General features: G+C 41.9%; 3 protein-coding genes across 3 annotated transcripts; 2 read left to right on the forward strand and 1 right to left on the reverse strand.

Moving 5' to 3' along the window:
- Positions 1-3538: 3538 nt before the first annotated feature.
- LOC128304734 (uncharacterized) lies at positions 3539-17667 on the reverse strand. The gene is made up of 8 exons (XM_053041951.1): positions 17587-17667; positions 15510-15540; positions 15001-15080; positions 13417-13561; positions 10972-11339; positions 10554-10706; positions 8823-9005; positions 3539-4021 (listed from the first exon to the last, which is right to left on the reverse strand). Exons 1-8 carry the CDS (start codon positions 17665-17667, stop codon positions 3539-3541), a joined length of 1524 nt encoding a protein of 507 aa, XP_052897911.1.
- A 9316-nt stretch (positions 17668-26983) lies between these two features.
- On the forward strand, positions 26984-33587 carry LOC128302833 (uncharacterized). Its single transcript, XM_053039681.1, has 10 exons — positions 26984-27420; positions 29127-29242; positions 29321-29506; positions 29578-29794; positions 29931-30328; positions 30418-30592; positions 30898-31045; positions 31876-32117; positions 32214-32320; positions 32382-33587. Exons 1-10 carry the CDS (start codon positions 27387-27389, stop codon positions 33468-33470), a joined length of 2712 nt encoding a protein of 903 aa, XP_052895641.1. The 5' UTR covers positions 26984-27386; the 3' UTR covers positions 33471-33587.
- Positions 33588-35091: 1504 nt separating this feature from the next.
- LOC128302834 (serine protease inhibitor 2) lies at positions 35092-36666 on the forward strand. The gene is made up of 4 exons (XM_053039682.1): positions 35092-35226; positions 35303-36115; positions 36178-36328; positions 36406-36666. Exons 1-4 carry the CDS (start codon positions 35092-35094, stop codon positions 36540-36542), a joined length of 1236 nt encoding a protein of 411 aa, XP_052895642.1. The 3' UTR covers positions 36543-36666.
- The last annotated feature ends 32910 nt before the right edge of the window (positions 36667-69576 follow it).

The following is a 69576-nucleotide window of genomic DNA, read 5'->3' on the forward strand; positions in this document are numbered from 1 at the left end:
TGTTTTTTCTTCCCTTTGGTTGAAGATATTTTCAAAACGTCAGCCGGTTTTACCGTTAAAAAAATCACACTAATCAATCATGATGTTTAGTGTAAATCATGCGAATAATTGTTGGTTTTGGGTGCATGCTACGCATCGAATGATATGAACATTTTATTTTGATTGTATATAATTTTTTAGATAACGTTTTCTTCTAAGCGAATTTTGATGTACGTACCAAGCAAATAAATACCAATTATCAAGTAAAGTCACTTACATTTTGAAACAAGAGACTACCCGTCCATTATGTTGATCCTTTTCATTTAGAGCGTGCAGGCATAATAGCACAACATGGTGTAATGTTGCGTAAAACAATAATGTTTACATAAAAAAAAATATGTTGGGTGTACAAGTAAGTTTCTAGCGATTTTTTTTTCCATAATTTCAGGGACTATTTCGAAAACTTGGGTACATAATATTTTTTCACAGAAACATTCACAAAAAATGAGATGTTTTAAAACGTTCTCATATAGGCATCAAGCTAATTAAATCATCTTCAAACACTGAATGCCTCAATGTTCGTCTCAAATAAATTCACCACGTTCAATATTGTTCCTTAATGGTTTGATCTCTCTGAGGCTGTTCATAATATATTGTTTGAAAAAATATTAACTGCAACGCCCTGAATTCAAAACAAAGAAGCCAATACTACCTGTTGGTTAACGAAGGAATATTAACATAAGAACTAAAATATAGATTTGGAATGAGTACACATGCAAACTGTCTTGAATGTACGACAATAGAAAACGTAGAACATAAGTTTAAAGACTGTAAAGCTGTATGTCACATTTGGAACTTATTTTGCGAGATAATGCGAGATAAACAAATGCCGTTACCGCCATTTGAGCAGCTAATCAAACCTGTATTAGACAATATGAAGAAAAGATACAGAACTGCTATTATGTCTGCATTTATAAATTATGTCATAATTATTGAAAACAAAGAAATATGTAACTACTGAAACATAAGCACAAATCACTTGAAATAAATCATTTTCGTTTAGTAATATAGTTAGGAAATAATCTTTGTAAAAATAGAAATAAATCTTAATTTGTTAAAAAAGGTTATTTTAGGGTACATTCAAGATTCCTGAAGATGAAAGGCTTTAGACGATGTATTGTTCGTATCAGAGATGACGATTAAACGTACAAAACACTTTATTAACTGAACCAGTGTCAAGATATCGCCAGTTAAATTGCCTAAATGTTTTGTTGTATATTAATGCAAATCAAAAAATGTATTACTAATAAATATGACACATACGATATGACATTCAAACCCGTAATGCACCAGTCTAAGCAATTTTTTTGAAAACGCTGGAAACTTCCTTTTAGACCCAATATAAATAAACTTAAAGATAATAATTAATAATAAATAAATATTCGCTTTTTCAACACTAGAAGAACTAGGTCTGCCAGTATGACTTAGTTTCATCACAATTTTTGGTTAGTTTAAAACATTCTACCTTAGTTTATGTATCGTTTTTGTTATTGCTATGTTGCAGTATAAACTCAAAGAATAAAAAACAATAAATAATAAAAGTTGTATTTTTAAAGGGACCACGAATAATACAAAAATGCTGAATACGTTCAGTACTTCCAAAGTTTGAGATAAAAGGAATGACGGTAATGAAAAGGAATTAAATAATAAAAGTAAAGCAAACACGCTCATATACCGACACATTCTACTACCCGGTCCAAATAAAAGACCGCATGCCCTCGATACCATTTATATAAGCACCCACACACATTTAAACACACCCACGGCCCACGATCAATCACTGGTGAGCTGCGTTTTCTTTGGTCCTGAAATTGTATCAATGCACCGTTGACTGTCCCGGCCAAATATGCTGCATCCGCGCAGTATACCGTTGCAGCACGACCCAATTTCCTTTGCAGATTTTCTTACTTCCTTCCCCATTCGCCCCCCAGCCCCTTAGCAGCCCCTTTACCCTTTACTTACCCTTCCAGCAGTGGGGAAAGTAACCACCCCCTAAGGAAAGCAATTGAACTAACAAAACCCATACACACATACCCACAAACACACACACACACACATGCGAGGAGAATGATTCTCATCCTCATACATTCATTTTCATTCGTACGCGGAGTGCATGTCGGACAGACAACTTCAAGCACGGCTCTGCCGGAAGTGTTTCGGGCTAGGCGATGACGCTCAATGGTGGCCGGTGAAGGCATTTATGTTTTTTTTTGTTTTTCATTTTGCTCAACCTGCTCCCATACCTTCCGTTTACGACACGGGTAAAGACCTATCAAGTGTTTGAAACCATTCACGTTCATACGAAACAGTGGTTGAGGGTGAATAGCAGTAGAATGATGATAATAGTGATGATGCTTATGTAGCTTTTTTATGCTTGAGGTTCTGTGAGGATATGGTGGTTTGCGGGTCAGGTTGTTTCGTTAGTTTTTTCCCCTCTTCTTCCTAGCGGAATGTATCGCCATTTTGTTTTTGCTATTTTCGCATTTTTATATAGCTTGCCTCCTGTGCGACTCCTGCGTTTCGGCGCAATAGATACTAGGGTGTGGAATGTACTCTCGTCACTACTTGCTTTTTATCACTTGCTTCACCGCTTCACGACTTAACTACAACGGTGCGAATTTAGTTCATTATCATTTGACGATAAAAATCGTTTCCCTTTTCCCCAACCTTGCACTCGCAATTGGTTCCACGGAGTAATGTTCGTTACGGTAAGGGGTATTAGCCAACGTTTCGTCTACTACCGTTCGAAGAAATATAATGTTCACTAAATTACAAAGCTTTCGTCCACACACGGTCGCACTAAAAAGCATCACGATCTACAGCGTCATCATGCTAAAGGAGTGGGAGTAGGGATAACTATTCCCAAGCGAAACTTGAACCATCCTTTCGGGGGCACCGTGTAAATACTTTGCCTTTACTTTTCCCGGTACGATCACGTCCATGGGTTTGAAGTGGTTGCTGTTCCACGTCCGTTTTTCTTTTTCCTCCGCTCAATCGATCATGTTCTGCTGCATCACTCAGAGTCTATCATTAAAAACTATGTACAAGCAGCAACTCGCCATTCATTCGCCCAACAACAGCAACTGTGCTACGCTTTCTTCGCCTTTTGCATTGCCACAAAAGAGCAGGTGAGGGGTTGTATTTGCATATATTTTTTTTTTCAAGTTGGATGAAAAGAACTTTTTTCCGAAAAGTAAACAGTACAACGCACAGAACATACCTAATAAAGGTGCATCTTTAGAAGCGATATTTGTACGCATCGATGTACACAATATATGAAAGTGCTTCGCCGAACCGGGCTTCGTTCGCTTGCAGTGTATTGCCCTGCGTCCACCGTCCGGTGTGTTTTTTCAGGGAAATACCCTACATATCATGCCGACTAAGCCGACCGACCCAGCCGGATACGGATGTACGGCAATTGCATTTCCGCATCGAATTTCACCCCGCGCATCGATTGCAGCTTTTGCACCGCGCCATCAGTTTCCCTGGGAACAGTTTATTATGTTCGATGAACCCGCTTCAGCAACTCCTCGCTACCGTCCGCTGGCGAACTGGCATCGTTCCAGCTGCCGAACGCATCCTGCTGCCGGTGCTGCTGGTGCTGCTGCTGTCGGCGGTGCGGCCCACGATGCACCAATCGCCGATGCACCGACGAACGATGGTGACCCGCATGTTTGTGGCCCTTCCCGGGCACACCCGGGCTGCCATCGTAGTAGTCGACGGGATCGTTGTTGTCGACGGTTGGATCACTTCCACCCGGGTGATCCGCGCCAGTCACGTCCTGAACGGCAAGCGGACGTGCCTGCTCCGGCAGCGTTCGATATGCGGTTCTGTTGCTCTGCTGCCCTACCGTGACACCCGCTGGGCCGGCTGGTAACGGGTCGGATGAGCTCAATCGTCGTTGTTGCTGTTGCTCTGCCGTTCTGCTGGGATGACCACCCGGTGATGATCCCGCTGACTTCCGGGGGCGACAATTTTTGCTCTGTTGTGGGCAGAGAGAATGAGAAAAATGAACGGGATGAAAGAAAACAAAAAAAAAACTCCAACTGCAAGTTCAAGTGTTGTTGACCGTTTTAATGACAGTTGGGGCTTTCCAGCGGAAGAGAAGTGAAAAGGTGGGGAGCATTGTGTGCATTTGAAAGCAAACGACAAATTAATTGCATTTCCCTTGAACAAACACGTCCAAATAAGGCATGAATGTTGGAGATGTTGTAGTAATTGTTTTGGTAAATCCTTATAACGAGCTAAAGTGTCAGTTCTTCCGATTTGCACCAAGTGGTAAAAGCTGCCGTTAAACGGAGTGTTTAAATGATCTACGGCTATTGCGTTGTGGTTCGTCACTTTACCATAAAATTATCCTATTTATAATTATAGAAGGTGTAGTCGTTGCCGCTAAAGTTTGTATCTAAAGTACTGTTTGTTTACCTCGAAATCACCAGATAGAGTCTCAATTGCTAAGTGATTCTCTATACTTAAAGGGGCTTGGTAGGGGGAAGGGAAAAAATGTCAATGGGGAAAAAATAGAATTAAATTGAATATTTGTAGTTAATTATATAAACCTTTTTCTTTGAACTGTAATGCCATGATATGATTTTCCTTTGTCGACACAAAATCGAATCAATTCGAAATAATCGAATAAGTGATAGAAAATTTAGGACTTGAGGTAACAATTTATGTCATGAAATTCTCGACTGTACTAAAAACCTATTAATGTAATCATAATAAAGTATTTTAATTGCATTTTTTTACGCTATCCCTGTCTTTTTGCATTTGTTTTAACAGGTCGGCTGATAATCATTTGGCCTAACACATATATTGCGCTAGAAGATTAATATCCATATCATATTTCGTTTGTACCAACCTTCAAACGAATTCTGTACAAATTTGACAGCACTCGGGCCATAACCTAATGAGCTAGAGCATTTTGTGTGACGCAACTTTTGTGCTTTGAGTAATCATGGAAAAGAAGGAATTTCGCGTGATAATAAAATATTGGTTATATTACAAGGGGAAAATATAGTTGAAACCAAAAATTGGCTTGATGAAGAGTTTTTAGACACTGTTCCACCAAAATCAACGATTAAATATTGGTATGCTAAATTTAAATGCGGTAAAATGAGCCCTGAGGACGGTGAACACCGTGGGTGCCCAAAAGAGGTGTTTACAGACAAAAACATTGAAAACTCCACAAAATAATTAAAAGCACCTAAAGTGAAGTTGATCAAGATAGCTGATAGTTTGAGCAAAATAAATCGTAGTTTTTGCTTCAATACGTGTCCATGGATGAGTCTTGGCTTCTCCACTTCACTCCAAAGTCTAATAGAAAGTCATCCGAGTGGCCAAGACGCGATGAACTTGCTCCAAAACGGGGGAAAACGCAACAATCAGTTGGCAAGGTTATGGCGTCAGTTTTTTGGGATTCGCATGGAATAACCTTCATCGACTATCTTGAGAAAGGAAAGCCTATTAATTGCGACTAGTATATCAAGATATTGGAGTGTTTGAAGGACGAAATCGCCAAAAAAGGCCCACATTTGAAGAAAAAAAAGTTTTGTTTCATCAAGAAAACGCACCGTGCCACAAACCAGTGAAAACAATGGCAAAAAATTATGTATCGGGCAACAAATTGCTTCGCCACCCACCGTATTTTGTAGATCTGACTCCGGTTCACTAATTCCTTTTCTCAGTTCTCAAAAGGATGTACTCTGAGACGAAATTTTCCTCGGATGAAGAGGTGATCGCCGAAACAAATGCCTTTTTTGAGGCAAACGACAAATGCTACTACAAAAATAGTAACCAAAAGTTGAAAACCGGCTATAATTGGTGGAACACTCTTGAAGGAACGTATGTTAAATAAACAAAACTAATTTTACAAAAAAAATAGTGTACGACTGTCTTAGGCCAAACAGTCATCAGCCCACCATTTATTTTCGTTTTTTGGCCAGTAATATATCTCAATTACCATGAGATAAACATTTTTCCACTCATCAGAATTTTTCTAACAACATTTTTGGATTACCTTCAATCTCTTTTTAAATATTATTTCTTTTGAGGTTAATTTTTAATTAATGAAAACCAATCACCAGTTCATTTGGATGAAAAAATCATAACCTATAAAATACAAAATGCCTTTAATGTGCCTTTAATTTCAAATTGAATTGCCCTGTTCATCATGTTAACCACATCAAGTTCCAGCGAGCAGTGAGTGCATTACAAATTCAACGTACAATTATACATCTCCTTTCGTGGAACATTTCACTCAGCTCAGTGAGCTATGCTTATACATTATTCAACCTGTTTAGCAATGAGCAACTGAGGCACAAAATGGGCTCATGGCGGTAGGACCGTTTTCAACACAACTATGCACATTGACAGGTGGCTAAACCATAGTTCTACCTGTACAAACCAGCACCAAATCCCTGCCCCAAAAAACGTCTGTTAACAAGCCCTTCAGCACAATACGTCAGTCTCATAATACCGGCCCAGCGCTGGCAGGTTCACGTTACTTCACGTTACCAACGAATCGTACTCACCGGACCCCGTAGTATCATTAGTCAAAACAGATATTATTTACACGAAAATTCCATAAACTGTACGCCACCGTGACGGCCACCTCGGGTCCCGAGTCCCCACCTCCCCATCAATTCGGCGAGTGTGCTGTAAACTTACATCGAAATGTACGATTACATCACCTAGCACAAATCTCTAGCTATGCTCGGCGAGAGATTCTCGCTTGTCACTCACGATGATTGATAACAAAGCGACCCGCCTGTAATCGTTGTGACATTTTCTTCAGCGTTACTACCGCCTAGCTTGCGGGTGGAGCCGTAGTCCCAGCTGGTTCGCATGAGGGTTTCATGCCCTCGTCCTCGATGTGAGTCCTTGTGACATATAGCGCTCATTCAACACATTTTTGGGGTCCTTTTTTAGTCATGATACGTTCACCTTAAAAACACTTTACTCGCTCAAGCCTCCGGGGGGTTGAGTTAGAGAAAATGACAAGAAAAACCCACTCCAACGCCAAACCTTGTACGGGGCAGGAAGCGAAGCAACCGTACACTGTATGGCGTGTGTAGTTACCCATTTCGTAAGCTTCTACAAGACGTTTATCACAGCTTTACGCCTTCAGGTAGGCAACCGTTTTTCGGAAACCAATTTTCTCACTCCTCTCGCCGGAACAGCACGTTTGTTTGCTGCTGGGGGTGGGTTCCGATTTCAGGAACACCATAACCGTTATCGTTCGATTTTATTTATCTTTCTTGCATCGAATCGAACATCCCTTAATGACATCCTTATTACCAACTCGTCGTGTGCTCAGTCTCAGTTGCGGAACGTGAGAGAACGCGTGTGCCTGCGGTCACAATACGATACACGAGCGCGCAGGGTGATTGGAAAGTGTTATGGAAATTGTTTTGATTGCGCAAAATGGAGCAGCGGCGTGGTGTTCCCGCAACCCGAAGAAAGCAACCGATGCTGGTGGATGTTGTTGCGGCTTGCGGTTAGTATGTGCCGATGCGAAGGTAAATATGTTCACTGGTTGAATTCTCTTCGTGCGGCATTCAAACCAGCCGGTGGAACCGGTAGAAGTAAGGCTCTACTACCCGCAACAATTGCACGCAAAACCGCTTTTCCAGCGTGCTTTAGAATTGCGAAAACAGTTCAATATTGAATTGCGAAACCTTACGCTTCGTTTGTCAGCGATGATTATGATGATGTTGTCTGGTGTGAGGGTCCCGGGCCCGGTCTGAAGGCTTTCCCGCACACGTACTGCAAGGTAGTCGGTAAAATCAACAAACATCACGGCACGGTTATCCGACTCGACACAGTAAAGCCTCGGGCTTTAATGATCCATTTCATCTGTGTGTTCAATTTCTCCGTTTACTGCGACACTGCTAAGTGGTGTACTCGTGTCGTCTTACTTGCTGCTTATCCGTTCTCGACATAAGGGTTATCCATTTGAACTTTTGCCACCCCCCCTTAACACGGTCCCATGTCGCAGCCACCATGTAACCATGTTGGCTCGAAGGCTTCAAGGCTTATCTAAAAGAGAATACCACCATGAAGCAATCAAGATGTTTCTCTCGCAGTCCGACGAACAAACCACATCCGTATGGATAAAAACGGAACAAAACCAAAGAAGAAAAAAACACACACACACATACAAGGACACCAACAAGTAGAAGAAAGCCACCTAAACTCCAGGTCCGCAAAGAGTCGTCGGCTGAGGTAATATATTCTCCGTACTTTGCATGACCCAAATGGTCATCAGCAGTGGACGATGGCCGGGCACACACCAGCACTTTGTCCCGGAAATGAACCAATTTATTTTAATACATTGTGGTATTGCCGTGTCTTTTGCCGTCAGCGCGCTCCAAAACCGAGCGGAAGCCATTCCGTGTGGCGAAACTATCTAGCCACGTGATGGTGTAATTTGTCGTCCCTTCGTTGTAACCGAACCCGGCAGGAGTAGCAGCAAAGCCCCCACCGGTGCAGGCCCCTTCATGCCACCCAGCGATAGATCAAAGCGAATTCTGTGTGTCCGGTCGACCAGAATACCTTTGCAGGTTCATTTCCGGTTGATTCTTCTGTCCACCGGACCGACCAAACACGGCCCATAACTACCCGTGTGGTGTTACAGTGTGCGGCGTTTTGCACCGGTAAAATAAAACTTTCATGGGCTTTGACTCTCGAGAGTCGAAAGATTGTGGAGGGGGGGGGGGGGGGCGAGGACGCACACAGAGAGATTGAATATACCGGCCCGTCTGGCCGGTCTGTGGACTCACCTTTGGACCGCATTCGCACTTCAGCACCCACTGGACGTCGACGAACTTGTTCTCGATGTGGATCTGGCGTGACTGCAGCATCTCCTGGTCGAGCGGATCGATCGACGCACTGTCCCACAGGTCGTACCCATGCTCGATGAAATCGAATGGATCGCCAGAGTTCAAAGGGCACAGTAATTCAACCTGTCGAATAGGAAAAACATCAAATGGGCATGAGGACAATGTACTGGGCTAGCGATTATGCTTCTGCTAATCACTCCGTTGCTATTGTTTCGATTTGCGTGTAATCAAAAAGGTAAGTATCACCATTTTAATTTCCAATTACAAAATGGCTTAAATTGAACACTCCGGTTAGTGGAAAACATACACCGTAAAGAGTCACTCGACAAAGGATTTAGTGGAGATTAGGGAACGGATTTGCATTAGATTCTTTTGTTTAACTACTCTTAAATGCAACGCGTAGAAATAGTATCTATTAATGATAACTCGTGTATATTACGGCGGGTTTTTAAAATTAATTTAAAAAAAGTCCATTTACTAGGCAACATATCGATCAACACGCAATCATAGAGTCGTAGAATTAACTCTTTTTTTAAATTTCATAAAGGATGACCTAGGTGTATTGCTAAATATCCACTATCGACATGAACAAGTATCCTGAAAGTATGCAATCGTTAACACAATTTTTTGTTCTTAACTAATTAGGAAGGGAGCAAGTGTCTATTAATAATGACTCATGTATATTAAAACGAACGTTAAAAATGAATAAAAAATTCCAATAAATAGGAAACATATAAATCAACTCGCAAACATGACTCTACTAACTCTTTTATATATGTCATAAAGGATGACCTAATTGCTAAATATCCACTATTGACATGAACAATTATCCTGAAAGTATGCAATCGGTAACACAAATTTATTTTCTTAGCTAACTAAGAAGGGAGCTAGTATCTATTAATGATAACTCATGTATATTAAAATGGATGTTTAAAATTAATTGAAAAAGTCCGAGAACTAGGAAACATATCGATCAACACTCAAACACGACTCTATTTACTCTTTTTTATATTTCATAAAGGATGACCTAGGAGTATTGCTAAATATCCACTATCGACATGAACAAGTATCCTGAAAGTATGCAATCGGTTACACAAATTTATTTCCTAAGCTATTTAAGAAGGGAGCTAATATCTATTAATGATAACTCATGTATAGTATAACGAACGTTAAAACTGAACAAAATCAATTAAATAGGCAACAAACAGATAACCACGAAAACATGACTCTATTAACTCGTTTTTATATTTCATAAAGGATGTCCTAGGCGTATTGCTAAATATCCACTATCGACATGAACAATTTAGCCTGAAAGTATGCAATCGTTAACACAAATTTATTTTCTTAGCTAATTAAAAAGAGAATCGACGAAACATTGATAACAAGAAAGATTTAAAGTAATAGTACATATCATTGAAGACATCTAAGCAAGCACTGGGAATATACCACATAGCACTAAAACCGTGCTAACCGTGCCTATTAAAGAACAATTTCCTACCAATTAAACACACACTCCTGGGACGCTTTTCTATACAAGCATTAATCGCAATGATGATGCGCACAGATTGTAACACACATTATTCGTAAATAATAATATACGGAACATAATATCGATTACAGACCACAGCGAACCATCCATCTATTTCACCGTTTCACCGGTACACCGCTTACCTTAATAGTAGTGGTTATTGAAGGCACACAACACATGCTGGAATCCTGGCACAGGCTGCAGGATTTTGGTCGATAAAGCTTCCGCGAAACGCACGGTCCAAGCCGCAACCGGGAGGAAGCCGTTCGCTGAATGCTTCGGCACTCGTGACCCTTCTGCCGTTCGGTCATTTTGGGCATGACGGTGTGAAAGCGTGCAAGAGAGAGAAACCCCACGGGACGGGAGTGGATCGCAAGTCATTAGATAATTATTCATCCTTACTGCCGTACCGCCGTGACCGAATCGTGCAACATTTGCACGGAAACACCGGAAGCGGAATTCAAGCTTAATGAGCCGATGGAAGATTATCTCCGACCAGCACTGGACACGCCAGATTTGGAAGATGTTACCATCGCTGGCTATCCTCTTTTGGATACTTACCCGTCTTCGATGTTCGTTTTCATTGAGCAAAGAAACGCTGTTGGGACGGTAGCCACCGGTACCCTCGTACGGTCGTTGTTTGTGGCTAGTGACACTGCGACGATCCGTTTCCCTCGTAGTTGGACCATCGTCCTGCCGGACACCTGCTTCCGCGTCAGCGATGGTCTGCTTGGGCTCGGCAGCATAGTCCCCAGCGAAGTAGTAATTATTGCTCTGGCGGTTGCACCGATGATTCTCGCACAGCCGTATCGTGCTGAGCTTCTGGCAGCCGGGCGTTGTGGTGATGTTTCTGGTCGACGTCCCGATACCGCAGCTCTGGGAACACGGTGACCACAGTGTGGTGGACGAGTTGTAACAGGTCGCATTCACTGCAGGGCATAAACCCGGACCACAGGATGGCGAGCATGCAATGACAATCGCAATAGAGATGTATGTATACCTATTTTTTTTCTATTTTCCATTTTGACACACATTCTTTTTACAGCTTTTCAACCGAATGTGGTGCGCTCAGCCCGGACCGATGCTCCGGAACGTTTCAGCCGTTATGTAAACTCAGATAACGAAAAACCACACCGCGAACCGAATCACTACCGTGCACTCGTTCGAAACCGCATAAAATACACCGAAAATATGTAACCAAATTAAGCAAAAGAAAAAAGCTTCCTAACAAAACAGATACATCTCACTCGTACCAAACGGACCCTGCTCCAGAGATATATCCAGGAGCAGCAGCAAAAAAATGCGCCACAATCAGGCGACACAATACGGAAAACAACCCAAATTAATGATGCTGCGCATACAAGGCACGCTACCCACTGTCAAGTGGCGATGCTTTGTGCGCCCGGATAAGGGACCCATTTTGTGGCAGCGACATCCTTTTGCAACATTTCAAAAGATTCAATGAAAAAGGAAGCATAAGAACCGCACCGAAATCCGGGAACACCAACATGCATGTCAGAACGTTCGGTAAATCACCCGAAACCCGGTCTGAGGCGATGACCGGTTAGCCAGTGTGGTGAGATAGTGCAAGCTGATATGCGGCCATCGTGCCCAGCTGGAATGGGAAAATTGGCTGGGTAGATGTGGTCAAAGGAAGTGTGAGCATCTGCATGAGGTTAATCTATAGCTGACAAGAAAAATCAATAAAGCAACCTAAAAACTATTTAACTCACAAAGGACAGTTGAGTTTCATAAATTTTGAATACTGCTATTCAAAATTATACAATTTTTTGGACAAATTATTATCAAACCAAAAATTATAATAAACAATAACAATAAAATACACATTAAAACAATAACAATAAAACAATAAAACAATATAATTGTTCCTTTATTTAAAATAAATATTAGATAAATAGTCAAATCTTATATTGTAATCAAATTAATTATTTCCGATACCTAACTGTTGCCTTCATTGCATTTTTCGCAAAAAAAACTCAGCTCAATGAGTTCTTAACATACTTTTATTTTGCATGTAATTACGAACGCGTTACGTTAATTATTTTTCCATCAATTTGGAACAAACCCCATGAAATATTACTGTACGTAAAACGGGCGCGTATATACAAGATGTACAAAGATGAAATGGGAAAATAAAAAAAACATTTAATATACAATTAAATTTAACACTTTACATACTGAAGAACAAAACGATTATTTTGATTATTCAGAGTTTTTACATTCGATTTAATTTCATTTTTAAAAAAATTTAGAACGTATTTTGTGGTAAATGGTCTAATCCAAAGAGCGGCCACAAATTCTCGAACGGCACAGCAAGTTCTAGAGGTCTAACGTTGCCAATTCTGGCCTTCTTTGACTTTATTCAACCGTAACTAGTCAGGATTTTGGATAGTCAGTCCTTGCTACCGGGAATTAGTCCGTAAAATATTTTTGGCCATATCCTGACGTGTAAAGACCGACAGTAAGAATTAACGAAATATCCAAATCAGAACCAAACTGCGTGGGTTCTTGTACCGTAAAGAGGAATTTATAAAATAGATAAAAAGTGTGTTAATGTATCCTTATGCATACTTATAAATTATAAATAATATTATTATGTTTTACAAATTACAGTTAATATGTTTTATATTTTCTGATCCTTTCTTTTATTCAAAATAAATTCTGAAAAAAAATATTATTCTTGAAAAGGTTTAAAGAATCTATGACACCTTACACCTGCTTATTGTAACGCAAATTTTGTTCATTTTTCATAAACACATTTAATTTCATTTAAGAACGAATATGAAACCAAATCAATATTTGATTTAAAAAAAAAGTTTAATAGCCTTTAACTGCAACAATTTAAATGTTCAACAATAAAAATGCAATTAAATTTCTCAAACAATGAGTTTTAAAACACTTCGGTTTCTTTTGATTTCGGTAGGGGTGGTTTAATCGATAATATGTTTTCATATATGCAATCATAAAGTCAATTAAACTCCTTACCATCGGTTGCGGGCTGCTCGCAAAGCCATACGCGACAACAGTGATCGGGCAGCTCCACTAGCTTTGGTGCAATGCAAATAGAGGTGTCAACGGGTGGTGGCAGGTTCTCGTGTGGACACAACGTCGAACAAGCATGGCGACCATTCTGGAAAAAACAACAACTCATTCAGATTTATAGAAAAACAAACAACAAAGTACTTTCACTACTCAAAACAGGTGTTCTTTATTATCTGTCTTCCATTTCTATGTTCCACATTAGATACAAGATTCTAATAATACGCTCGCCACTGGAACAATAGCACTTTTTACCCAGTACTACCCGCGTCATAAAATTTGTAACCTTATCCCAACAAAAAATCTACTCCTAGAACAGTTTAGAATCCCTACCGAAAGGGATTTCCCAGCATCTTTCAACAATATCAAAGATCAATCAGTTAGATTCAGTGGCAACAGTGGGATTTAAAAAAAAACACATAAAACCCTCCAAAGACGTGGACATAAAGCGGAATAAATTATCGGAAATTGCGAAAGCCCGGAAAAAACCATAGAATCTAAAGAATCAGATCAAATATTGACTATCAAGTAATTGGTTTTCCCTGCTGAGCGATAAATGGAGAACGAAGCTCACACACCCAATAGAAACGATATCCTTTTCACATTTCCTTCCCGAAAGACGGCCTAAAATTTCCTCAACATTCGCCCGTCGTGTCGTGCCCGCGCAATCGTATTTACATTGTACCGGTCACCGTCCCAAACCATCGACGGTGAGCAGAAAACTTTGTTTGATTAGACAACAAACAGTTCACGGTTGTAAAACGAATTTTCTTCCACCGAAACCCAAGCTTTTTGCCCGGTCACTCGCCGTAACGCTCCTGTGGGATGGCCTTGATTGAATTTGGAGCAAAATTACCGAAACGATAGCGGATCAGATTGACCATCCCACGTGCGCAGCGAAAGCGAATCGAAAGGGCGACAAAATTTGATGATCTGATACCTGAGAGATTTCTTCACGGGCTACGGGCTACGAAGCACGGTACGGGAAGAAGCTGTAGCGACCAAAGTAAATAAACCTTCTTTTTTCTGCTTCCTTTACCACCGACGCAAGATCGTAGTAAAGAAATGATACCGACGGGCAGGGGAGCTTTTGTAAAACATAAAAAAGGTACCTTTTCACACGCGAAATACTGTTAAATGTAATTATCACATCGGATCACAGCAAACAGTTAATTACCGGGCAGCGAAAAATTGACCCAAAAAGAGCATCGAACGCGCTGCTCACATCTGGTGGCATCGCCGGTACCATTCCTGGTAAAATGGAAACCATTGTTTACCCTCCATTTTGTTTAAATTGATCACAAAACATCACGAAACCGGGAAAAAGTACGATTTTTTCTCTCCCTTGAGCATAAAATACGTTCCACCGAAAGTCAATAACCTACTCGCTTGCGTGTTGTGCGGAAAATTCGATTCCCTATTCCCCAGGGCTTCGCGGTACGCAACGCTCTTGGAAGCTTAATCAACTACCTCATCGGCATACTTTATTGTCTGCATTGATGTTTCCCGTACCTCTAACGGATCACTTACCTGACAAACGCACTGTGTTCGACAATCGAGCTTGAACGTTTCCCCGTGATAGTACGTCCCGTTCCCTACCGTGCAACTATCTGCAAAAAAACGAGGAAAAATCAATAGCACATTCGTACGCTACCGCTACGGAAATGAAAAACATCGTTCGGGTACACTGGTTGGAGCAACGATGAAACGGTACGAAGAAAACATAAGCAATTCTTCGGAAATAAATTGTTACCGCTGCTGAACGATGTACGGATGCGGCACTGAATCCTATCAATACTGACGATTCATCTTCAGTAATTGAGTTCACTTCTGATCATAAAAATAATAAAACTACTTATTCCAAGCATAATATATTTGCAGAAGTACTCGGCAGTAGTGAATAAATTTAAAGGTTTCAGTATAGGGGATTGAGTTTTCATAATAATTTATAGTAAATCTATTTTCCCCCATAGAAAATAAATTAATAAAACATTTTGTTTCCCCAATCGATACATTTAACTTACGCTTAATATACTTACCATAATTAACTCCTATTTGTGGATCATAAATCTAACGAAGCATGAAAAGAGAGAATCATGAGTGATGTACAAGAATAAATTAGGAAAGAATGCATGATCTTCTCAATCCAGAATTTTGAATAATTGTTAGTAACATCTGCCGTCTGTTAGTCATGTAAGGCATACATCGAGTCAGTTCAGAGCAATGTTTTAAAACAATATATTGCATTTTCAATGCCTTGATTTCACCATCATGCTAAGTAATCCAATCAGAGCTAACGAGCCGTACGTAGCAGGACGGTACAAAATCTTTCCACCGATGGCACCGTATAATCTTCCTTAAAGCAGTAAATATTCAATAATCTATACCGTACCGTAAGCTTTCAAACCGCTCTTACATACCTACCACAACCGGTAAGGAAAGCTCGTTGCCATTGCACGTGTACGCAATCCGGGGGCAAGTTGGAATGCTTCTGCACAGAACATCGTTCGAAACAAAATTGGAATATACGAAGAGACTTTTCCCCAAAAAAAAAAAGTCCTCTTCCCTAACCCCGCCACGATCACCACAGGACACACAGCAAGCAGGAAATGAACGTCATCGTCAGTGCCCTTTGAAAACCTCAGCCCGAGTGCTGGGCCTGAATATAGGAGGCAAAAACTTTGAAAGCGAACCCCTGACTAGCCTTTGGCCGACGCAATCTCCGGAAGCCTTTGGTGAGGTTCCGGGCATCGTAAAATTTTAAATTTACTTCCTGCCCATCTCAATAACTTTCACTTCTCTTCATGAAACCTTCCCAGCACTTCGCAGAGTGGATGAGAATGATGCCAGAGAAAAAAAAAAGTAATACCAAATCTCTGGACAACGCAATGTCCCTGCACACGGGCGGAAACCATGGCCGGCAGCAAAGTGACATATTTACGCCAATTTCCAACCCTTGAAGCAAAACTACTGGATCTTGCTGTTCATCGGGACGGCCGAGCGGGATAAAGTTCTGCTTCGTGTTTTACCACAAATTGGAAGTTGATTTTTTTGTGCAGGACAGAAAAAAAACATCACGCATACTTCCAAGAAGCCATTCTTTCTTGTCTGCAGGATTAAAGTTCAAGATGGTTATGGTTCAAGTCCACCTATCCACCTGCCATGAAGCCTCTGCCGCTGCAAGCCAGGTCACCCATTGATTTGTGACCGCACATTCAAGCTAATGGTGCACAATTTACGGTGGTCAATGGGGCGATACTTTATTGAATAGCACCCCATACATTCCAGTTACACTGGTTCGATTCCCCCGATTCAAGATGCTGCTAGGCTCGATAAGAACAAAATACGATCCCGTAACTTTGTGCGGCCATAGGCGGAAAATCTTCAGGTGTCTTCTAATGGGAGTAGAATTAATGTGACTTCATACCACGTGAACTTCCCTCTCACGATGGGCAACGCAGCAGGTCGTACTAGTGGATGCTCCCGTATAGATGATAATGGGAATAAAATATTGCTAGTGTAAACTTTTCGATGTTACAAAAGCCAGGGACAATGATTTTGTTTCGTGGTCTAATGCTCCACTTACCATAAGAAACTGACAGTTATTGCTGAAACTTTTAATTAATCCATGCTATTGAACGATTTCGGCAATATTCAATTGAACTCAGGTGAGTGTGTTCCTGATCTACGACAGATATCTACAAATAATGATTTCAATTTTCGATCAGTAAGTCTCAAATTTGATTTTGATTTCGACGATCACATTATGAGATTACTCAGTTTATTTATTTACACTGACTGATACCTGACAACTGAGTTTCTTGTATTTTTAGACACTTCTGTCACTCTGAGTTATTGGGAAAGTAGGAGTAGGAAATTGCTTTATATTTTCCAGTATCAACTTAATTCTCTGAAGGTATCTTCCAATTCTTTTAAGAATAATGACGAATGATTTTATTTTCCAAAAGCTCTTATGATGAAAGAAAGATTACCACAAAAAATAAATCTGTCTTCCTGTTAGGAGTAATTCCACAGCCTGCCTTGATATGCCTTGATTGCATTTGCTTTACCAATTCAATACTCTTACTTAACATCATAGCCGGATAATTTACTTACCTGTTTATTCGTGTTGATAGAAAAGGCCGTGATGTCTAAAAGTCCTCCCAGCAAAACCCCGACCCAACTGTACAGCCACATGATGATGCTCTGCAAAAGCAAATCGAAAAGGGGTATGTTTGAGCGAAAAATATGCATTAATATTCGACCACACGAAGAGACACCCGCCAGATGCCCGGTGGGCAATTGGTCCCTAATTTTACATTACACGCCACCACACCCATTAAATGCAAACACCCATTACCGATACACCGTTTTTCGATTTATCATGGGAGTCTTCACGGGCGACCAGCAATTCCCACCCCCCCGTGCACCACTCCACCTCGAAAGATCCTGCATACAAACGTAAATAACGGCGAGGTGGAGAAAAGGATACCCCAAAACACGTTGCTCCCGGCTACATCCGCCGCTGAAGCAGGAAAACCCAAACTTCTGCTTTGAATATGTATTTTTATTCCGTTAACCAATTTCATGCAGATTATTTCTAGCGGAGAAGTGCACAGCTGAGGAGCTGAGCAGAGGGGACTGCAGGTAGCTAACGCGTTGACGGTAGCTTTTCTCAGCCCATTTATTTTCCCCAATCCCTTCCGTAACCAAAAAAAAAAAAGAAACAGAAAAGATGGTACCACGAGGATGATGCTACGGGGAAAATCACCCACGAGCAATACGGTTTACCGTTGCTCACCGGGACAAGGTGAAGAAAATAACTTTAGTAACGAGATTTTTTTAATGAGTTCTAAAAGTTTTGCCATTCCACGCGGGGGTTCCCTAGATCGAGGAAGGTTGGAGAAACGCGCTGCTGTTGATACTGTTGATTGCTTCCAAGCTGTAGGAGTGTTTTTTTTTCTCTCTGTGTGCGTGTGTATGCTATCGTTTACTTTGTCGATGATACTTCTTCCTTGGCAGCTGGAGAAAAAGAATCGCTACGCTTCTCAGCCACTCCAGCCACTGTTACAATGTTCGTCGGGTATTTGTATGATTATGTGTGAAGTGATTTTCCATTTGCCGGTATCAATAGCGGGAAAACTTTCTCCCCGACCGGGAGGGTGCTTTTATATTATTCAAAAGTTTCACTTAGTGAAAAATTGTTGTCCTTCGTGGAAAGCTCACCCTCACTCACCCAACGGTAACACAACTTCAGCCCTGGAAGCTGCACAATTTGAATGTGAAGTCGCGTGCAAGATTTACTCACACCTTGATTGAATGAAATGGAGATTTTCCATGCAGGGGGAACATTTTTCCGATGCTCGGTTCCAGCATTTCCCCCTTCCACTTCCAGTCTGCCTCATTTGTATTCATGCCGTACCGCCGAAACACTGCAGACCTGCAAGGCCTTCATCATTCTGCGCATAAAAATACCTGGCCTTGTAAAAATTCGCCCAACTCACCCCGCCCTCCCCCCAAACCTACCCACCGGTGCCCAAACCGGCCGAACTTCTTCTGCCGTCACTTTTGTAACGCGTATTTTTGGCACACTTACCGGTGCACGGTGCCCGGTATATCCCCCGGCCGTCCGGAGCTCGATCGATTCGGTTCGAACAACTTTTGCTAGCCGAGTGCCGAGGTGTACGGCTGTTGATTCGATTTGCAACAAACACTCCGGCACAAAGTAAAACATAAAAAGAGGTAACGAACCGAACCGGCACAAAACCGACCCGGGGTCGTTTCTTAAAGCTTCAATTCATGAAATTTTAGCAGCCCCATTTACGGCACCACGGTGTACAAAATTGTTTGAAAAAAAAACGAAACTCCACAATCGGTCCACAAACCTTCGCCAAAGGTCTTAAAGGTGAACAAATTTTCAACTGCTCCTTCCTTTTTCCTTCCTTTGGCCTACGTTTTGAGCCATTTTTTTTCGCTTCCAAACTTCTTGCCAAGTGTAAATAGAGTGCGAGTGAGAAAGCGAAACGTAAAGTTAGTCATTTTCTTGTTGGGAAACAGGTAAAACGTGCCGCACTTGCCAACGGTAGCTTTTGTTTGCTTAAGCTCGTACTATTTACTCTCCGCACTTTTTTTGTTGTTGAAATTCTTTAAGGGCGTGATGAACATCAATTAGCCCTCAAAGTGGTCATTTTAAGTGGAGGTGTTGAAAAATTCGCCTTTGTTTCAAAGCTGTTACGGTTTACCATATAGTGCTAATTATTTTACTTCTTTCACTACTTATCGAAGTAATTGTAATTGAAACTATCAAAAAAGTTATCGTAACAATTCATGAAAAAATTGCAAAAAAACAACTGATGAAAGTTTCAGTTTAATATAGCAAAAGTTGACACATTCTCGATCATTTTAACAGATTATATACGTCTATTTTTAAATTCGGTTCAAGTTTAAGAATAATTTTAGGTGTATTGTGTAGCCCACAAAGATCCGACAGATATGAATAAAAAATAATAATTATTTCTTAGTACAACTAAAACCGTACACTCTGCACACAGAGACGATCGATATTTGTGTCTAGTAATTCTTTATCAAACTATTAGGTCCGCAAATAAATAACGGCCGTTTTTAAATCGATGGGGCCACTGTGGACTGTGGCGCGATTTTGACGTTTACAAACGTCATAAATCAAGTTCGGGAATGACATAATCAAACTGAGTAAACAGATTAGTGATTATTTCGTGCGAGTAACAGTTCCTAGCTCTTGAAAATGTCTGATTTTTAACCGGATAAGCGTCATATGCGGGAGGTGTTGCTGTTTTTGTTTCTAGCAAAGAAAACGGCAGCCGAAGCGCATCGAGAGCTTTCGAGTGTTTACGGCGATACTGCTCTAAGCGAAACAAGGTGTCGGAATTGGTTCCGACGCTTTCGAAGCCCGTGATTTCGCCGTGGAGGATGCTCAGCGTGAAGGAAGGTCCAAAACGTTCGCCGACGAAGAATTGACGGCTTTACTGGAGGAAAATCACTGCCAAACGCAGGAAGAGCTTGCAGCCGTGCTTGGTGTAACTCGTTAGGCCATATCATCACAGCTGAATAAAAAAACGGCCAGAATTACTCATCACGCCACGACAAAGTTATTTTGCTGCATGACAATGCTCGGCCACATGTTGCCCAACCTGTGCAAAACTACCTTAATACCCTCAAATGGGATGTTTTACCGCACCCGCCATATTCACCGGATCTGGCACCATCAGATTTCCATCTGTTCCGTTCCATGGCACATGGATTGGCTGACCAGCAGTTCTCCTCCTATGAACAGATCCAGAATTGGTGGGATACCTGGATTGCGTCGAAAAACGTATCATTTTTGCGAAAAGGAATCCGCGATTTACCCGAAAGGTGGAAGAAAGTAATAAATAATAATGGCCAATATTTTGATTGACCCAATTTCTTCAAATAAAAATGACACGAGTAAAAACTCATGAAAAAACGGCTGTTATTTATTTGCGAACCTAATATATTAATTTTTTTAAACCAAAAGAGCTTTCGGAGTAGTCGTTCAATTACTCCCAGGATTACTGTTTTCGTATACGTGTGTACCTCGCGTTTTGGTTTAAACTTTATATGCCTCATAATCATAACAAATTAAATTTAGCATCAAACTTTATAATGACGGATCAGCGTTTAAAAAAAACTGTTAAACAACCCGAAGCATCCGCTGCGGTCCAAAGGCGGAATAGGCAAGCAAAGGGAGGGAGGGCCCATCCCATAGGTCAAAGCATTAAACATAACAAATTCCACTGGCACCATTCATCCGTCACCGCCATGTTTCACAAATGACGTTCGCGAAATGTTCCACTCGCTATGCAAAGGATCCCGCGAAGCCATTCGAAGCCACGATAAATTATCGTTCCGAGCCAGGCGATGACTGCGCGATGGCAGTATACGCGGACTCCAGACCGCGCTCTAGTGTGCCATTTTTCGTGCACCGTATAGCACCGATCGTTCACACAACAAGCCGCAGAAACAACAACATTGCGGAGTCACACGAAAACAAAAAATACAGACTAAACTCCGGAAACTGAAAGGCATAGCAAATAGATGTCCTGACAAGGACGACGGTTTATTCGCATTTTGTTTTTTTCGTTTTGCCGCTTCCATCTCGACACGGCGAGGGGAAAATATCGATCGTAATATTGCGACGAAACGTTACTTTGCGACCTCCATTATGCGTCTCATGGGGCCCATGCTTAAGTGGACCCACTCCGCTAATCTTCACCGCGACACACGCGTTGCTTTTTTGTTACGCTATGCGCCCGCAAACGGTGTCTGCCGGTTACCCTTTTTTTTTTGTCGGTCGCAGGCGTCAAGGCAGCCATTTGATAGAAGAATGACGTTTAAGAAAGTACTTTAAAGATCATTGTGCATGACTGTTCTCATCAGTCTCGAGACCGAGTTCTATGTGTGGTTTTCATCACCGCCGATTTTGCTTGGCTGTTTTCGACGACCTGATCGACCACACTCGGCAAGGCCAATCAACAAACTTACGAACCAAATCGAGCAACCGCAACCATGCCCGCAAACCGTCGCGACGACTGAACGCCAGGCGTTAAGTAATCGAATTTATATTTATTGCCTATAAATTGTGTTTTATTTTCTTCAGCCCATAAATTCAGCTGATTGTGGAGATAATTCTATGAGAAAGTCAGTTACGCTATATACACCTTCGTGGCCGCTATCGGTTCGCCGTTGCCCTACAACTGCCATCGCCGTACGGCCATGTTTGTTGTGCGTACACGCGAGAACAAGTTCTTCTAGCACGCTTCCCAAGCAGCAGAGCAAAAGTCGACAGCTAGCAGTTTCATCAGTATCGAATATTCATACAGCCTTAGTAGGCAATTTGTTTCAACACATCGACTGCCAATAATGTATACATTATTCAGTGCCAAGGACCGAGGACAACGTACCGTGGCGCTAGGAAGATGATGTCTCAAATCTTTCACCCAACACCAAGCTTGGATTAGAAATTATCTAATTTAAGAAACCGTGACAAAACGAGAACAAAGCACCACGTGATAGAGCGTTTATACAGCACATGGAAAAAAAAAGGATGAAAGGAGTGTTACTGTCACACGCCGCTGTCGAAGGTTTCCCAATCGGAAGCATGTCTGCACCTAAAGGCAACTGCCACCGTCGGGGGCAACATTTGACTTCCAAAACCGACGTATGGAAATTACTTAATCCGCAATGAAAATATTTGTCTGCTCATTATTCAGCCGAATCACATTTGCTTTAGCTAGCGGAATCGAGCGAAAGCGACGCGGCGGACACTTCGTGACGTCTGGTTCCGCATGCATGTATGCATTGAACATTTATTCTAATTAAATATCGTTTATTTGAGATTGCTGTGAAATAAACATGAATAACCGCACGCTGTTCTAGGACGAGTTGGCTTTTATAATCAGAAAAGTTTTTTCCATACAAATAATTGCTGAAATGTTTAACAAACCCGTAAACCCCTAGAAACATTTACATAATGCATCATCATGAAGTTGAAATTAAAACGTCACACTTTACGGTGATGTATAATGTCTAGTAATGATCAATATTTTTAATAAACCATTTTAAATTTGAAAAATTCGATACGATTCGAGATACGTAAAATTGGCATTCAATTTGTGAAACGTTGTATATGGTTTTTTATATTTAATTTGCCAAATTTCAGAAATTCAGGAAACATTATATCAAATAAATTAATCACTTTATTTTTATTTAACTTAATTAATTAAATAATTTATTAATTATTAAAATTACTTAAAACTAGCGAAATTTTACTTTAAGCATCGAAATAATCGTAGAAATATCAACTTCACTGTACAACGATATATAAACCATACTGCTATGGGAATTCGACTTACGCGAGAATTTATAATTCGCAAATTCCTCCGGCACGCACTATTTGAGTAATTCGCGAAGCTCGCAGCTCGGCATTCCGATACAACGAAATTTGAAAATGTGCTCATATCCGGACGACCGTGCCTTATTATGATTCTGAGAAGCAATTATGTAGCAGGCATGAAATAATTGATTCGTACGAAATAAATGATTCACTCACGAAGGAGAATAAAAGTTATGAATTTATGACAGTCAGCAAATACGGTAAAAAGAGCAAAATAAAAGCTGCCGTTTATAATCGCCTTCCGCGGTTCATAAATTTCAACAATAAACATGAATAAAGCCAAATATTATCTTGCAATAAATTTCATACAACAGTGTTCGCTGGTCTTCGAAAAAATAATTTTCTAAGAAATATCAAATACGCATCAAGATCAGTTCTCCGAACGCTCAACGACATCCACCTCCAGCATGTCCTTCAACAACGGCTTTAAAAAAGCGACCCTTTCCATACCGAAACCGATAAGCTTTGGCTCGGAAACCACAACATTCCGGGCACGTCTTAAGTGAATGTACACACTCGTGAAAAAAGGAGAAATAAAGGCATTCAAACAGCCAGAAATAGAAACTGCAAAAAGCCACAACGCGTAATATTTTGTGGAATAAAAAAAAACCCTCATACACCGAAACCAGCTGTGGTTTAACTTCCGAATCGTTCTTCCAAAATGTTCCCCAGGGTTCGACACTCAGAAGGTTGGCAGTTACGCGACGAGCGGTGTGTTGCTACGTGTTGCCGATACAGTTGGCCACCTACCTCTGTTACTCATGGAAGCGAAGGAATTTCAATAATTTCACAAGCTCAAACTGCTCCATACACCCACAGCTAGGACAACACAATCTCCACACTTTGCTGCCGTAAAAGAAATGCTTCAAGATGCTTCGGTTTTAATCTGAGCACCCGTAATTCCCGCACGTATAATTCCAATCCATTTTCACCGATTGCACATAAAACTTCCTGTACCACCGAGCGCGTTACCGGTTCCGGTACGACCCTTTAACCTTCCTAACACCAGGGTAGTACTCGTGCACGGTACCAAACCAGCGCGCCGAGTTAATTCCTTATCGGAAGTGTGTGGCCCATTTTTCCCGCAATTTTCCATTTCGAAACGGGCCGGAATGCTGTGTAATTTGAGGCGAACAATCGTTTGCTCTACAAAATGGCTCAATTACACATTCTCTTCTAGGGGGCTTGGGGGCTTGGGCAAAGGGGTTTCATCTCGGTACTACCTCAGCACCTCATCATCCCCCGTCCTAGCAAGAATGCAAGCACTGTACACGGTTCAATCCTCTTCTACTGAAAACTGCTCAGATTGGGTGCGCTTCTTAGTCGTAGTTCTTCAAAGTTGAAAACCCTCTGGCAAATCTTTGCGTGGTCGGTGTGCACTTCTTAAGCAGCATTGGTGGGTTTCTTTTATTTTTTCACCCGAACCAATCCCATCGAAAGGGCGAAACACGCCAGCAAAAAGGCATCGCCCAGTGCACTCGGCGTAACGGGCATTCGGACTCGACCAAACGGTTCGGTAGTGCAAAGTTACGAAAACTTCTCGACTGATGTATTTACAGAACGTAAAACTTGCTCTCACATAATTGTGTGTGACTACTAGCTCCCCCCCCCCCATTCCCATTACATTCTAAGAAATTCCGTACAGTCGGAAGAAACCGCACCACCCGTTAGCGAGCAGTTGCGAAATGGATGTCGGGAAAACTACATTCTACACATACTTCCGCTACCAGCGAAAGTCATCTTTCCCATCCCTCTCCGTGCTCCGGATGCTAAAGTCTGTGGTTGTGTGTCTTACGAGGATTTTAAGCAGCAGCAGCAGCAGCAACACACTTGAAGACTTTTGGCACGTTTACACCGACACCCGAAGCCCAAGGATCCCTCTAATGACTGGTGCAAGTCGAGAACAGCGGTGTAAGTGGGTAGCTTGAATTAACTTTTTGCACCACGGGATTTTCAGCTACGATCACTGGTCACAACTTCAAAACAAAACATTAAAAGCTTATGACTGAAAACACTAAAACAAATTGGTTCAAACTTGATAGTACCCCATCAATTACAGAGATGATTTAAAAAATAATGAAGTTTGATTGCAATGCTAACTTTTAAGTTGCCGAGCGTCTCAAAGCAGTCCATATTTAATATTAATTCAAAAGAGTAAACTTTTATTTACAGTAAGTTTCATATAATGTAAAATTATTCTAAATCTCGTTCAGAAGCTTTTTTGTTCACTGTACAAACAAAAATCTCTAGCAATCCCGTTCAGCTGCAATCGCTTCTGATTTTCTGGTCAATAAATTTGTGCAGACACATTCGTCCGCTTCGCCCCTAAGGTTAATTTGAAGCTGTCCAAACGACCATAAGAAACTTTTACATTGCTGCTTTTCTACACTGTTCACTCTTGAAACTTGGTCCTTCATTCGGGGTGGCCCGTGTGCATAGGAAGTCGTACACCAGCATCCAACTCAAACCAAGCCCGAAGAAACCATGCACAGTACGTGCAGTCGCTGGGACGTACAATTACTTTAGCACGTACGGACAATTGTACGCCAGCGATGGTGTGACCACGTGCGGTACATATAGAAAAATTCTTCAATTCCCGGACTCCAAACTTTCCCGCCGGCCAGTAAATCCACCACTCGGAGGAAGCACACGGTGCGCGGAAGTCGCGCTAACCCTTCGCACTTCCACCCAGCTAATAGCTCAACGCCACTCGGTTAAACGTCCATCACAGTGCGTCAGAGGAAAAAGTGATTTCACACATTTTTAACCCCACCCGCTAACAAACATTCAACGTCATGGTACTGGTTTGTAGAATCTTCTCCGCAAGTAACGTACCGGGGGTGGGGGTGTCTTATTTGCACAGGAGTGCTCTTGCTCCGGACAGACGGGGGGTTTCCCCGACGATCGTGCCGTTTTATCTGCGAGCTCACGCAAGCCTTCTTTTCGGTAACAGCGAACGAGATCTACATTGTTTTCGTGAAGTGGCGTCGAGATTTATAGCCCCCGCCATAGCCCGGTGTGCTAATATTTGAGCAGCTTGTTGGGAATTCCCTCCCCTAGTGAGCCAGCATCATTTCGTGTTGTTGGAGTGTTGCCAAACGAGCATAGCGAAATACCAAAAAACGATCTTTCAAGTCTTGTTTTATAGATGCTCGAAAAACTGGAAGATACAACATGATTTTTATTTTTAGATTTTGTTGTTTCATTACTGTAACCTTATATATGATAACAAATCGAACGAATAGTCCCAGAAAACTATATTTCCCTCCCATAAACCGTCCAGCATCAACAACTCGATTGATCCTAGCTGGAATTTACGCGTTTAGGATGATCTTTGCGAATCCCCTCCAAACCCATCACACATTCCAAAACAGTTGGCACAGATTTGTCTCAGCTTGCCGCTAATCCGGTGAGTTACTCGCGGTGCTCAGTCGGAACTCGCGATGCCCTCACGCACACACGACGATGTGTCGTGACGATCGCTAATCAGCACACTCGATCGACTATAGCGCGATCGTATTTTCCTCAGTAAAAGTTTGTTCGCTTCCCGGCCAAGTTGTGCCGATGCGATCGTCTGTCCAAGCGTGGTAGATAGTAGTGGCGCTACTGTTTTTGTGACTGTCTTTTCATCTTGCGGTACAGTTCCCAAGCTTATGCTGGCAAGGTCAGAAGCACTGCTCGGCGCATCATCATTCGGCCTCCACGGAGTTGGGCATCGATCCGTGTGATGCTGGAGCATCAGTGAAGTGTGCGTCGTATCGTGCATCAGATATCACGGATTGGGAATTTACGCACAGTCTCGCCGATCACACACATCAACACAACAGCAGCAAATGTGCGTGCGCGTGTGAAGGCGTCAGTAACCACACCGTAAATAACAACACAGCGTGCGAGCGTGCTCGCTTGCTGTCAAACAGCTGTCGGGGTGTTACATCCCGTAAAAGCGAGGAACCTTTAAAGCGAGATGCGATCTACGGGGCCCAATAGCATCAGGTGTTGTAAGTGTCACTGCATTAAACGTTACATACGCATTAACGAGTCCAGCTGCAGGTTGTCTTTGAGGCCAAGGTCCCGAGTGTAACGTGGAGAAGAAAAAAAAACCCATATTAATAATAGCATTGGGTGGCGTTGTTTGTCGTCATCGAAGATGAAACGTGTCCACAGGTACGCCGTAATTGGGACAAACGGAAGCAATGGTACACCGTTGCTCCAGAGCGTGCCAATTACTGGTGACACATTAGCTATTCTACCGATACCGTTTACATTGCTTCGGAATTGCTGTCATCATCGCCGCTCTCTGGCGACGCTGAATGAAGACAGGCAATGAATCAGCTCGATCTCGCAAGTACTTGCGTCACACCGTACCACATCATACACGATTCGAAACAATCAATCTCTTGCCGTTTTATGCCGCTCGCTCGCGGCTACCATACAACACAAACGATTAATATGTGCACATACGCGTTACCACGATGTTGTTCGTGACTGATGATTTTTTAATGGGCGAACTGTAAGCTTCCGATGAGAAGGGCCTATTGTAGCGCTCGACTAGCGCTAATCAATCTCTTATAAACAACTAACAACAATAACGCACTGCGCATCCAGACGGTACCATTCCAAAAACATGCCCAAAAGCTGCCCCAGTCGAAACATTGAATATTAATAAGTTCAGGTGTACCGACACCATCGAGCAGCGCTCGATGAGGCAAAGCAAACATCAACCATGAGCTGGTTTTTTTTGTAAATTTCGGGAAGCTTATGCAGATTGACGGAAACATTCTCTCAAGACAGTCAATTAAACCGTGGTCGCTAACAGGTTTTTAAACAGGTTTCTGGATGTCAATGGCACGGTTAGATATAAAACGAAGGGTACAACATTGAAGATACGTTCGATCGGTTTGTTAGGTCAATACGGCGGAGGAAGCAGTTTGTGCAATACTGTCTATTAGCTATACAGGATGTTTCGGCTGTTTAATATGTGGGTAAAATTAAATCTGATTTATTAAATTATATTATATTTTCATGAAAAGCAAATACGCTGCGATATAAATTTAATATTACCCATGGCAGACTATCGTTAGATTGAGTAATATCAATTTGAAAATCATTAAAGTTGCCTAACAAGGCTTTTGAAATTCAAATATGGTCTTTAATAGATTCTTAAACACTTTTACATTGTATCCTGCACAAAAGAAATCGAAGCAATTTGATGCCAAATGAATTGTAACCAAACGGAAATGTTCCAGATAATTTGCAAAAAAAAAAACTCAATCAAATGAAGGAGTGGATCGAGGTTTTTCTTGTTGCGAGAACAGCTATTTTGAATTGTGTTCTGAGCACTTATACCTACCCGACACTGCAACCCAAGTGAAGTTGAAACCAACAACCTTGTTACCCATAAGCTATTATGCTTGGAATGTTCTATTCGTCATTCTCGACATACTAAGCTACTGCCGAAGGCTCCCAGCCGCACCACGAGCACGTTGTTTGCGCTGGTGCGAAACAAAATACGCAAACAGATGGGTTGCATCGTATGGCAAAAAAATATACAACTCAAATGCACGAGCCCGGCGATGTCGTAGACGTCATGCTTATATTATTCTCCACCCCGTGTTTTGCGACCCACTTCCAAACGTGGGACACCGCTGATGCTCGGTGTATTGATATGTGCGCGCTACATTTCACCCGTTTCGGTTCATTGCAGATGCAGTCCTGATGCTACTGATTTCCATCGGAACGGTGCACACCTTCCGAAGGCATCATCCCCGACAACAGTCTTCGTTCGTATCACGCAATGACTTCGACTGGCATCTCGCCCGTGTAAGTACACTCACCGGTAGCGCACTGATTGGCACTAGATTGCAATGCTTACCCTGTTCTGCATCCTTCTGCTTGCAGGAAGTTTTCCAGCATGAGAACTCGAACGTCGTGTTTTCACCGTTCTCCATCAAACTTTTGCTCACGCTGCTCTATGAGGCAGCCGAGCCTGGATCTACCACTCACACCGAACTCGAAACGGCACTGTGCGATCCAGATCTGAACCGAACGCGTGCCTTCTACACCCAGTTCCTGGACGCATCTGCGGTACGCTAGATCGATAAAATGGCCACCTTTTTATAGCGCTTGATTCATTATTTTTTATTTCTTCCCTGCAGCAAACGAACGGTGACTATGAGTTCGATATTGGGACGAAGGTGTTTCTGGACAAAGCGCACGGGAAGCTTCCGCAAGCGTACACGGATCTGCTTGAGCGAACGTACCGCACGTCGGTGGACCGAGTGACGTTCAACGGCACAAAAGCTACCACCGACCAGATAAACACCTGGTGCGAAAAGGTGACCCGTGGCCGAATCACGGAACTAGTAACCGAAGGTAAGATGATGTCTACAAGCCGCCAGGCATCGTGTCACTATCGTCAACGGTGACGGATACAATTTCCTGAGATGCGGATGTGTTAGCATTATTAGCCGATAAACAACGACTTTTTTTCTGCCTCCGTTTGACACAGACACGCTTCAGGATGCACAGCTAATCCTGGCAAACGTGCTGTTCCTGAAAGCATCCTGGAAGAACTCGTTCCCCGACGACCAAACGCACAATCGAACGTTCCACGTCACCGACGGCAATCCAGTGACAACCGAGTTCATGCACCAGATGGATCTGTACGATTATGTCGACCATGAAAAGCTCGGTGCGGAAGTGCTACGGCTACCGTACAAAGGACGCCAGTTCAGCATGAACATGGTACTGCCCCACAGGAATGTGTCCCTCGCGGCTCTTACCAGCTCCCTCACACCCGCCATGCTCGACTCGATAGCGCAAACGTTTGTGCGCGAAGAGGTAACCGTGATGATACCAAAGTTTCGATTCAACTATGGCACGCTGCTCAACGAGGCCATCCAGAGCGTAGGTTAAAGGTTCCAGCAGCCGTAAACCGTACGGGAAATAAGTTTCCAATCTCATGCAATCTTCTTTCTTGAAATCACTTTTAACAGCTGGGAATACGCGACGTTTTCACGCGCAATGCAACACTTCCACTGCTTTCCCCTGCCGCCGATGACCCAACGGCACACAACGGCACCAGCAAAAACAACCTTCAGGTGTCGAAGATACTGCAAAAAGCGGGAATCGAAATCAACGAAAAAGGAACGCTTGCCTTCGCTGCCACAGGTACGTCGTGAAAGCTTCCCGACCGGGAATGTTTTTCGAAGTTTTTAGACAAGAAAACATCGCATCTCGAGTGATCTTGCTGATAACGTGTTGACCCTCTCGGGAGTCAACCCTGGCAGCTGTACAATCGATCCCCTTTTTTTACTTGTTTGTCTTCCCATTCCTTATCATAAGAAACAAAAAACTTCTAACTTTGCCATTCGGTTCGCCATGTAAGAATGAGGCAAACAAGCGAAACCCCTCATCGAAAGCCCATGACCGTGATGATAACGGGTATCTCTTTTTTTCGTCCTGCTTTTGAACAGAAATTCAGCTAGTCAACAAATTTGGTTACGATGGTGATCCAATCGTATTCGAAGCGAACCGACCATTTTTGTTCTACATACTCGACGAGGAAACCAATGCGCTGCTGTTCGTGGGAAAGGTGATGGATCCATCGCACGGTACGCCCTAGCCCTAGGGCGCGTTGTACAAAATAGCTACCAGCAAGTACATCCAGAGAGAAAACGAGATTTATGCGGCTGAGATGCTTCTGACAAGCAAACCCATATCGAAGCCACAGCCCCGATGTGCGTAAAGTTCAAGCAGTTGATCCGAGGATAGCAAGATACATCCGGAAACGGAAACAAACAACTAATTATTCTTTGTGTAAGCGAATGCAACAGAGCGTGTAGGTTTTAACTAAACACTAGCAGCCAATTTCCATTGCCGAGACGACGCGACACGACTGAAGAGAGAAATAGCCACAAATAGCCGTATAAAACAACCTGTCTCCCGCAGCCGAGCCAGGCACCAATAGTTTTAATTGCCACCATGAGCTTGGGAAGAGTAACACAAAAATTCCTAGTTCCTTTATCGTGTAAGTTTGATAAGAAAAATAAACTATCCACCTTGCATATGACAACAAACAACGCAAAATCCCCATAGTTGGAGCTTTGACCAGTGGGGTGGACGTTGCTGGGGGTTTCCATCCATCGAATCAAATCACTGATAGTGGGTAGCTATTTCTTGGAAAGCAATCAGAAAGAAATGAGGACAACGATTAAAGTATACAATTCTCACTCATTACCCTTTCGTAGAATGATGTACTAAAACTTAAACAAGTATCATTACCCGTCGTAATAGAAGCGAAATCTCATTTTACAGCTGAATGCTCTCTTTACAATGTTTCAAAAATGTAATAAAACTCTTTTATTTAAGTTAAAACTATAACACACCAGTGAACGAGCTATTAGACTTTTCGATTTATTCCAAGCAAGACTCTCAACGTTCGTAATGATTAGCATCAACAAATCAACGCTCCCACTCACTCACCCTCACGGAAATCTTTCGTTCGCTACGCAGAATATTCTCACTCAAACATTCATTCGACAAAGACTCTCATGGATGAACACTCCGATCGTCTTTGCGCTCCATCTACGGCACCTCACCCCATATCAGTACACGTTGGCTGATCGTTCGAGCTGGACGAAAATGGGAATCTTCCACGGCGGACGGTGGACAGTGCTATGTTGTGTGTTTGCGTGTATGTTTTACCCAATCAGCTGTTGTTCCTAATAGATACAAGACTCAAGAGTGCTATTTAACTAACGTTCCAACTCTCTACTTCTCACAAATCAAGTAACCATCGCTGCAACTCCCAGGAAATTCCTTCAAAATCGCTTCAGCGTCGACTACCAACCATTCGATGGCCCTTGGAATGATGATTTCGACTGGGGCGTAATAAAGGTTTGCTCGCTGCATTAGTAACGGTGCGATAGATTTGATCGTTTCTCTTGTTCGCTTGTAGGAGGTACTACATAAAGCTCCAGGCAATGCAGTGATATCGCCGCTCTCCGTTAAAGCACTGCTGGCGCTGTTGTACGAAGGAAGCGCGAGCAGCTCTGTGACAGAGCGGGAACTTCTACAAGCGCTCAGTGGTGAAAATGGTCAAACCGTGCCCAAACTACAAAGTGATCTGCTGCAGTACAAAGCACAACAACGAAATCTGATCATCACCGATCGTGTGTACCACGACGTCTCGGTGACGATCATGCAAAAGTTTCACAGCATTATTGCGGCCCGCTACGGTGCTACAGCGGAAGAGATCAACTTCCAGGACAATGTGGCCGCGGCAGCGCAAATCAACGAGTGGATCGCCCAAAATACACGCGGAAACATTCAAAACATCATTAAACCAGACATGCTTCAGGATGCGTTGATAATGTTGATCAATACAATCTACTTCAAAGGTTCGTGGGCAATTCCATTCCCAACAAATGCCACCGTGGACAGGAAGTTTTACCCCGGAAGGATATCCACAGCAAGCCGATTCGAAGCTCAAACAACTCCCTTCATGAAGCAGCGCGAACGCATCTTCTACTACAAATACTCGGACCAGTTAAATGCCCAATTTCTTCGACTGCCGTACGATAGTAACCAATTGTCCATGATAGTCGTGTTGCCAGATGAGCAGCACTCGTTGGGTCAGTTGATTTCGCGTCTCACACCACAATCGGTGCATCAAACACTGGCGGATATGACCGAAGAAGAGGTGGAGATAGAGCTGCCGCGGTTCAACATCACCTACTCGGGCTCCATGCGAGAGTGTCTTCAGCAACTAGGCATCTCGCGCGTATTTACCGATCAAGCCGAACTACCATTGATATCACGCGGCCGTAGCACACCACTGAAGGTTAGTACGATACTGCAGAAGAGCTGCATTCTTGTGGACGAGCAAGGCACGGAGGCGTCGGCGGCTACTGAGGGAACGCTAGTGTTTACGATTCTCAACCAACCGATCAAGTTCATTGCCAACCGGCCGTTCCTCTTCCTGATCTACGACGAAGGCAAGGGCAACTGGCTGTTTGCCGGCAAGGTAGAAGATCCTCAACACTGAAGAGGTGAGACTGCGAAACCCCGTTTCTGCTATTAAAACGCATTGTACACTCAAATTCAATCAATAAACAATGTGTTTTTGTCACGTAAGCTTCACTAAGGCACGTTTTCTTCAGAAAAAAAAACCATGCCATGAACAAAAGTCGTAAGATCACTCTAAACTTTCTTTTCGTGTACCGTGTTAATCAAACTCCAATAGCCTGATAATGCCCTATGAAATTCAAAATTCGTTCTTTTTCTCGTTCCGTTCTTCATATTTGCATTCAACATTGTTGATGGATGATTTCGATGCCGCTCCTGTCCTAGTTTGAGTGCGTACTGGCTTTCACACACTCATCCGAAACCGGTTTATCAGCACGATGCGAACCTGAACTGCGATCGCGTTCGTGCCGATCGGAGGTGGAGATCACTCACGAGGCAAAGTGGGATGGATCTCGCGCATAGATGACCAGAACCATTTTGTCCGTTTTGTAGTTCGGTCGTTAGTGTGGTATCCGCTCGGTTGTGTTCAACCATGAATAAGTTTAGCGTTGTGATATTGTGTTGTAAGTGAACTTCTTCTGGGGTTGCTACCCTTACTTTTCAAATTTTAATGTGTGCAGGATCGTTAGACGTTTTATAAAAACAAGTTTAATCGTAGATTCCCAATTAACTTCCTCAGTATACACATTCTCAGGCGAAGAAAGCCGTTTGAAACAACGAAACCCCTGTCCAGTTTGAAAATGAAACAGTGCAATTGATTTTTATGAAAACCTTAAGTAACAAAATCGCGTTTACCAATGGGTAGAATCTACAGATAAGAACCTAGCTAGCCTGCAGGAATAGCCCGAAGGTACGCTGTTTACGTGACCCACACCAACCGAAGGTCGTCATGATCGATGGCATATATTTTTGATTGTGACTCCTCGCACACATACTCTCGCGATCATGTAGATTCTGCTCCTGACCTTTTTGACACGTCTCCTCGAGGAACCTGTTTCTTCCCTACCACTTACGGGAAGTCCCTGTCCATGGAAGAAGTAAACTCATCATGCGCTCATCATGATCAAGTTCTTGAAGATAGATCAGTTTGGCAATACTATTGGCTCATAGCTCTCTATCGAGCTTCACAAAGATCGTGGATCATATTACAGAAGAGCAGTATGTAACGAACGGTGTTAAGTGTTGGAAACTGGTCACACAAGTTTGGTGCCGGTTCGGCATTCAAATTTGACACTTGGTCGCGGTGCCAACGACATGCATAATGTATAGATGCGTGGTGCGTTCGCTCGCTACGAAGATGCGTCCGCCTATCGCTGCTGCTTGCAGCCGTGTGTGCGTGAGAGCGTACCGATGGGAATTCCCCAGTCGCGTACAACAATCATTCTGATAATACCGGTATTTCCCAGCTAGGTTCGTTGTGGCTATTGCCACTAACGATCGGTCGCATTTCAGCATCGACACTGACACTGGAGCGGAGAGCAAGAAGTTGAAATGGTGTAGGACACATCAGAGAATAGGCAATAGTTAAGAAACAAATTACCAATTGATTATTTTAGTGGTTATCTCAGCACACCTCACAGAACAGTGCCTTTAGGCAAAACTACTTCAGCCCATACTTAACGATGTAGACATTTACGACTATGTTTATTAAATTTTTTTATTGTTTTCCTTATACAGTTGGCGCACTTTTAATTTTTGACGTAACAGCCCAACATGATGTACACGGCCCATTTCAAGGCCAACGCCAAAACGAATTCGACCTGAAGTTCGTCAAGGTAAGATATTTCATTATCTCACAATTCCAAATGCTGTTAGTTAACTGACATTCAATTTCCAAATGGTCCATTTTAGGAAGTCTTCAAAAACCATAACTCCAACATTGTCCTCTCGCCCTTTTCGGTCAAAATCCTGCTCACCCTTATCTACGAGGCGTCCGACACTAGCTTCGGAGAATCCGTATCCAACACCAAACGCGAACTTAGCACCGTTATTCACAATGATAACATTGAGCAGACGCGCGGTTACTACAAGCAGCTGCTCGAATCTGCCCAGCAGGATAACAAGGACTTTGATCTGAACATTGCCACCAACTTCTTCGTCGACGATTTCATTGAGGTGATCAACAAGTACCAACAAATCGCGAATACACACTACCATGCGATGCTCGAGAAGGTGTCCTACTCCAACCCGTCGCAAGCGGCGACCATCATCAACAACTGGGTGGCACGAAACACCAACAACCGTCTAAAGGAAATTGTGACGCCGGACAGTGTAGAAGGTGCCGTTATTACGCTGGTCAACGTCATTTACTTTAAGGGTCTGTGGACGTATCCATTCCCGGAGGTGGTGAACAATGTCAAGCCATTCTATGGTTCGACCGGCAAGCCCACCAACGCGCAGTACATGGAACAAAACGGACAGTTCTACTATGACAATTCGGCCGATCTCGGAGCGCAGATTCTCCGTTTGCCGTACCGTGGCGATAAACTGGCGATGTACTTCATCCTCCCGAACGCGGAAAACTCCATCAATAAGGTGCTGGAACGCATCAACAGTGGTTCGTTGCATCAGGCGCTCTGGTACATGGAGGAAAACGAGGTGAACGTGACCATCCCCAAGTTTAAGTTCGACTTTAGCGAGCAGCTAAACGAGCCACTGCAACAGGTGATTTTTCCCCCGCTTTAAACAACATAATTTGCTAAATGTCTTCTATTCAATTTTGTTAGATTGGAATTCGTGAAATCTTCTCCCAGAACGCTTCCTTACCGCTACTGGCACGTGGCCGTGGAGCCCGCGATGAGGTGCGAGTTTCTCGAATCTTCCAGAAGGCCGGCATCACCATTAATGAGCTTGGCAGTGAGGCGTATGCCGCTACAGGTAGCTTTTCAGACCATACAGAGCTTTAAGGATTTTTGCTAATTTTTGCTATTTTTCCGATTCTTTGTCTATTCCAGAGATTCAGCTGGTCAACAAGTTCGGTGGCGATGGTGTCCAAATCTTTACAGCCAATCGGCCATTCATTTTCTTCATTGAGGATGAAACCCTCGGTACAATGTTGTTCGCCGGAAAGATTGAAAATCCCGTCTTTTGATGTGATGGATGCAACGATGTACGATGATCGCGTTAAGCGTTCAAAAAAAAAAACCATTCGTTTCTATGTAACCGATCGTTTTAATAATAGTGTCGTCAATAATAAAAGCTGTCTGTAATGATTTGTGGATCACAGATAAAATTCGTTCGTTTCTAATTTCTTTTTTTCAAGAACTATTTGGAACTATTTTTGATTTAAAAATTCATATTTGATTGGTCACAGTCATTGTTTACTGAACACAAGTTGAACATTTTGCACATTTACAATTCTACAGATAAAACATTAATTATTGTTATAAAACTCGGCTAAAAAGGTTATTAAATTTATCTATTGTTTTGAAACGCAACATAGGAATTCTAACCCGAACGAAAACATCTCCAAAAACATGTAGTGTAAACTCTCATCTTATAAATAATATTCGCTTCAATGCACTTCCCAAACGCATAATAAATTATGCGCTTCAATATCCTTCCTCGCTAACTACCAACGGGTGCATTAGGATTCCCTGCAGCCCTGGTTGTTTTCTTTAAAATTTCACTAACATCAATCATTGGAACAATCGCCTCGATTGATCAGTGTGTTATAAATAAAACCCATTCAGGTGCATTTAACGGCGCTTATCCTTGCTCCATCCGTATCGGGAAGATACACTCCTCCCGAAGAAACCTTTCATCCATGCAAACATTACAAGGCGGAACAATACGCCCTAGTCGATGGTTAAAGCATTCTTCCGCTTCGTCGCTGCTGTCCATGTTCCCGCAGACCGGGATGGGCTCTAAGTGCACCGATCTAGATTCGATCTAACCGAAAGTGCTGACAAAGCGTTTCGTACCACCATCATCAAAGGGCAGTGATGCATTATATTTAGTTCGCTTCAGTATCCAGTCGCCTTACATTCCGGTGCTCTATCCTTCTTTAATACTTCCAATGGTGAAAAAAACACCATTGCAGCGATTGCAACCGATAAAGGTGGGCTATCTTTCGTAAGGGTATGGTCCGTTCGTCCATAAATAATGCTGACTCATAAAAATGTAATTACCAAGGGTATGTTTAATTTCTACCAGAGCGGAGAATTCCCCTCCCAGCCAGAGCGCTTCTGTATGTTTTGTTTAAGGGGTTTGTTTTGTAAACTTTGTTCCACGGTCAGAAAAGATTCCCCGTTTGTTCGTATGAAAAGGTACTTTTTTCTTCTGCTTCACGATCTAAGTAAACTATGTGTACAAGAAAAGGACATAAATGCACTTCGTAAACATTGTTCTTTCCCGAGCGATGTTTTTACTACATTTTTCATACGAAACATGACTCACGGAAGCATGAATCTTGTGCGGTGTCACTTTTCTTTGTTGGAATATCGTCAGCAGGGGTTCAATTAATTAGCTAAATGCACCTTGGGTTTTTGTCCGTCAGAAGTTTTAAAATTCATTTTACTTTGCGAAACACCTGAAAATTACTTTTCACCTCTTGTTTTCATGTCATGTTTTTATTACTTATACGCTCCGTAAGAATTTACTTTTTAAAATGATCCATGAATATTTAAATAATTTGTTGATTTGCGTTTTATAATTCATCCATTTCATTATAATAGATAATTAAGAAGACTTCACACCACAAACACACATTTCATTTTGTCGATAATGTGTAAGCCATTTCAACACTCTCTTTAATAGGTTTTTTTTCCTTTTGGGTGTTGTTACATTATTGCTTTTGTCTAACGGTCTATTCCCACGCACCAGCTGTATAATCACCTGCCAATCTAAACCGTGATCAGATGGTGTATTTTACTAAAAATAACACATATTACCATCAATTTTCTAGCCAATCAACCTTTTCCACCTTTCCATTTTCTGCTCAATATTATTTCACTCCCATTTAAAGGCTGAACAATGGATTTTTTAGAAGGACGCGGTGTTTTTTTTCGGTTGCTTTCGTTAGCCTCAAGCGACGGGCGGCTAAAATTTCCGCCCTGGATTCCATGACGTGCTTTTGGGACCGGCACGTGCCGCTGTTGGTGGTGGTAAGCTGTGCATCGCTTATGGTTGCAATTTTATCGATTCACTATTGGCCGAATCGCGGCCAAACCGGGCCCGCCTAGGTGTCTACCCATCCGCTCGATTGAGGACGGTTGAAACCATTTTCATCGAACCCTGTCCGTTAATCCCTTGGCATTCGCTGAACGTGGCAGCGCTAGTGGGGAAACCCACTCCGATCGGCTTTATGCTAACCAAAGCCACTAAAACCCACCCTGGTGACCTGGTACACCTGGATGGCGAACGCAAGCGGTCGGCCCTGCGGGTGGTGAAATCGAGCCGGCCGCGTACATACGGTTTCAGTCCTGTCGGGTGAATTAACATTCCGAGCGCTTCATTAGGATCAACTCCGAACCCCGCACAGGCACTGTCGACCTCTGTGCGGTGTTGCACCCTTATCAAGTCGAGGTCAATCGGTAATCTAATTTGCGAGGTAAAGTTACGCCTCGCTAGCAACGTTCGTTTGAACTCGTTTAGAAGGACGCCAGGTGTATGCAGTGGGCATCTTCGCAAAAGAGAGCGCTACAAGATCGTATCGATCGGAGGATTTGCATTGAACAGTATGGTTATTTATTTCTTCTGTATTCATATTATTACAATTAGTGTGAAATCATGAGGCTATAACGATGATAAAAATTATAAAATGGTTTCTGTTAATGCTGAGATCATCAAGCATCAGCAGAGTGAGACATTTAATGCTTAATCAGCATTAAACACAGCATTTAATGCTTAATCAATATGCAAAGATAAAGAAACGTTGATTACGCCACTGCATCTGCACATTGAGAACAATATTGTTCAATATTCCAATACTTCTACTTTAGTGACATTACAACTTCAAGAAGACTTTTTCGGCTTATTCTGACATCCCTTGACTTTATTTCTTGACTACAGTAGAGTAGTCGATGGGAATTTCTACAAATCGGAATTGGTAGCAATACATTTGTTTAAAAATACAATTTTCATATGGAACTTTAACCATTGAATGCTTCATTAAATGCCACGCGAATCAATCAAATCTCTCTTAAATCGTGATCATACCCCGGCTCATCTAGCTCTAAGCAGTCAGAAATTCGATTACCGATACAGCGCAGTACAAGTGATAACGCTCGAGCAAAAATTTTCCTATCCTCGAGTCTGGTAAATCAAATTAGCTTCCAGCAAACTTGCAACCCAAAGCGTGCACACACGCTAAACCCGATTCAAACACACGAGCACACTCTTATCTTGTCCAGCAACAAGCCCGTTGGCGGTTGAAGTTGTCCTGTAGCAGTTTGATTGGTTTATTGGATTTGTCCAACGCGGGATCGATGATGCAAGAGGTCAATCCAGCAACAATCCGGTGGGAAAAGAGGGCTTACAAAAATCAATAAAACTAATAATCCGTTCGTCAGCTGCCGACCACGATTCCGTTAAAACCGGACCGCTCTAGCTAGCGCACTGTTCTACCTCCTGGATTTCTGCTTGTTTCTGTTTACTCTTACCGATCGAATTGGCCTAGTTCCGTATTGCCCGGCGGGCATTCCGGTCGGTGGTTGAAAAGATGCTATTCTTCTCCACCTCTTTCGCCGTATTCGCTTCCCCACACCGCATTCAGTTGCCTGCTCATTCATTAGTCATGCAATCGACCGCCAGGGAGCGGAAGCCACGGGAATCTAGCACGGGAAAGGTCATACGGTGGTCGGACAATTTCCAACACTGACTCCAACACAGCGAAAGGGCTACACCCTGTATACACGGGATGCATTAAGCTTCGCCCTCGCCCAGCGGCCGTCCCTGGAGCCGCTCAGGTGCGGTTTTGTTCTGGAAAAGCTTCACCTTTCCACTGCAACATCGCACATACGCGATAGCGTGCCGAGGGGATGGAAAAACTCACGAACCCACCCCCGGCAGGCATTGGCTGAAGCTCTTTAGATGGTCAGCGGTTCGGTGGGCAAGGACGATACCATGCCGGTAGCATGTAACTAACAACCATTTTTCTCGCTGTAATCAGAGCGTTTTTTTTCTATGTCAACCTGTGCTCTTTTACTTGCTCCTATTTGCTGTAAAACTAACACTAGAACAAAACAAGTAAACAGTTTCATTGCCATGCGCCTGAAAAAGGGAAAATGGTTTTGCAGAAAATAAAATGGCACATCACACCATGGCGAATGTTTGCATATTTTATTTTATGCACGAAGTGCCACTACAACCCAGCGCCAGGTGGAGAAAAAAAAACACGCGAAAAGCGCTTACCGAGGCGTACTATCATCCACCAACCGCATATTTGTATCGAAACACCATCATGCATTCACATATTCTCTAGCATAAACGGTGGGGCTGCGTCACACAAAAAATTCAAATATCAACAAAACGGAACACTCGAGAACACGCCAGTAGAAGCCGCGACCCCGTTAGCAGAGCGAAGCGCTAAAGTTTCGTTTTCCACGCGCAGTCTGGAATTCAATTTCGTCCTTCGCAACTTTATTTGCATACTGCAATTCATGACAAACAATCGTGCCACAGGTTTATCTAGTATGTCTCTTGCAATTAAAATAGATTTTCGTTACGCTTGGCCGATCTACTTTGGCCCTACGGGGACAAAGTTCAAACGCGGAGCCGTTGGACGATGCAAGTGCCGCAGCTAGGAAACGCGTGCATTTTTGTTGCTGTTGACGTTTTGTTTTCATAAATTGGTCTACCCTGGGTTTTTGCATCCGTTGTGAGTGATATACAATATTTAGCTAGTGAAATTGAATAATATTCCTCATCAGCAACGTTTGGACTACCATAAGACAAACGTAGAACTCGACAAATGCAGAAAAAAAAGGAATAACGGAAGCGACGCAATTAAGACAATAAAGGGTTTTCCATATTCCATTCTAAACGAAATATAATCGAAATATATATAAAATTTATGTAAAAGGGAAGCAAAACAATGAGTGGACTGTATTTCGTTTATTGCGAATCACTGACTTCCTAGTCTTCGTGACGTCTCTATAATAATTCACCTTCTTCACACAGGGTGACCCCTATTACTTTTTCCCAAAACTTCTTTATGGACACAGTTTAATCTTCAAATATTGATATTTTCTCATACTTCAGGTAAAAAACAACACCAGTATGTCAATTATGTTATGTTTTACCACATCACACCAAAAATCGCACTTTTTCCGAAGAAAAGCTCTTTCGTTGAATCTGCTCGACGACTGCTGGCTTATCAATTTCAGTTATTAAAAAAAGATATCTTTTCTAACTATTCAGTATTTTTTGGGTATCACTCCCATTGATTGGAAGAGGCGAATGAACAAATCCTCTAAGAATTAAATAAAATATACTCTGTTTGATTACCTTTACATGAAAGGTGGCACATCTTTGCTGGAGGAAGCATTTAGCGATTGCCCGTACCTAACAGAAATTACCAAGAGCGCCGACCATTTGTTCATTCGATTTCATAATAATTTTTCATTAGTGGAACAATGATCGGTTACTGATTTTTAGTACGAACTTTTCCAGTTGAATGCTACGCAAGCTATTTGGTTCGGAAATTAAAATTTTAATTGTCGTAATTCTTATTCCAATGACGTCTTATAATGTTAGACCCACTGAAGGTATAGTTTTTGCTCGTAGGTCACATGTTTAAACTCCTTATTAATCTTCACATCAAAATAGCATTAATCGCCATCCCCAAAGTAGGAGCATATACAATTATTGGAGCATATAATTGCTCAACTTTAAATTATACAATGAAATTAAAAATCAAACTTATACAAAATCCTGCTCATTTAACTTATTTTTTAAATTTTAACTTACACATCCGATAAGTAGAGGGAATAGAAGGAATGTGAACTCTTTCTTTTTATTAAACCTTACCGTTACTGTTTGCTTCCTGCTTTCACCTTTGGAATTTTGTGCAAAAAACGCTTTAATGATAAAAAAAAACATACCCTGAAATACTCTGCCAACGTATAACATTTGCTAAAAACTCGCTCAAAATCACTCCAACATGATGAAAACGGTGCCTTCCATTTCGCACTGTGCTCGTTCTGCTGCCAGCTCTGATAATTATGTTTCTCGTTCATGCATTTCTCCCACGCAACATAACCTAATTGTCTGCAAACAACGTTTCCATCTGCTTCTCGAGTGGAGTGTTTTCCCTCGCAAAATAAAACGAACAATAAAAGACACATTAAACGGCGCAACAAAAAAAAGCATAAGCGAGAATTCAAATTATTTTATCGCTTTCTTGTAGCTACCGTTCGGTTCCCACCAAAGCACACACGCCCATCATTAGAACAACAATCAAATTCTGTTGCCGATGTAGCATCGGGTTGGCCAAATCGACTGAAAGAAGGATACGCTGTTCAGCCACTCTGACGGCTGGTTACAGCACCGCACCCTTACAAGTACCAGCAACTGTTGCAAGGCAGCGTGCTACAGTTTTAAAATTACAACAGCAAAAAATACACAATTGTTGCAACCCAAATCAACCAAACAACCACACATACCCGATCATACCCGATCTAGCATGTGGCAGCACGAACATATTCATCGCACGTAGTCACCCCGTCGTAAAGTGGTTTTATGTTTTTATGTACGGCCCCCGCTCTCCAGCCAACCCGGGGCACACCTTCTGGTGAGCTGATTTGGAAACAATGAGAAAATGAATAAATAATATGCTTCCTTTTGCTTTGCATGTGCTGACTCTTTCTTTTTTTTTTTTTGGGTCGATGTCGCTCCGGATGATGATGAGCTGGCAAAGTTTTGGGCACGGCCCCCAAAGGAAATGCCGAACAACCCGATCGGGTAACGTGAGATAAAGGGGATATTCTGTTGTTTCTTTTTTTTTGGTTTGTTTTGGGTAAGAACTTCCTGCAAGTCGACAGCAAATACGGTAATACTGGTCTAACATTTTGCTTCCTTCCCAAAACAACGCAAAACCGCTTGCGCTAGCCAGAAATAGCTTTAAATTTCGTGCGGCTTCTCGCACGACACGGTTGCTTGTTCCGGTTGCATTTTCCGTGCGCAAACACACGTTCCGGTGACATTTATTCCGATTGCCGGGCTGTGTGTGTGTGTGCGTGTGTTTTTTTTTATTCTACTCGTATTTGCCATGATTCGCTTTTCCATCGTGCTAACACACACCAAAAAAAATGGATAACCATGGCCAGCATAAGTGGCGTTTCTGTTTCCTTCTTGACTGTCCGGAATGCGGGGTTGATGGTTTAATTTTGTGGAAGGTTTGCTGCTTTTTTATTTGACTTCACACACACATACATATATGCGTTCACACTCAGCTAGGGTTGACATGGTCCGTTTTCCGTTCCATTTCCTATCCAACGAACGGCGCTCGAATGTGAGGTGTTACGATCCTCTAGCGCTAATCTCGTACGGACAAGGGTTTGTTTGTGCTTGGCTTAGAGTAGAGAACACACACAACCGGCGATGATAAAGCGTTTTGCTGCCAAGTCTGCAATGTGTCTGCACGGTTTTGCAACATCCTGCTGCCAGTTTGGGGAGAACATTTCTGGCTACTCCAAAATCTGTCAAACTAACCAACTCGCTTGGTGGAAGGTGATTTTTTGTTTGTTGTTTTCTTCGCTTTGCAAAACAGAAAAATACACACACCGAAACATGACATCGTCCATAAAATCAAGATCTATAGCAAACAAGGCGAAAGTCCGACAGGAGTTGCGAGTCCGTTTGAGTTTCTTCTATTTACAGTGCAGTATTTCACTGCCAGTGACAGTCAAGAACGGCTGCGCGTCGCGCTCAGGCGAGCTTTAAATATTTACCAAAATGGCGGCACCAAAACCACTGCGGTCACTGCTTGAAGCCACCATTCCATTTAAATTCGACTGCAGGTTAACAGTTGCACATTTTCATTAAAGCACGACGGACTTCAAAATGCAGCACTGCCAACCAAGTTGCTTCAACACAGCAATATAAATGCATCCATTCATTCGGTCTGGCTTCGATTGCAATTAAATCTAAATTAGGGGTTCGATCTCACCCCACCATTTGCATAATGCGATAAAGTTTTTTTTTCCACCCCTCCCGAAATGCACGCGCAAGCTGTGTAAAGCGCTCGACCGTTGCATATAGATGGCATGCGTTGCCATGGCGACAATATTGAACCACGCGCGGAAAGTATGTGACGCAAATTGTAATTATGTGGGTGGTGTTTAAATAACATTGTGAGGTATCAATTTTCTAACGGTCAATAAATTAAATACCCTTACGGCATCGAGAACATCAATTGGTTGAACACAAGCGCACGAGCGCTGTGTAAACAAATGCTGTAGTATTAATTTACTCCCGAGCTTTTACACTGTAAATTGATCGCAAATTACTGAGAAATGAACTACCTCACATTATCCATTGGAGCGATATTGATTAAGCGAAATTAATAAATACCTGACAACAGGCGTCTATCCGCTCCATTCGGCGGTGATTGTGTTAGTGAAATTAATTTATGCTAAATTATTACATCAGTTATCATTAATTTTGCGGCTGAGTTTTGTGCGAACCTGCCGAATGAGACCGACAATCAAAGACATTTCACGGCAAGCTTTTTTTCAAGTATCGCAACAATTATTTCAGTGCCTTTCAGAGCATCGCAACTCCGTGCAGAAAGCTGGCTATTCCCACGTTCTGATACGTCCCGTTCCATCCAGCTCTTATTTCCGCTGAATTCCACTCCACTCGCGCTCGTAAAATAATCGTCAATCAATCGACGTCGATGATGATAAATCATTTTCCTTCCCTTTTCATCCTCCGCCCCCGGTTCCGTTCCGTCCCAGAAGGGTAGGAAAATCAGTGCCAAAGTGATCCGACAGATTCATTCACCCGAAAACGAGCATCGTTTCGGTGATTTTCTCTGCCCATTTTCTGCTAAGTATCTTCTCGTCCTTTAATTGAGAAACGCTTCGGGCTGGCCAATCGACGGATTCCGTCTGCCAAACTGCGTTGGGGATGGAGCGGCATGACGCACGGACGCCACGTTACTAGCTTGAATGACTTTTACAGCACATTCATCAAAGTTGAGACTATATGCGCGGCTTCTAACGTGGAACCCTCGAAGAAATTGACAACAAGCAACACATCCATCTTTACGCTTGTAACCGTAACCACCCGGAACTCATCCAACTGGCAAACGGAACCTCTCACCCCCTATCGACGCCCCAGGCGTTCCGGCTCAACCTTCCACGGGTGTGTGGCCACGAAATAGCATTCTCGCTAGTGAAAATGTTAATCTTCTCAATTTACATGATAAAGTGAGGAAACATTTTCACTGTTATCAAAATATTTCCACCATCTCGTGCGCGACAAACTCACCCCGCACCGAGCGACATCGCGCACAGTTGGGAAATAAATTGGAAAAGCGCACTCTTAATGCCGCGTTATGTTGCCACTGCTCTTGATGCATTTTGATGCACCATTATCAGTAGCATCATCATCATCATCATCAACACCGTCATGATCTTGGGATACGGGAAGTGTTTCGACAGCGTCAGAAATCGCTAGCAACTCGACGATACACCGCGGCCACAGTGCAGAGCTGCAAGCTGTCGGGCGATTATGTTGCCGTTTTTGATGAGTTTTTCGGGCGCTTGGCAACGCTGACACTGCCGCTACATGGAACAGCTCGCGACGCGAACAGATATGGTACAGTTTGGGTGCGAGTTAAGATTGAGTGTTGGCGATACACTCGACCGTGTGTACTGGAAGTTTTGTTGCCGGTAAAAGATGGTACCGTGGTGACGCTTTTCTAGCAGATTTTACACGCGCCGTGGTTTTTCCCTTACTGCTTTCACACCCATCCACGCTGTTTGATGAGGAAGGCATTCTGTATTTATTATACGATATTCTTGGTGTAACTTTCGCCAAAGCTACATCAACTGTGTAAGCTGAGGCGAATTATCTCTTTGCAGTGAAATGGAGTGTACGAACGGGAAAGAGTTTATGATGCCAGTTCTTTTTTTTTGGGGGGGGGGCTAAGTATACCACCACCGCGACGGTGGATGAAAGGTGAAATAAATCATAAACCATCAGCGTGGGTTGTTGAGTTCATGATTGTACATTAGCCTGGCGCTAGTTGTAGTCAACGTTATCTTTTCGGATGGCAACACTGTACCATTAAGTTAACGTAATGTTACAGTCGTATATCAATCATGATACTGCTGAAACATGGCGAGTGTTTGCATGAAATGTAAACATTGCGATTTGGAGTGATGTATGCTTATAACACTAAGAGATAACTTATGATTTTATTATATGTTGACTAGGAGAAACCCCTATGACCTAGATAATTTAAAAGGAAATATCGATTTATTTTTTTTTTTCGTTCTAACGGCCTAGACCGTTTCGAAGTATTTTAGCGCTTAGCTCAGTCATTCAGTCCTGGTTACAGAGGAACGATCCGGATGGGATTTTTTCTCGGTTTCATTGTGTGAAGGATGGCGCCACTACCAATACACCACCATACTGTGCCAAAAATATTAAAAATATGTGGGCCATAAAACCTATCCATTTCTTTCAGGGAACTTTTAAATGACACGACGATCGAAGTTAGGAGTGTACAGAACCTATATGGAGTCAGTGCGCCTGCAAGTCACAGATGAGCCTACAGGTACGACGAACTCGCTACAGTACAGCGAATTAGACTGAATAGGCTCAGTTGGATTTACAAGAATTAATGAAGTACTTATGTCATAAGAATGGTACAAACCGAACTAGCCCTATCAATACCCAAGTCTAGATCGTCTGTATGAACACAGTCTATATCTTGAGCATGATTGCGACAATTACGTAAGAAAGTATTTTAACCTTCAAGGAGGCAACCGGAAACCCGGGTATTTTTTTCAACTTTAAACTGCAATTACTTTTGATTCATTGCTTGTATTGACCTGAAAATTTCTGTAGCCTCCCAACTTTTTATTTCCGATTTTTTGGTGCATAAATTGTAATCAACGTAATCAATTCAACAAGCAGTAAGTATTTTATTTTGATTTATTTTAAACTTTACTACGTAAGTTGGCAACCAGCATACCCGGGTATTCCATACATTTTGTATGGAGAATGACGTTTCTCTTCTTCTTCTTCTTCAAATTCAATCGATTTAAAATTTGAAATAGATCGTTAGATTAATCATAACATAGAACAACATAATTAATTAATGAAATAGATTTTAGATACACACAAGCAAAAAAAAAGTCTAGAATAAATGAATAAATTGTAAAATAAATACATTACATAAAATTAAAAGTATAAAGACAATGGTTATGCTGAATAAGCGAAAATGTAAACAATGGATTGTAATACAACGCATTTCCTATTACTTGTTTCTTTTTTGTATTACAATATGTGAGATATAAAAAAATGTATATAATATTGCATTATAGTTCTATATTCATTTAACGTTCCGATTTTCACAGATTTGCAAGAATATAAATGTATAGGAAGCATTGTTTACCTACGAAAACCGTTAATTGTATACGTCAAAACGTATGGAATACCCGGGTATGCCGGTTGGCAACTTACGTGTGTAAATTTGGTTGACAACTCTACGGTTAAGGCCATTAGTGGCATGGTAGTTTAGGCCCACCAGTAGAGAGATGATCGACGACCTTCAAGAGATCCCTTTTCTCTCCTACCCCACACGAAACACTTTTCACATTCTAGATTTCTTTTATTTACCTATTTACAGGACCTTAAACGGTCCTACATCGAATGCCGTAGGATCCGCCAATAGTTGTTGATAACTTTGTCACTTGAAGTTCGAGGCTCTAAATAACCGACTAGTTCGCTCTTTTGAAGATCCGCTACTGCGTCACAACACTTTTGTACGAACAATAAACGTAAACAGATTTTCAGCTAACTGTCAAAACATTTCCCACGGCTACTTGTCATTTTACTTTAAAATCACCGAACTATATCTTATACTGACTTTGGAATAATTCCTCAAAACGAGGTGACCAAAAAGAATGGAATACTAGATTCACTAACGACAACGCACTACTGTGTCTGGTAAAGAGAACGAATGCAGCTGATCAAGATTTCGTAGAAGTCATAGTGGCGTGTGAGTAAGGTAAGTTTAACACGTCTGAAATGTAATGTTTAATCATTCTTCTTATAAAACTGTTGCAATATTGAAACAAAATTGATTATGCTCACTATTCTACTCCAACACCTAGTATAATATTCATAATATGTCCAAACCTATTCTGGCATTGGTTAGAGGAGGTGGGAATTATCTTTGAGATGTTGTTTCAAATACCGTACATCACATGCTTAGTACCACATTAGTCACCTTGCTTCTATGATAAAAACGGCTTCTTCTTCAGTATCACGTATTGTCTAACTTATGGTACAGCAGGTGCGACAAGCATCACTAATTGATATTGCTTAACTATTCCCAAGGCGGCGCTGTTCAAGATCTGACCAGTTCTACTGACTCTCAATGGACTGCACGTCAAAGCAACAGAACATAGCTTACATAGTTCGGAATGTATTTTGCGGTCTAGGAGGCATCGGTCTGCTCCGTGGCTTAAAAGACGTTCGAACCATCTTGCGGTGTCCAGTTATTAAACATTCAGCAAGAATGTGCTAGAATGTTGCACAATGATAACTCGCGCTTCTCAAAATTGTTTTGTCTCGACTGTAGATTGGCCTTTAACACCTTCTTCACAACCATTGCAAAGAAAGCTTTTAAAGTTTTTGGAATAATCTATCTTTTAAGACCCTGTTTTGCTGCCTAGTTCATACTCTTCTAGAATATGCATGTATTGCTTGGAATCCTGAAGCTGTAGTTTGGACTACGAAACTTCAACAAGTGAAGAAATATTTCCCTCCGATCCTGTTCTTTTCTCTCTGATCTTGGGTTGTGCACTAGATACGGCTCTAATGTCATGTTTCTTGTTTGTCTTAAACGCTATAACAGCCCGTATCACCTTTCCATTTCTACCTTTCCATTTCTACCTTTCCTTTACTGCTTTCCGCTCCCGCCCAACTAATTTAAGCTTAGGTTAGGCTTCACAATTTTAAGCCAATAAAATGCAATCAACAACCACCATATTCCTAGTATCACATTGGTCCCTTTAATTCAATGACAAATACGGCGCCGTGTTCAGTATCCCAATTGCTATTCTATTCGAATATCTCTATCATTCCATGCACAATAACACCACAACAACTTGTAACACCATGTAAACATTGGTTCATTTCGCTTCAAAATCTGACTTCTTTACTCCTACCCTGAATTGCAATTTCTAGCAAATCTTTCTCACTCTCTCGCAATCTCCCACCCCATCAATGTCCCCATAGCTGAAGACACTGCATTATTCATCGGATGTAATGAGCCCTTATGTTCAAATTGACGACTAATTAAACACATTTCCTTAACGATAAACTTTGCCAACATCCAACCAGTATTTTGTTTTAATTAAAGATTCACATCAACACGCGTCGTGCATTAGCGTATCATAAGCGCCATACTCGTCGCGGAGTTTTACTACGCTTATGTCAGTAGCTTTCCAAGTATCTCGTCCAAGGCACTCGTCAAGAGGTTACGTATATCCTTTGCCTGTGTTAGAAGAGATGCCACTGCAATCTGCAGTCTGCCGAACCGAACTGCTCACCAAGTACCATATGTGCAGCGCAAGGACTGTGTGCCTAACAATTTCCACTTGTGCGATCCTGCCATTAGAACGTTCCAAGCGTAATCCTTCATTCCTTCTGTGACACAGTGACGTATTGTCACAGCATGTTTTCACACAAACGTACACACATTCGCACAGTGCTAGTGCAGTCTTGGGAGTTCCTCGACAGTCACTTCAAAGTTGGCCCAACGACCCAACGACGCGGTGACTTCACGCGGCCTGCAGACGTATCTATGTCGCGGTAAAAACTGCGCCCGCGCTCCAAACAAAATGGCCCGTGCTGTCAACTTCCCTCACACGGCAACGATGTTTATATTTGCATAATAAACTTTTCACTTCCACCAGTGGAAAGTGTTCCGGGTGATGCTGGTGCTGATACATGCTACAAGGCCGATGTTAGCCATTCGACAATCGCTTTTTTTGTTCTGCTCCGGAATGGCCATTTTGTTCTCTTTTTGCTTAGTGTGCAGCTCTTTTGCACTTTATTTTTGAGCCGCCATTCTTTACTTTCTTGTTTTTTTGTTTTGCATCTGTAATTCATGTTTCGAATCACATTTTTCACATCACAAAACCCCAAACGGTGCTAGCGAACTTTTCCCAATCGGTGCTCACCACCTTATTCCAAGCACTGCCGGCTGCCAGCATTGCTTTGGCTGTTTGCATGAAAGCGCAACTGTATTAGCATCGAATTGCTATCTCGAAGGCGCACAGCGCGATCCGGCGAAACTTTCCAGCCGGCTGGCCTGAAAGCAGACCCCGGAACGACAGTTTTTGACTTTCATGTTTGATTGGCATTTCGGCACCGTGGGAAGATTTTCGTGCAAGAAAACACTATCTGCACTAGCGCACCCCGCATCCGATTTCCGCAAACCAAACGTTCTACAGTTTTACGGTTCAGCTACGCCTCAAAAATACGCTCGAGCATGATCGATCGAACCTACCCCGGGCCACCGGCGGCACTCTACAACGTCCTTCGATCGGGCCGGTTTCTTTTGCTACAAACATTCACAAAATCGAACGCCAAAATTTCCATTCCGTTCGACGGAAAGTAAAACAGCCCGTGCAATGCGCTTTTGTAAGGAGGTTATGAATATTTAATGTTCCACTTTCTCGACGGCATAATGCTGCTTCTTGCACTGCTTCAAAGTTGCTTCAATTGATCGAAGGATTTCTGGGTAAAACTTGCCTCGATACTGCCGGCCAACCCGGGCGCTCAGCCCGGAACAGACATCTATGGGTAATTTAAAATTAAAATTCATCCTACCCTCCTAGGCCAGATAAAGCTAACGAATGAGTTTAATTGAATTTCAGCTGCTTTTCAACTTTCTTATTTGCCCGCTTCACAATTTCTCCCAATACCTTCCAATGCAATCCCCTCTGCAATAGAAAGGTAAATGCCAATTTTAATCATGTCGATCCCGAGTGCTTCCAGCGAATCAAATGCATAGCTTCGAAGCCACCTAAGTAATTAGCTTCGAGTGAAGTGATTCTTGGGTCATGCTTGCTCCCGGAATTGCCTTTCAATTAGAATGTCCTTACTACGAAAGAGACAGTTTGTACGAAGGATTTCCTTCTTTTTTATTTGATTTCTTATTTCTTCGTCCCTTTACCCTTCTGGAAATCCTTCCAATCCTTTGCTGTTTACTTATTCACAGAGCTTTTAGCAAAAGGAACATAAATAAGATCTGGGTGAAAGCTATTATTTCGCCATCGGTTCTATCAATTAATCGATTCCACTTTTAATTCAAATAAATAATTCGAACTCCTTTCGGGTTAAATCGATATCATGGAATATCGTTTTGCACCACCGTATCGAATAGCAAACATACGATGGACCGTTAAAGGATTCGTACCAAATCACAATGGGTAAGTATGGGCCCATTAAAGATCAAAATTATACAGTTTATTGAATTCACAAGTATTTCATTTTTTTAATTGTTCAATCCGAACAATGCCATCCACAACATCGACCCCTCCCTGAACCCTTTTTTCCAATCCCTCCGCTTACCTGTACTAATGAATATTAGTATAAGTAAGCGGATCCTAATCCTACGTTTGTTTGTTAACTATATCGTCCACATTATTGGAAACAACAATGCTGTGATTGACATAGAAGTCTTTAAATGTTCATTGTAACCTTGTTTCTTGTATTCTCCGTTGTTTTTCTATTTTCTCTCCTTGCTTTCAATTGTATGTTAGTATTTAAATATTCGTTTCTTTCTTCTTTTTAAATAAAATTTTATAAAAAGCAACAAAGCATTTACTTTACTAATAAAGTAAGTTTTAGTGTAGTTCTTTGTTTATATACACATGTAAAAATCTATAATCTATATATTTTTAATTAGAAAATTAAAAAAACACCCAAATTTTAGAAAGTTTTTAAAATAATACACAAAGTATTATGAATTGTATGAGTCTAATAAGGACCCGTTTCAAATATCCTGGTCTAGATCATTAATATCACTTTAAAAAGTAGTTTTACCGATGTCCGCAGGGTGGAGCATGTCATTAAAAAGAATACCAAACAACCCAGTCAGTAAAGCATTTACAGCCCTTGCTCACGAATTGAACTATTGAACTTCAAAATATTTTCATACTACCTAACTTTTCCCACTGTGAAGGCATGACGAACAAACCCACTCTCGATCGACACAACAATAGCGGAAGAGTGATTGTTTCTCTTTTTTGCATTGTAAATTATACATCGATCCCAATCGGGACGGTTTTATTGTAGTTGTTTTTTCAATTGGGTTCGATTCAATTTTTGCTGTGCCTGTTGCTTTATTCTGTTTCGTTTGTCGAAAGAACTGCAGGCACGTTACACCCGAACGTATTTCATCCGTTGTTGTCCGGTTTTTGTTCCTCTCGGCCGATATGCTAATGACTCGCCTTCACTCCACTTCTGTTTTCTTTCTACCCTGGCAGCACAAGGGTTGCATTTTAATCACGCTCATCGCAATAAGTGCGAGCTACACCGTATTACCAATTCCGAATTCGATTACAGTGGAAAAATAATACAAAAACTCTACTCGCAAAATAATGGTTTTAACACTTCCTTTACATCCATTATCCTGCCAGACATGATGATTATTATTTCGTCTTCATTTGACTGTTATCAACAGCTCGGCCGGTACACATGAATTCAGTAACGAGCGTTGGAAACATTCTCAACATTCACTACAGGCGGACCTGCTGTTAACGGTGGAGATATTTTTCCAAGCGCCCATCGCATGCTTCCAAACGATAATACATTTTATTACTTCACGAATAATACGTCGCTGCGTTGTGATCTGTTTTGATTGGATCATGCATCGATGTATTTTCAGCGAAATACACAAACAATTCCAGACATCCAATATGTGTGCACACCGGTCCAGGCTACTTTCCACGTGCTTTGAAATTCGAGGCTCGTCCACATTTAGCACTGGTTGGGAAAAGGTCGCAATATTTATCTTTAATTTCCTGCAAATCAGATACAGTGAATTTGGTCAATGTTCGTAACGGTGCTGTGTTTGATGTGTTCATCGAAAAATCAGGCGGCTTCATCGAATTTTAATTCGGATTTTGATCATTCCAGTGAAATAATATCACCGAAAGTAAATTGCAGTAAACAAATCTTATTTATCTGTGATGTAGCAGCTGCAACAAAGATAGTCCAGTTCTTTGAATACAACTTTTCCGCTGCTATGAAACGCACAACTGTCACCTTTATCTCGATTACAAATCTTCTATCGTACCAATGCGGGCGGTTTTTTGTTCCTTTCTTTAATTTAAATCATTTCTACTACTTTCTTGGTTTTAATCCTCTTTGTCTACCCGCTGGCAATCCTTTTCCCCTGCCTGTGTTTGCCTTCAATCGCCTAATCTCTTCTACCAGTTTGTAAATCCGTCGTTTTGCACCCGAAACCTCAAAGGATGATTTCATTTCCTTCCCTGTTCCGGGGTTCCGCTTCCATTCGCTGCTTGTGCACACTTTTTCTGTGTATTTTTTCGCACCATTCTTTGGCACAGCGGCAGTAAGGATTTGCCCAACGGGCTCGACAAGTCAACACTCAGCTCGGGTTTTTGCTACAGTGGCCTTTGTGTTACATTGTGCAATTCAAGCATTCCACACCAACTTAATTACCGTGCACTTAAGCTTCCGCAGGGCATTATGTGCTACAGTAAATTTTATTCCGTGCGACTTTTTATACCTTATTTCAAATGTCAAAGAGGTTTTCTCAGGTCCACCATTGAAAGGATTCCGGTACATTTTATTTAACAGCATAAAGGGTCGATCCCGCAAAAACATGTTTTGGCTTGCAAAGGGCTCAACATAAATTCGGGTCTGCCATCTTTTCTGTAACACACTTACAATCGCAAATCATGTACACCGCACCATGGAACGGGTTCGATTTTTGACATCGACAAAACTGTGAAACACAAGGGCACCGCAGCAAGGCACCATTAATGCTACCGAAACATCCCCGGTCTCGGATCTTGCTGGATGAAAACGGATCCCCTTCACTAACAACTGTCTAACACACGTACTTGTCTCCGTTGGCTTTTGTATGTTCAAAAGAAGAAGCTAGAGAAAAAAAAACAAGACATCCAAGCAGCCCACAAAACGTTATAACCTTCATCGGCAGATAATCACGGACAAAGAAAATTCAATTTCATAATTTCCTTTCAGTCTTAGAGCTGGGGTTTGCGATTTTCAATCCTGCATCATCAATGTGGTAGCGACGACGCTCGTTACACAGCCATCCTAAGCCCGAATGTGGGACCCGGACGATAACCGACCCGTGACGAGAAAGCCACAAATGGTAGAGTGGAGCTTTCGAGAAACCATTTCACTCTCCGACGATATCGAGCACGTTTCACTGGGGCCTTTTAAATATCCTTTTTGACGTAGAAATAGTTTTAAGCCAACGATCGAGCCAACAATCTAACAGCAGAGACGGATCATTTATCGGATTAGTAACCTGTTAGAGATGCGATCAGATATAACATCCACAGAAACAAAAGACGGAAATTTATTTCCTGCTTAGATAATACCCTCATAAACACAATCTGCAAACACTCAACGTCTCTTCTACCGCTTGGTATGGGGAGGAAACCGTTTATTGTTTCATAATTTATTTCTTAGAATATAAACTCGTCACCAGGTCTATTATGTCCTTAAAAGGTTTATTAAAAACTGGAATTTTATGGAACAAAACATCATTTTTTTCTTTTCCATAGTAAACACCACACCAAGTCCTAATCAAACAAAGATACTAAAATCATCTTTGTACAGGACGTCGCCTGCTTCGGTTAAAAACGATTATTTATAACACTAAAACAAACTGTTCTATATCCTATTCATTCATTTAATCGCGTAAAGTATCGAAAGCTTTTCAAGGTGTAATAATAATCTCTAAAGAAATGAGCTCCTAAAATTCATCCCTTGCGTAATGATTTACACCGATGGTAGTCATCCTGCGGAAAAATAATAATAAATGCCACACTTAAGAGCTTCCCCGCAGGCCGGTACAAGAAAAACAAGCTAGAAACACTTACATCAAATATTCCTGGAAATGTAACGCTTCCACGAATCACTTCCTTCGGCTGCTCCGTACAATGCCTTCCAATAAAACCGATATACGGCTATCGTTTTGGGAGTACGGTTTAGTGCCACTTCGGGAGACCCGGTGGACCGCGTTCCGATTCTTGGTAGGATAGTACCAATGCTTGGATTATCTCACCGCTCACCGCGAACAAAGTGGTAACCTTTAAAGCTGTCATATTTTGCAGCCAATGTGCTTTGGTTTCTTCCCCGACCCATCCCGTCCGGTCCGGTTAACGGTTATGATTTTTTACGGCGAGCCGTCATTATTCGACCGGGCAAATGATGGGACTCTTTGGACACTTTAAAAGCGGGATGGCCGATGACGGTTAAAGCACAAACGAGCATTAAATGAGGCCGCTACGATTATGATGCGCGTTAGTACAAGCTTCCCTGTCGTTACCGGACACAAGTGATCCTACCATCCAGGAAACTACCTTAACTTGATTGTAAAGTATCTCTTTTGTCTTTGTGGTCCGAGAGCGCCACACCAAAAAAAAACTTGGTAAACATTCTATACCTTTGCCGTCCCGAAACGATCAGTTTTGGCATGATATTGCGACACGCTCGGGATGCCACCCGGATAAGCATTCCGCGAGGGATTATTAAAAGTACTGTCCTGCCTCCCCAGTACAATAAACGGGAGCGTGCATTGCGAGTCCCCACCGGTAGTCACGTACCATCGTGGTGAGTGTTATTACCGGTGATGACCGGTCCCCGGCAACCGTCGGGGGAGTTCGGATATGGATTTTTTACCACTTCCGGCCGTAATAGCATTTGGAAGTAATCGAGTAGGATTTTTATACACCCTAAGCGACCCTCCAATTGCTGCCACCGTTCCAGCTAAGCACCACATTACAGGAAAATACACTGCCACTCCTACGGCGAAACTTTGTTTTGCGAATTCGTTATCGACGACTAAGCTCCTCCAAAAGTCCGTAAGCAATCACGATCCAACCAGTCGACCAGTCGGAACTGGTATGTGGGAACTGTTCTCCATGTTGTATCCCGTTCTGTAACTTCCACACAGCTACACACCCGCATCCCGTGTCCGTTACCTAGCATGGCCTCAATGGAGGCCAATCTAATTTCCAACATGATTTACTAAGATTTATGCTTCACTGAATCGAAGTAATGCGTTTGTCGAAACAATTTCTTTCGATACACCCTGACAAGACCTGAAGTTTCCGGCCTTCGCTGTCTATGATTTATAGATCAGCCCTGTTCTAGTGTTTAACGACTCCTGCCAAACGCCACTTCACCATGCAACCAAAAACGATCGACCGCGGCTCCAATTACAAACCACTGGCACCGGGTAGAGGAGACTCCTTTTATTGAGTTTACAGCGTCCCAAACAATACACCCTTCGCTGTTCCGAACTCCGAACGGCTGCGCGTCATTTTTCGCCCGTCAAAGATTACACATCGAGTGCAAACAATTCGCCCTCGCCTAACCTACGGGAGGGGTTTTAACTCGCTCGGCACGGCAAACTCAGCTGCTAACTCAATCATGCTTCCAAACTTCAAACACCGTGCCCTTCTGTGGGCACCATCTGTCTTGACTCCCTCACCCGTACAAATGGGTGTAAATATTTGACGAACATCCGGCACATTAATGAAAGCTGCTCGGCGTGTTGGCAGGAGCCAAGTAACCAAGACGCAAACGCTAGACGTCGCCTTCAGGAGGATCGATTTCGTACCTCCGGAACCCTATGCAAGGGTCACCAATTAATTATTGACGGCAGAAATTGGCGCCCAACGGACGGGGTTTCAATCTCGTGCCGGTCGACTTCTGGCACGAAGTTTTCCGTGAAGCGTTTTTTGAGCGTCTTTCGCGAAGCTTTGCCCTTCGTACGATCCATTGTAACATGTGGATCGGATCGATTTAATTTGCTTCCCTCTATGCCACACATACGCGCAAAACGGTGAAGCTCATCTTTCTCCTACCACGCGATGCTTCTCGCAACGCACCGAACTTTCTCGTATAATTACTAGCGTGCTACAAAATTAAAGTGAGGTATGGTTCATTCCAAAGCATTACTAAGCTACGAGTGTGTGCTGTTTTTAATACCCGTCAATGCTTCTGTTCACGCAACGGTAGAACAAACCCATACAAAAGGGCGGGCGCGGCAAATCACCAGAGACTTGGGATTGTAATAAAAGTCATCCCTCGTGTGTCCATCGAGCTTATTGATTAATGAGAACACACTGCCGTATCAGCTTGAAGGATGATGGTCTGCATAATTAAGCTGCTACCACGCGCATACATGGCTGCCTTTATGGTTGTTTTGTGATATTTAGATGTTGTGAAAATGAGCACATTTTTCATCCGCTGTTTGGCCTAGACGAACTTTCCCCACCATTAATCAAATGTACACGGCACCAAACATTCGATTACTTTGCTTACACTACGTACCAAGGGCTAAAGGCAAAATGTGAAGTTTACTTAGATAAAATATAATTCTTGAAAATGTTCTTGATCTAGTTACAAATTTTGATATAATTAATCAACACTTCTTTTGATGGAATGAAAAAAAACCATTTTGGATGATAATGACATAAAATAAAGGCTAACATTTCGTTTTGAAATACCATAAAACACGAATCTACTTCATTCAAACTTCAATAATTTCCTCCACGATATGTGTCTATTGTTATAATGTCAGTTTGAGCTAAAACGATTGTTTTGTTGTTTGTTTGAAAATGAACAAACAATAATGGTGATTGTCAATTCTACAGAAAATTATTTCATTGTTTTAATTATTCAGAAACGGCTATTATTTCAATGTTCAACTTGCCGAAATTTTTTCATGACGTGTCTATTAAAGCTCATCAATCATCAAGAGATGTCAATCATCTCCTTATTGTGTGATAATTGTTATTATTATTATGTTTATTGAATGAAAGACTGCTTTACCCACTAGACTAATGAATTAAAGCTCCCAGTTGGTCACAGGTAAACATTCGTGTTGATGATAAATACTTTGCTCGAAATGTCTGATTCGAACACGTTTCAAAATCACTGAAGTTAACTAACATGCTACTAAAACTAAGCAAAGAGGAACAGATCAACACAAAACAGTTGATGGGTTTTTTTATTCACCCATCATGGTAAAAATCGTTTGAATTTGCAGCTATACCTTCAACTGTCATTCTCAATTCTATAATTTACAGATTGCGACAAACAAAAAAATACTGGTGACTTCAATAAAAGTGTTGTACCCTCGATATAATACTAGCTGTTTGTTGCTAAGTTTGGTAAAGAAACTTAAATAAATACTAACAAACATGTATGTAACATGTTAAAATTTAAAATTAAGAAAACATAACTCATTAAATAGTTATGCATCTAGCAGAAGATTAAAACTAGTTTTTTCCGAGTTCTATTGTTTTCGTTTGCCCAAGTTATCCAATAATACTGTAGTCGAAGTGACTATCATTTAATAGCTTATCAACAATACCGACCTTGTAATTTTAAATACTTGTACAAATGTTCACGTTTCTTTAGAGAAAACATTGTAATTATAGCGAACTAGTCTTTGTTTTCTTGTTTAGTGACGCTACAACCTGCAGATAATAATCGGTCTGTGAATTAACCTAAAGTATAATTAGTATGCAGCGTATTATGGTTCCGGTAGCTATACTAATTGAAATTAAATAAAAAAAACTATACAATAATAAATTATGTATTAATTTAATACATTAATAAAATAAAACACATGGAATTGCACAGTACCAACAACAATGTATTCTCAAATCTTCAAAACCTTGAACATTACAGTGCAATTAGACATGCAGCGATTTTTCTCAGTGAGAAAACGGCCTGAGGCCGTACGATCGATAAAATTTACCATAATTGAACAGTGCTGGTAATTTCCTCCCATATATAAGCCTTATCCCTTGCTTGCTCAGTTCCTCTATTGATGTCGTAATAGTTATGTCGTAATGTTATAGTAAAATCATTAAAATAGTAATTAACAATTAACACTTCTTTAGCACCTGCCTTCTTTCTAACCACAAAACACAAAGACCTTTCCGTTAAAGCTTGCTTCAATTGAGGTAAATGGCGTTGCGATTATTTCTGATTTATATCTTTTTTCCACCGATCACCGATCGGTAAAGTATTGTGAGATAATTATCGCTCATCATCATCTACATTTAATACCAAACCATCATTGATCATTAATAAGGCTGTATCTAAATCGTAATGAGCATCCGCCCATTACCATTCCATCGACCATCATTTTTCGGACTGCAGCACATTATTCTCCCATTTTTGTTACCAATAACACTAACGGTGCTTGTAAAAAGCTTGTTGCAATTGATCATTTTCGAACCGTAATAAATCGAACAAAACGGGTTATTTAAGCACGATATACAACATATTCAACTTTTATGCTTATACCATCTATCTGATACCCATAAACATGAAAACATTACGATACGTTGAAGCAATGGAACCAACAGAAATGAAAAAGCAAAGCTCAAAAAACACACAAACAACGGTCGCGAACCTACATTTAAACATCTCACCCCCGTCAAATCATTCCAGCAATTATACGATCAAAGCAACCATCATCATCAAACGTGTCAACCATCAAAGGGCTCATATCACGTAATGCTGGTTTCGTAATGGGTTCACTCTCTATTTTTTGTCTTCGCTCTGGCGCGAAACGCTTTCTGCAGTGCCACGTGGTTCTTTACCGTTTGTTTGATATGCGGCCCAGGGCTTAGTGAGTCGGAAAGGTTCCTGAGAGTCAGAACAGCGCCAAACTTCGTTAATGAAATTCGTCACATTTCCCGATGTGAGCGTGTATGGGTGTGTAATGTTTTTTTTTGTTTGGGCTTTCTTTTGCTGTAAATTGCAACCATTCCTGGATTCCATTTTCTAACATTGTTCCGGGTAATCTTTTTTACGACGCTCCCCTGCTTTGTGTTGTGCATTGTTTCACACCTCGCTTAGTTGCTGCCAAACGCGTCTACAGCAAAGGCTTTGCCTATAAAGCGCCTTTCGGCCTTTGTCACGTGAAAGCCAAACGGATCGTAAACAGAAAACATCAACATTTCTATCCGCCTTTCCATCACCAGCCTTTCATGTGCCGGTGCTGGAAAGGGGAAAAGTTCGGGTCGTTCCAGGGCGGGAAAGTTTTAAACGGACCAACATTAATTTCGCCCATAATCATCGCTATCCGGGAAGCATCTTTTAAACAAACCATCCACCGGCTCGGTCTCCCGAAGCGCTTCGGCGTGCCGGTACGATAAAATGATTTCGGGGGCTGTCAGCGTTTATGAACGATGAAACTTTGCTATTTCTGTCCGCTCGTTTCCGTTCACCGTCACGCCATCCCACGGCCATTCTCTCCATTGCAGACCGCATTGCTTTTGGATCGTATCGTGCACGATATGATACGATTGCTGATACGAAATCGTCTCCGTCTCGAAGCGAACCATCATTGCCGAAAGGGGGAAAACTGCACCAAAAACTACCATAAAATATCTCCACTCTCGGTGTTTTGCATGCGAAAGTACGGCCACGGGGTACACAACAACAAAGTAACCCCGGCTGAAGTTTTAAAGTTTTCCATCCGAGTTTATCCTTCGAACGTTGTACCCACCGGGTGGTTTGTGTTTGTTTCCTTTGGGGTCAAATAAATATTCTAAATATTGTTGCTAGCGAGACGGCCATACAGTGCCATACCGATAAACAAATGGGTAAAGTCCTGTATCCTTCTTGGTAGCTTGGAGGATAAATTGTTCCCGTCACTTGAAAGCACGACAGGAGCAAAGGTAAATCTGGTGCCATTTATCTTTATGCCAGCGGAAATTGGAACGCAAGAATGTTTTTCGCCATGATACAACAGGGAGGAAAATTTTAAAGGAATCCTTTCATATTGCACGTTAGATGTAAATTTAACGATTTTATTCGTTATTAATTTAACAAATTATTTATATTTAATAAATAATTTACTTAAATTTTTATATATAAAAACATGTACACTTACCGATTACTTTATACTGTAACTGCTTTAAACCAATCCGCAGAAATATGCTCACACTACCCTTTTTTTCTAAGAGATACAATTCAATGTACGGAAGAAAGTACTCAGTACTTCAGCACTTCGCCACGAAGCGTCCGATGTGCAGACGCATTTTGGAACCAATTTGTATCAACTGTCGGTTCACTTCGCAACCGATCTGGACGCGGTTGTAGCACGTTCAGTAGTGGAAATATTTGCCACACACAAACTGCACCACCATCACACCCGCACACGGACACTGCCCAATCATCTACCATTCATATGCAAACCACTCACACCGGGCAAGAAGACTCTTGGTGCTCCTTATTTCGACAATTCTTTCCCACAACGGTTCCACCTTCACAATCACCTTCACCGGAAAAACTCACGCACTCACACACGAAGATTTCTGCCGGTCACGGAAACTGAAAGGTAAGTAGCGAGCAAAACGGAAACACACATCAGCGAGCGTGGCATGGGGACGAAGGATTTCCCGTGCATTAATCATCTGCCGGCGTGAAGATCTCTTCTCCTGTGTCGAGGTTAATCCCAAGATTTCGGTTCACACGCAAGTTCACACAAATACACAGCCGCATGCATTGATAGCCCGCTCTTGGCTGATCGTTATGCTCGGTTTCTGCGCCCGGTTTGGCGCAGCAGCCTAGCAAACCACGCTCCCCCAGTAGCACACCAAGCTTCGTTTCAGAAGCTTCATGGACGTGTAAATTTCATTTTCCTGCTATTACAATTTTATGAGATTACAGACATTCTGCCGTTGTTTTTCGTCTCCTTCGACAGACCGGTGCTTGCGAAAAGATATTTGCTTTCACTGTAACGTATAGCACGATGTCTACGTTCGAGGGCATCGCAGAAACATTGTGTGCGGCATGCAGCTATTCAACCCCCTCGATTGGAGTGGAGTGGTTCCATTTTCGCGCGAGGGAACAAAAAACCTTCCAATCGCTACCGGCAGAGAAAATGGATGGTCTGATGTCTGAATACACACGCACCCCACCCAACCCCACCCGCACCCGCACACATACACGCATGCACAATTTTACTCACAACCTTTAACCGTCATCCACAACCCATCGAGACGTAACGAGTCCGATACACAGTTTCTTCGGTATTGCTTTATTTTCGTTTTTCTTTTCGGCTTCCTTACGTCGTTTTGACACTGCAATAAGCATGGCTGAAGCTGGTGCTCCCGGTGCACAACTAACGTAATCAAAATTTATGTGGATTAACGGCGATGCCAAGTGAAAGTGAAGCTAGCGAACGGTGGCGGGAATAAGAGCAGCAGCACCAAAAAAAAAAAAAACAAGATCATCGTCCGCAGCACTGCCAAACATCTTGATGAGATTTTCGTTTCCCTACCGTTACAGGTTCGTTATTTGCTGATGGTGCAACGGAAATAGTACGGGCCCTCTGGCTGCCGGAACTAGGTATAACTTCCAACCAAAACCGTTCGCACACAATGTGAACGTTAATTTGGACAATTTATTTAGTATTACTTTCAGCATTCGTATTACTCGATTTGAAGCAGGTTTGGCACGACGGTAGGATTTTGTATTCTGTAGTTGATTCCTTTTCTTGTGGAATAGCACCCTTCAATAAACTTGTTACCAATTTTCTCCCTTTTCCCGACGATACGATAAACGCGTATTGCGAATTTGCGACCACCTTTGCAACCTGATATTTCACTGTTGGTCTTTGAATTTTCACGCAATGTACAAAGTACCGGGCGTCTCCATAATAAAATATTTAATAAAATAAATAGCAAAAATAATTTCTTTTCTCATCACTTGATACACATTCAAACATTCGCATTCAACACGATTATTCTGGTCTAAAAAACTGTTCATATGTTTAACACCGAATAGATAGCATAACACTCCGTCTGCATGCACATTTTAATTAATGAAAATATTTTCCTCTAACAAGATTCAACCTAATGCAAACAACCCGGTATATTTTGCGAACGCCCTCAACTGCGACCGGCAAATCTATGCGCACTCGCGAATATATACGATCAGATCGAAGTCAAAATAGTGCTGCAATATCCGTGAAGCTTTCGAAAGGAAAACAAACTACAAGAAAACTCCCACCTTTCCTCCCATTCAACTCTCTCCTCCTAGCTCACAACTGCTATGCTTCGCACACACACAGAACACATCGGTTCCCACCCCCCATTCATGGGACAGATCGGTACGGATAGTTTTTTTTCTTCTCTCTCTTTGCCAAGTTATTTGACAACTGACACGAACAAACACAACCACAGCTAAACACCTTCCCGCGCGACGACAGCACTGAACATCCGTAACGGCACGAAAATATATCGATAAACCGGGCTTTAAACGGCTACACGAGTTCGTGCCAACACGGCCGACATCCAGCTGCTGACTGAAGGATGTTCTATTGGTGGTACTCTCTTTTTAAAAGCTTCCGAATACAGGATCCGATGGTTAGCATTCTCAACTTCGGTTGCTCTCTCTCTCGCGCGCGCTGTATTGCTCTCGCGAACAGAGTAGCAGGGTTGTAGCCACAAGGGAATACGAAGCCAGACAGGAAAAGTGTTCCTTATGTGTGAAACAAAATGCAACATATAATAATTATTAATTATGACATCCTAAACAAGCGAACTAAATGCATAAACTGTCGAGGATAGAGCACAAACGTCTTGTATTTTATTTTATTTTACTCAAAACAAGAGAGAGCAATATTTTATTTTATAATGAAATTTGATCCAAGAGACATTAAAGGAATTATATATTGTTTGATAAAACAAAACAACCTTAAACAAAAACCATAACCTTCATAAATTCGAAACTAAGGATTGATGTACCACATAAAACCAATACATCAAACCAATCAACCATTAAGCTTTCATCCATCATACGAAACTACTGGCTTTGAAACTGACTAACTATTTTATTACTTAACGAAACTTTTGCGTAACAAACTGCCGAATCGAACAACCTCACCGCCAATAATCAAAAGCACAAACGTTGTCGGCCCCGATCGACCCACCGCCAACTGCAAATATCCCTTAAAGCTTATGGCTTTAGACGCTCAAAACTTTGTGCAGTGGGCAATTATTGTTTCCAAACTGATCAATCGAATTCTGTATCGGGCTTTGGCTAAAAGTTCTCTATGCTAAGCAGACTTGCCATTCATCAAGTCTGCCCATGCTAACATTTTAGACCAATTGCCAACCTATTCCTTTGCACTTTACACTTACCGTTCCGGCTCTTGCTCTTCGATTTCCAAGTTTTTCCGACCATCCTGGAAGCTTTTCACGTCCATTTTGTTGCAACCACCCAGCTGCAGGTAATGTATGTACCTATAGACGTTGAGGTTAAACTTCAACAAACTGGATACGTTAGCTGGAATTGAATCGGCCCACCAAAGCAAACTCCAAATAACTTACAACGGTAAACATCCGTTTACCGACGAACTGCCATAAAATACTCCCCTCAGCGTTGCTTCTCTACGCTGTGTTTCACCTTTCCACGGTGACTGTCGTAAACTAACTAAAAATAAACCCGGTTTCCCCCGGTGTAGCTTTTCCATCAAACTCTGCAACGTAGACAACCGTGCAAGGAACTGCCTTGCTTCGACATGCCACATATGTGATGAACCGAATGCTACCACACTTCGCAAGGTGCGCAACAACAAGAAACGGTGTGTTACAGGCATAACAAAATAAAGACATAATTTGTTTCGACTGCTTCTGCACGTCGCGAGCGCTTTGTGAATGTAAACCATCGCACATTCTTTTAAGTTCATTATGCCGTACTTTGACAATTCGATTACCATGTAATTTCTTAATCCGATAGTATAAATCCTCTCTCCATTAGGTAAAACATTCCCTTTCCAAACCGGTAACGCTTTCACAAAAACACTAAAACCCTGAGCCCGAAATCGAAATAGCAATCCACCAACCACCAGCTTCAGCGCCCCCGGGTCCAATCCACTTGCGAAAGTTTTGCAAGAAAATCCATTCGATATTAAAAACCATAAAAGTTACCACAATCTCAATGGTAAACAGTGATCCTCTGTGCGTCTTTTGTGCCGCTTCTTTTCCCTTTGCGCGTCAAACCGCACCTCTCCGGGCATTCACGCCTTTTGCTTTATTCATAATCAGTTCCCTACCCGTAAGGAATTCAACGACCCGAAAAAAAATGAACAGGCTGTTCCCATACGCTGTTTTCGGTGCGCTGGAAAAGGATACGGATGGACGTTTGAAGAAGCAAGGGAAAAAAATCCTTTCCTAGGAATACCTTTTCCCTACACGCAAGTAACGCTGCACGGTACGTATGAAAAACAAACATCCGTAACAATGGGAGAAAAAGAAGCACACGCGAACAAACAAACATCGTAGTGCGCACCGTCAAGAATTGAGTCCTTGTCGGCATAAAGGATTAAATGTGTATCCCATCGCGTAACAACGGCACATCCTGCCGGCACTCAATCCTTCCTATCTACCTGTATGTACCGTTCTGCTCTTGCTCGGTAGGGGTTTCTTCTTCATGCATAAATATTCTTACTTCCACTCATATTCATCCGGCAGCAGAATCATGCATGATGGTGCGATAGATGCGTTCTTCCCGATTGTACGATGGAGACGCCTGGTGTTTGGTGACATTAAAAGGAGACGCCTGGTGGCTTATAATTGTACCGCGCTTGACGTTTGAGTACGCACTACAGACCCAAATATCTATTCCATCCCTTTCAACTCTTCATCACAATGCAACAGAATAAAAGATAACAGCTTGGAAAAAAAACGCAACCGAACGTTCAAACCGAAAAATAAATGACCCTTCAACGCAGCACAAGGTATCGCAAGAGAATGTGTAGCTTTTTTAAAAGAAATTACTGCACGACCGAGCACAGCCATGAAAGCGAATCGAAACACTGTAACACGACAAACAGCACCATTGTGTCCTCCGTATAGCAGCACCGCTCTCGTGAAGAGCCCTTTACAGGGCTACACAAAGAGACAAGAGCGTCATTCATGAACGACTCGCTACACACCTTCTGCTGTGCCATCGTTTGCTACATTGCTAGCCAGCGGTGTTCTGCACATCGACGTCGTGTATACGCGTCTGCCCCGCATAGGTATACAATTCTTTCGAACTAAAGAATCTCCCACCAACTAACAGTCCAAGCAGCGGCCTGAATGCCATCAGAAAAAAAAATCCAAAAAGCACACAAACGAAGCCCCCGCAACAACAACATCAACAAAAAAAAACACATTTCTAAATTTGCATCTTTATAAGCTTGTCATAACAGTGCAATTTTTGTGTGAGGATCACTTGCCCTGCCCTTTCGCCAAACGGGGAAAGGTCACCGCCATCTGGCCGCACAACAAAAAAAAAAACAACCATTCCAAAAGGGCGGTCAATGTCAGTGACTCCATAAATCCTTCGGGTCAGACCATTTCACGCCATTGCATTCCAACAATGCGGTGTGTGATTTGTTTTCCCTGGAGGATTTCTTTCCTTCTCGACTGTTCGGATGCTATGGGATTGCTTCTGAGAAACCATAGCCACGGAAACAGCACCAGCAGAGGGTCAGCAAAGTTTGTTCCTGTAATCCAAATCGAAAACGGACTGTGAGAACAATGGATCAAATTTAGGGCGACCCAAGTCACAATCTGCAAACCGCACTCTGTTTGAAGAAATACGTTTGATTGGATTGTGGAGCTGGTTGTTTCAGCTAGAAGTATTTCATAACAATGATCATGAACTCATGATTCACTAGCCTAAATACTTGTTTCTTTCGCTCTATTTATCAAATTTAAACCGTAAAGTGAAGTTGCCGTGTAATGTGTTCTGTATGAGACTGTATTTTCATGTGTATTGAGTTAATTCTTGCTAAATGCAGTTAATTTTATGCTAATTTGCTAATATGTCATCCTCCGCATAATATTCACAGCTAGGGCTCATTCAATTATTACGTAACGCTAATAGGAGAGGGGAGGTTAGTACCATCGTTACGATTTGTTACATAGGAGGGAGGGGGGGTTTAACTTTTTTTTACGTAACATGCAATAAAATTATACTTAGTTTCCTGCTTCATAGTGTATGTATGAAAAATTAACTTATTTAAAGGATTTTTAAATAAGCCAGAGCTATATATGTTATATATACTCCCAGCTTTGTTCAACTGAAAATTATTCACTAAATCTATTTTACCAAAAAATTTAGTTCTACTTTCACCATTTTTTTAGAATCCTTTAATCTGTGTTTTTATAAAAAAAGTTAGTTAGTGAGTAAAAAAGTGAATTGATAATGAGAACTCACCGAAGACAACTACGCAAAAGAAAGGTTGCTGGAAAAATAAGGAACAGTACTGATAAAACATTTACGTACGAATTCTTATACTTAATCGATTACATCGAATTACCAAGTTAATATGTAATGTAAAGTCCCAAACGAGCTTCTTAAGCTTTTTTCCGTGGACATTTAGCGAATGAATAATGGTCCTATGTTTGGAGGTGATTGAGGACTTGAATACGAAGCGCCTTCCGGTAATTGATATCTTTATGCAGAACCAATCCTGTCTTGGTTTAGTTAACTTGGAACATGCCAATGATACCAATTCTATTGAGGAAAGATACGGACAGCCATTGTTAATTGTTAACAAATATTGTTATAGAAATATCGTATGCAAAATCTGAGCTGTATAGATTGAAAAATATTCTAAAAAAACTTCAAATTATTAGTAACGATTAAGCAATTCATCATGGCGTGAGTAGTAAATTTATTAGGCAGTTTGTTTGTTTCGTTTTCCATTTGTCGAAATACGTTGGAATTACTTAGATAACTTAAGAAAATTTCATATATTTTTAAACGAAGGAGGGGGGGGGTCAACGAAAAGTTACGTAATTAATGAAGGGGGGTAGTGTCAGGTGTTACGTTTTGTTACAATAGGGGGTCGTAAATAGACCATTTTTGCGTTACGTAATAATTGATTGAACCCCTAATATAAACGGACCTCATCACTTGACTTAAAAATTAACCTAAGGAATACAATCACATACGGTAGATAGTTGTCCTGGTTAGAATATACGTCGAAAGGTTTCGCTATATGCTCGTCTTGTTTGCTCAGTTCTAAGGAGTCTTTAATTTCGAAACTTTCTAGGTGGCACATAGATCTTCATAATGGTTAATAGTTCAAGCGAGTCTATCTCTCCAGCAAGCAGTTTGCGCATGAACTAACGTTGAGCATTTTCATGTCTACTAGGGAGGGATAACAACCAACAACGAGTGTGATATGTCAGACGAGAATCTATGTTACGGCCAAGAAATGAATCGTAAAACAAGATCCTAATTCTATCACTTCATGATGATTGCTCCAGATCGAATAACAACAAAACTTACTTAGCGCAATGTTGATGCCTCGTCTCGCCCTTTTCATTAGATATAAATCCTACGCATATTGTCATATTGTGGGAAACAATACTTTTCATTACATTATCCAAACAGAACCTGGACCATTTTACAAATACTGGCTGTTCGATCCCGATTAATCAGACGTTTGGGCAAGCGTCTGACGTGTGAAAGTTAATTGGGTCATGAGCGAACGTGACATTGGAAGTGTCCAGTGAGATCCTCAAAAGCACATGGAAATAAAAATGAGATCCTCATTTTAGGTTAGAAAGGAGCCTAACTTTGTGGCTCAAAGAGCTCTCTTTGTTCTTACACCTCTTGGTCTTCAGACAAGACAAGAAAGCCCATTTTTGAACCCCATTTGTGAA

Source organism: Anopheles moucheti, chromosome 3 (genome assembly GCF_943734755.1).
Source record: "Anopheles moucheti chromosome 3, idAnoMoucSN_F20_07, whole genome shotgun sequence".
NCBI classification, from domain to species: domain Eukaryota; kingdom Metazoa; phylum Arthropoda; class Insecta; order Diptera; family Culicidae; genus Anopheles; species Anopheles moucheti.

Bases quoted from the DNA above. Each gene is read 5' to 3' on its own strand.
- LOC128304734 (XM_053041951.1), bottom strand. From the start codon at position 17,667: ATGTGGCTGTACAGTTGGGTCGGGGTTTTGCTGGGAGGACTTTTAGAC. The intron at 11,340-13,416 runs GTAAGGAGTTTA...TATGCCCTGCAG, and splicing joins CGAGCAGCCCGCAACCGATG to TGAATGCGACCTGTTACAAC. The intron at 10,707-10,971 runs GTAAGTATCCAA...ACCGAACGGCAG, and splicing joins AAAACGAACATCGAAGACGG to AAGGGTCACGAGTGCCGAAG.
- LOC128302833 (XM_053039681.1), top strand. From the start codon at position 27,387: ATGCGATCTACGGGGCCCAATAGCATCAGGTGTT. The intron at 32,118-32,213 runs GTATGTTTTACC...TCACAAATCAAG, and splicing joins GCTATGTTGTGTGTTTGCGT to TAACCATCGCTGCAACTCCC. The intron at 32,321-32,381 runs GTTTGCTCGCTG...GTTCGCTTGTAG, and splicing joins TCGACTGGGGCGTAATAAAG to GAGGTACTACATAAAGCTCC.
- LOC128302834 (XM_053039682.1), top strand. From the start codon at position 35,092: ATGTTTATTAAATTTTTTTATTGTTTTCCTTATACAGTTGGCGCACTT. The intron at 35,227-35,302 runs GTAAGATATTTC...GGTCCATTTTAG, and splicing joins TCGACCTGAAGTTCGTCAAG to GAAGTCTTCAAAAACCATAA. The intron at 36,329-36,405 runs GTAGCTTTTCAG...TGTCTATTCCAG, and splicing joins TGAGGCGTATGCCGCTACAG to AGATTCAGCTGGTCAACAAG.